Source organism: Uloborus diversus, chromosome 1, assembly GCF_026930045.1.
Source record: "Uloborus diversus isolate 005 chromosome 1, Udiv.v.3.1, whole genome shotgun sequence".
Classification (NCBI taxonomy): domain Eukaryota; kingdom Metazoa; phylum Arthropoda; class Arachnida; order Araneae; family Uloboridae; genus Uloborus; species Uloborus diversus.
This window is the reverse complement of record NC_072731.1, coordinates 153,126,863-153,195,435: the sequence shown is the minus strand read 5'-3', so window position 1 is coordinate 153,195,435 and position 68,573 is coordinate 153,126,863. Positions and strand designations below refer to the sequence as shown.

The 68,573-nt window shown below is 34.0% G+C and overlaps 1 protein-coding gene across 1 annotated transcript; it reads left to right on the top strand.

The window, feature by feature from the left end:
• Positions 1–12,950: 12,950 nt before the first annotated feature.
• Positions 12,951–55,733, top strand: LOC129222190 (uncharacterized). The gene is given in 5 exon segments (XM_054856660.1): positions 12,951–13,085; positions 27,622–27,743; positions 43,957–44,892; positions 44,895–45,143; positions 55,528–55,733. Coding segments are annotated over 4 exon segments (1,479 nt in total). The 5' UTR covers positions 12,951–13,085; position 27,622; the 3' UTR covers positions 55,701–55,733.
• The last annotated feature ends 12,840 nt before the right edge of the window (positions 55,734–68,573 follow it).

The window sequence follows — 68,573 nt, the reverse complement described above, 5'->3', positions numbered from 1 at the left end:
TCTCGGGCTTCGATTTTTGATATTTTAATTAGAAAAAAAGTTATTTAATGTTTTATGTGATTTTTAGCACTTTTTAGTACTTTTAACCTCACAGACCCTGAACCAATCGCGCCAGACAAATATTTTTTGTACTATAGTGTCGGAAATTTAATTTCAAATATGATGAACAAAAAAATTTTGAAGATAGAGCAATTTTTGTATTTTTTATGAATTTTTGAAAAAAACCTTTAATTTGCATGTTTTTCTGGGTTTTATTTTTTTCTAAAATCATCCTGCGAGAAGTATCAAAGCCTCATTTCTGAAATTTAAGTTGGTAATAGTAAAAACATTTCGCCCTCTTCAGAAGAAAAAAGTTCTTAAAAATACGCAATAGGTTTTTTTTTACATTTTTTTTAATGCTGAACACATCATGTCCTTTCACGCATCAGTCGAAAAAAGCGTTCTTCAATCTTTTATGCCTGTGACGTCACTACTTGGGTTTCGATTCGATATTTACGATGGAATCTTAATCGCAAGCTTATTGTAGTAACTCAACCTGTAAATAGTTTCTTATAATGAATATACAACCCCTTTACATTCGAATGAAGTATATGGCCCCTCAATTTCTGCATGCTAAGATTTGTGAATGAAATAAAAAGAAAATACGAAAAACATTTCGAATTTTGTCGAAACTTCTCTAGGATTTATAAATAGCCTCCGCGCGTGAAAAAAAGTCAGACTGGTTTGAGCCGTGGCGCTGAGAGCATGTGTTTGGCTGTGTGTGTACCTGCCTTTCGCTGTGTTTCTCGGGCTTCGATTTTTGATATTTTAATTAGAAAAAAAGTTATTTAATGTTTTATGTGATTTTTAGCACTTTTTAGTACTTTTAACCTCACAGACCCTGAACCAATCGCGCCAGACAAATATTTTTTGTACGATAGTGTCGGAAATTTAATTTTAAATATGATGAACAAAAAAATTTTGAAGATAGAGCAATTTTTGTATTTTTTATGAATTTTTGAAAAAACCTTTATTTTGCATTTTTTTCTGGGTTTAATTTTTTCTAAACGCATCCCGTGAAAAATATAATAACCTCTTTTCTGTAATTTTACTATGTAGTAGCCAGAACATTTCGTCCTCTACAGAAAAAAAGTTTTCAAAAATATTCAAAAGCTTTTTTTTTACAATTTTTTAAAGGAAGAACGAAGATATGAGCTATCGCTTCACCGAAGATCTGCTTTCCGCTGACCGCATAACTTGCTTTTTTCTTTTCTTTCCTTTCGAAGGATTCATTCGCTTTTTTTTTCTTTCCGGGTATTTCATTCATTTGTCTCTCCCCCCCCCTCCCCCCGGGTGTTTTGCTAAACATTCGATTTCGGTAAATCAAACGGACCACATCGGATCGTTTTGGTCCCAGTCACTTTTTTTTTTTTTTTTTGAATTTCAATAAAAACAATGATTTTTATACTTTGGCAAACTAAATAAATAAATAAAGCCCCCGATTTTTTGCATGATCTGCGTTTCTGTTACGGATTGGCGGTTAGGTTAGGTAGATACTGAGATAGATAGAGATTGAGTGGACAAAAAATGTTTATTTTTCTAACTAATACTAAAAAAGATAAAAAAAAAAGATTGTTAATTACTGTAACAGGTAGATATGCATAGATCGTATAGATAGATAGATAGATAGACAAATATAGGGGTCGATATAGTAGATGGACTGCAAGAAAGAGATATGCCCGTCATTTAAGGAACTTCAACGGGGTGTCAATGCCCCCCCCCCCCACACACACCATGACTTTGAAAAAACAATGCTTTCACATAAAAGTGGGAGTGCTTTTTGTTATTTTTCGACAAAATTTGCATGAAAAGTACGCCGTATGTGCCCCCCTCCTTTAAAAGCATTCCAAACGACGGATCTGGAGATAGGTTTAGAAAATATTTTATTCAAACTACTAATGATATAGATAGATATAGATTGATTGATACCGCCACGAAAATTTTTTAAGCAGCCGCCGAAAGCGTCAACATCGGTGAAAAAAGGCGAATGATAATATTGATATATAAAGAAAAACATTGATTAATACCGTCACTAAATTGTCTAAGCAGCCGCCGAAGGCGGCAACCCTGGCACAAAAAGGCGAATGGCGTAAAAAGGCGGACCAGCTGGTCGCCGCAGGCGGCTAGTACATATAATAAAATAAGATGTTTGTGTGTGTGTTTGTTTGTGGCGCGCATCCCAGGAAAACGGTAAGGCCTAGAAAGATGGAATTTGGTATACTGGTGCAGTTTTTGCTGAAAAAGTGCACCTCGGGCTTCGATTTTTGATATTTTTATTAGAAAAAAAGTTATTTAATGTTTTATGCGTTTTTTTTGCACTTTTTAGTACTTTTTACCTCACAGACCCCAAACCAATCGCACCACACAAATATTTTTTGTACTATAATGTAGGAAATTTAGTTTTAAATATGATGATTGAAAAATTTTTGAAGATATTTCAATTTTTGTATTTTTTATAAATTTTTTAAAAAACCTTTATTTTGCATTTTTTTCTGGGTTTAGTTTTTTTCGAAACCCATCCTGCAAAAAGTATTGAGCTCTCGATTCCAAAATTTTAGTTGGTAATAGTAAAAACATTCCGCCCCCTTCAAAAGAAAAAAGTTTTTAAAAATACGCAAAAGTTTTTTTTTTTTAACAATTTTTTAAATGCAGAACGTGACGCGACCTGTAAGCATTGCCGGCTGAGTTCCGCACTTCCTCATCACGTGACCTAACTGAAATCGTTTGCTTCTCTTCACTTTTTTTTCCTTTAACTTTCAGAGATTTCATACCTTATTTTTCCAACTTTTTTTTCTTTACGTTTTGCTATATTTATTTTTGGTCAAATATTTGTGCGCATTTTAATTCAATAAAAGCGGTGTTTTTTTTTTTTTTTTTTTTTTTTTAAATCTTTTGCAAGCGCTGCTTTTTGCACACTACGGAGAACACATGGCCTTTTTTTGCGTGCAGTTTTAAGCAAATAATTAAAGCCCGCGGTTTTTTGCATGATTTTTGTAGGGATTGGTGGTTAGGTTTGGTAGATAGAGAGATGATATTAAGTGGGCAAAAAATGTTTTTTTTTTACAAAGAAAAGGATTGTTAATTACTATCAGAGATAGATATGCATGGATCGTATAGATAGATAGATAGAAAGGTGGACAAATATAGAGGTGGATACAGTAGATGGACAGTAAAGAAATAGAGGAACTTAACTTTCAACGGGGAATCAATTGGCCTCCCCCCCACCCCACACCCATCCCCACACAAACACACACCATGACTTTGAAAAACAATGCTTTCACATAAAAGTGGAAATGCTCTTTGTTATTTTCCGACAAAATTTCCATGAAGGGTATGGCCCTTTGTGCCTCCCCTAGCCCCCCCCCCCCCTTTAAAAATATTCTAAAGGACATAACGAGAGATAGATCTAGAAAATACTTTATTCAACACAAAATTTATTTAAGCAGCCGCCGATGGCTGCAACCTTGGCGTAAACAGGCGAATGATAATATTGATGTATAGAGAAAAAGATTGATTAATACCATCGACAATTTTTTTAAGCAGCCGCCGAAGAAGTCAACATTGGCGTAAAAAGGCGAATGATAATATTGATATATAGAGAAAAACATTGATTAATACCGGCGCTAAATTGTGTAAGCAGCCGCCGAAGGCGGCAACCCTGGCACAAAAGGCGTATTGCGTAAAAAGGCGGACCAGCTGGTCGCCAAAGGCGGCTAGTGACTAAATAAAATTTTGTTTTTGTTTTGAGATAAAAATTTCCCCTTTTGATTATTATTTGGCGATTTGTCTTTTTTCTTTTTTTCTTTTTTTTTTTTTTTGCACTGCCAGCAGAAGATAATCAGGAAGATTGCGTTTTTTATTCGGGAATTTTTAATTTTCCGTTTTCTTTTCTTAAGGATGATTATTTTAACGGAAAACTTTACAGTACTCTTTTTTTCTCTAATTAATGCCCGATTGTTGAACATGCATCACTTGACACAACTTTTATTTTCGAGGTAGGCCGTGCAAAGCCGGGGAACGTAGCTATTTAAACATAAAGCAAGCTATAAGGGACACACATCAGCAAGGGCGTATACAGACCACCATTTTAGGGAGTGGAATCATGTTCCCGAAGGTCCCTGCGAGTCGGGAGTCGAACGAGGTACCGATCGATTCGAATTTTTTCACAGAAAACAATAAGAACAATCTCGTTATTTGAACGACTTTAATTACCGGAGATTTTAATATAATTTTATAATAATTTTTATTCCTTTCCTGTTGCCTTTAGCATGCGGGTTATCTATCTTCTTCTGTACATAAATAAAATAAAATGTTTGTGTGTGTGTGTGTGTGTGTGTGTTTGTGGCGCGCATACCGGGGAAACGGTAAGGCCTAGAAAGATGAAATTTGGTACACAGGTGTAGTTTTTGCTGAAGTTGTGCACCTCGGGCTTCGATATTTGATATTTTAATTAGAAAAAAAGTTATTTAATGTTTTATGTGTTTTTTTGCACTTTTTAGTACTTTTAACCTCACAGACCCCGAACCAATCGTGCCAGACAAATATTTTTTGCACTATAGTGTCCGAAATTTAATTTTAAATATGATGAACAAAAAATTTTGAAGATAGAGCAATTTTTGTATTTTTTTTATGAATTTTTGAAAAAACCTTTATTTTGCATTTTTTTCTGGGTTTAATTTTTTTCTAAACGCATCCCGTGAAAAATATAATAACCGCTTTTGTACAATTTTACTATGTAGTAGCCAGAACATTTCGCCCTCTACGGAAAAAAAAAGTTTTCAAAAATATTCAAAAGTTTTATTTTTTACAATTTTTTAAAGGCAGAACGAAGATATGAGCTATCGCTTTACCGAAGATCTGTTGTCCGCTGACCGCTGCGAATATGACGTAACGCAACCACGTGATCTAACTGAAGTGCGTAACTTGCTTTTTTTCTTTTCTTCCTTACGAAGGATCATTCGCTTTTTTTTTCTTTCTAGGTATTTCATTTGTCCCCCCCCCCCCCCTCCGCCCCGGATGTTTTGCTAAACATTCGATTTTGGTTAATCAAACGGACCACATCGGATCGTTTTGGTCCTAGTCACTTTTTTTTTTTTGAATTTCAATAAAAACAATGATTTTTATACTTTGGCAAACTCTGGGTACCACAAAGACATCAATTTTTTGTGCTATTTTAATAAATAAGTAAGCGCGCTTTTTTTTCATGATTTTCTTTTTGTTAGGGAATAAGATTGGAGGTTAGATCAAAATAAATAGAGATAGATGAGAAAATTTAAAGATGGATCGAACTGGTAGATAAATATATATTGGTACAAAAAATGTTTTTTTTTTTTTTTTTTTTTCGAATTAATACTTTTTTCTTTAAATTTGCATGGATCTAGAGAAAGATAAATCTACAGGTCGATGTACAGTAAGAGATGACAGACCCGTTATTTAAAGAACAACAACGGGGCTTGGGGAGGTGGCGCCGCTACGATTTAAAAACATTGTTAATTACTGTCAGAGGTAGATACGCATAGATCGTATAGATAGATAGATAGATAGATAAATAGATAGATAGACAAATGCAGAGGTCGATATAGTAAATGGACAGCAAGAAAGAGACATGCCCGTTATTTAAGGAACTTCAACGGGGTGTCAATGCCCTCCCCCCCCACACACACACACCATGACTTTGAAAAAACAATGCTTTCAAGTAAAAGTAGATGTGTTTTTTGTTATTTTTCGACAAAATTTGCATGAAGAGCAAGCAGTTTGTGTCTCCCCTCCCCTACTTTAAAAATATTCCAAACGACGGAACTGGAGATAGATCTAGAAAATATTTTATTTAAATTAATAATGATATAGATATAGATTGATTGATACCGCCACGAAACTTATTTAAGCAGCCGCCGAAGGCGGCAACGTTGGCGTAAAAAGGCAGATGATAATATTGATATATAGAGAAAAACATTGATTAATACCGTCGCTAAATTGTCTATGCAGCCGCCGAAGGCGGCAACCCTGGCGTAAAAAGGCGGACCAGCTGGTCGCCGAAGGCGGCTAGTTTCTAATAATTGTTTTAAAAGTGGAATTTTTTGGCTGCTATCCAACTCTTAAAACTACTTTTTCATCTAGAATTTTATTTTAAATTCGCAACTCCAGAGCTCGAATACGCTACCTTGCGGTGATTAACAATACTAAAGAAAACGGTAAAACATTCCATTCCACATGTTTTCCTTGGGGTAAATTACAGGTTTCAGACAGTTTATGATGTAATGTAATTTCAGAAGAATGGAAAAGAAAACTTCCCACAAACACGATGAAAAATTACTGTCATTCACTAAGCGTCAAAACAAGTTATAAGTTACCGGCATTTGTTTGTTTTACCTTTTCAATCCGCCATTAGACAGTGACTGCAGCGCCCCCTATAGTTCATTGGAGTTGCGAATTAGCATCATTTCTCTTTTATTATGATAATATAAATCATAGAAATACTTTTTAAAGTCGAATTTTTCGTTTAGAATTCCAGTTTAAAAATTAGCTTCGTTTCGCTTTTATTCTAAGTAATAATTTTTAATTCTTTGTGTTACCATTTTCCATAATTATGTGTTAACAAAAAACATTTTAATAATTCGCAACTCCAGAGCTTAAATGCGCTACCTTGCGGTGATAAACAATACTAAAGAAAAAAGGTAAAACATTCCATTCCACGTGTGTTCTTTGGGGTAAAGTACGGGCTTCATACAGTTTGTGGTGTAATGTAATTTCAGAAGAATAAAAAAAAAAAGACAAACACGATGAAAAATTACTGCCATTCACTAAGCGTCAAAGCAAGTTATAAGTAACGGCAATTGTTTGTTCACCTTTTTCATCCGCCATTAGACAGGCAGTGGTTGCAGCGCCACCTATAGTTTATTGGAGTTGCGAATAGTTTCAGTAGGACTGTCGTCATCAAAACAACGAATCAGGTTAACCCATAGACATGGAAACCGGTTCGCTCGCGCTCTCTTAACTAGATGGATCATCCTGTGGTAGAAAAGTGATTCCTTTTCAACCAACCATCGTCCGCCATTAGAAGGGCAAGCACTTTACACCGCGCATCACATAAGCTTACTATCGGTTTGTTTTCCGCAATTTTATGGGATTTTTCTGTTTTAAAATAGTACTTTCAGTGAAAGATTTTTTTTTGAATTTTAAAAAAAAATCCTCAAAATCATTTTTCTGTTCGAAATTAACTACTGAAGGTAATTTCAAAACAGAAAATAGATTTCGCATCTTCTTAATTTGTAACTCATTCGTCATTCGGAATTATGCGAAACATTAAAGTATACTTTTGTCTTCAACGAAAAATTAATTTTTGGGTAACGGATAAGTCAGTTTTAATCACTAGGAGGATTTTTTAGGCTGCATCTCGTATCTTGTGTGAATTCTCGCACATTTTCAAATAAAGGGATTTTAAATTAACTCGGATATATCTGTGAAGTTTACTGCTTAAAATTTGCAATTCATGGGTAAATTTATGTGTACTTTTGGTTAGTAATAAATTATAAATTTAAGAAATCAAAATTGATATTGAATGGCTTTTAAAGACATGATAACATGTTTAATTACTCGTAATCAGAATATGTACTTTAAATTGCAAGAAGTAAAATTTACAAAATATTTTTATTGAACAAAAATGGCATAAGGTACATAGATTTGTAAATCTCACATCCACTTTCGGATCGGAATCAATAACAAATATTATGAAATAAAATAATATGTAAATCTTGCAACTAAATTGTTGATAAAACACGAAAATTTGCTATTAATTCTCTATCATGTGCAGTTTTTAATGGTGACAACTTTTCAACGCTAATTTTTGATTGATCTAAAAGTTTTATGTCCTTAAAAATACAAAAGACTTTAGTTTTCGAGCAGTATCTGCCTGCATGCGTGTGAAAAATGTTATCCATTTCTCACTGAAACTTGCTAAATTTAAACTTTTCTTAAAATTACGAGAGACCTTCATATTTCGGTTACGGAGACACGAAGGCAAAAAATTTACGAATCTAGACACGTGCTGTACTTAGCTCTTTCCATTGCTACTAAATCATCAATATTTTTTCGTTATTACACTATCGTATGGTTTCCTAGTATTTTTGAAACTTAAAGTTGAAGCATTAGTTATCGTTATATTGTTCTAAAAGCTAGTAAATTGCATAAAACTATAAGTAATCAGCTTATATGTTAACTTGTTAATTGTTCATGTTTTTCTTAAAGCAAAATTAAAATAAAATGCTGTTTGGTATAAATTTATTTATGCTATTATATACTTAATGGATAATTTAATCGTTATTAAAGAGTATGGTTTTTGTTAATTTTTGTCTGATTCAACTACGCTTACAATTGAGATTCTTAGAAATATGGTGACATCTAGTTTTAACATATTGGTTTGCAAGTAATTTTATTAGTTGAAGTGTATGCTCCCTATCTTTATCATCATTGCCATGATTGATCTCTTTAAATAATGAAATGCAAGTAAAATTGACTAGCACTAAATTGACAATTTTGGTTCTTATTTTGACCATTTTTGGTAAACCTTTGTTAATATACTTACGGATACACTTTTCTGTTTCTGAGCAAATTTTAACACTATCCTTAGTCGGTTTCGTCAACCCTCCTTTATTTTTCCTATCAAATAGAGCAGTATGCGTTACAGTATTTTTACTCCTGTTGATTATTTAACATTAGTAACTCAAACTAAATTCTACGCTTCTAAATACAAACTCACTCTTACCTGTAGAAAGATACATTGCTTCCTTTCTTTGTTCTATTCGTACACTTAAGAGCCACTGTCTGTAAGAATCAGGCAGTTTACGGCATTTGTGATTGTTGACATTTTTAATTTTTCTTATTTTCACATATGTTGTTCCTTATCATGAATGTAATGTTTGTGCAAAATATGAGCTTTGTCTGCCTTACCGTTTTTGAGAAATTAAATTTTTAAATTTAGGGGCGTGGCACATTTTTGCGTGTTTTTCAAATTTGCAGATTTTAAAGTTTTTGTTACTTTAAGTACTCGAATGGCTTTTTGTACGGTTTGTTTTAAACTGTAATATAAAATTACAGTAGTGACACCTAAAGTAATATGGTTCTAATGCTTTTTATAAAAAAAAGTTTTATAAAAAGCATTAGAAACACAGTAAATCGATATAGGTACAGATGGACGTATTGTGTAATGTGCATTATAGGCTAAAATAGTCGTACTAATATTCATATTTTTTCAACCATACTAATTTTTTTATCTGTTATTTGTATTAAAAATGCAACTATTTATAACATAATGTTTTAAATAGTGATGAACATAATGTATTATATAGCGAGCATTCAGAATCTGAAACATGATTTCAGGATGACGTAGACTAAAACAAAGAAAACATAAAAAATCAAATCACTCAGTTTCAGAAAGACGGTCATTTCTTATTGATATCTGGTAATTTTGTAGCACTAAAGCTTGGGAAAACATGGTATCCCGGAGAAATAGTAGAGGTTGACCATTTGCAAGTAAAGGTCAAATGCATGGCAAGAAGGATTGGAATAAATAAATTTATTTGACGGGAAAAAAGGCGAGTATTGGTATGATAATCTAAACATATTATGCACAATAGATCCACCTGTACCTATATTAAAACGAGCATTTTCTATTCAAGATAAAGACGCTCTTAGTGCCCAAAGCAGTTTATGTTAAACGTTGCTTCTTTGTAATAAATTAAAAATAAATATGGTCAAAACACTATCTGGGTGTGATGAGATTAAATTAACAAAATACATAAATAAACAAATAAAAAAAATTTAAAAAAAATAATAATAAATGAAAAAAAAATGCATCACAACATACTAACTTCGAATGATTATATTTCTAAAAGTAGTAGGAGTGACACTAATTTTATTAGTTTAAATGTTAGACAAACGTGTTGGTTATCAAACTTAATTAGTTTCAGATCTCTGCTATGAGGGGGCCAGTTGTATTCAGATTAGCAAATGGTCAACTTCTACTATTTCTCCGGGATACCATGTTTTCCCAAGCTTTAATGCTACAAAATTACCAGATATCAATAAGAGATGACCGTCTTTCTGAAACTGGGTGATTTGATTTTTATGTTTTCTTTGTTTTAGTCTACGTCATCCTGAAATTATGTTTCAGATTCTGAGTGCTCTGAGTGCTCGCTATATAATACATTGTGTTAATCACTATTTAAGAAATTATGTTATAAATAGTTGCATTTTTAATATAAATAACAGATAAAAAATTAGTATGGTTGAAAAAATATGAATATTAGTACGACTATTTTAGCCTATAATGCACATTACACAATACGTCCATTTGTACCTATATCGATTTACTGTGTTTCTGATGCTTTTTATAAAGCTTTTTTTTTAATAAAAAGTATTAGAAACATATTATTTTAGGTGTCACTACTGTAATTTTATATTAAAGTTTAAAACAAACCGTGCAAAAAGTTATTCGAATTAAAAAAGTCTTTTTTTTAAATAACTCCATAACATACTATTTATGAACGATTATATTTCCGAAAGTAATAGGGTTGACACCGATTTTTTTAGTTCATATGTTAGACAAACATGTTGGTTATCAAACTTAATTAGTTTCAGATCTCTGCTATGAGGGCGAGAGTAGTAGTTAGATTTCAAACATTTGCATTTTTGTAAAATTTAACACATATAAGTTCCAATATCTTCTGGCGCCCTTATAGTGACACCAATTTTATTACATATTTTTGATGTATGCAAGTGTAGCTAGAAATTTATGCAAAAACGTTGGTGTCATCATGAAGGCGCTTTGAGAAAATTGGCATTGAATATAGTAAAAAAAATAATTAAAAATTTAATTTCCCAAAAACGGTAAGACAGACAAAGCACATATTTTGCACAAATATTACATTCATGATAAGGAACAACATTTGGAAAAATAAAGAAAATTAAAAATGTCAACAATCACAACCTGCCTGATCCTTACAGACAATGGCTCTTAAATGCTGAACACGAAGTCGGCATGATTGAGTTTCATCCACCTGAAAAACGCTGAGAAACGAAGCAAATGCTGTTCAATCACCAATATATTTGCCCTCACAATGGCAGCCGAGTCTACTCCTAGGGAGAATCATTTTCCCCTCCGAACTTCGGTTGGCTGATCCATCTAGTTAAGTGAGCGAGAGTGAACTGGTTCCAATGTCTATGGGTTAACCGGTTGCATTATTCAAGCGTACCCTTGCTTATTTATCGTCTGCCTTTTTTTTTTTTTTTTTATTCGGAACTCCAGCGCTCGAATACGCTACCTTGCGGTGATTTATAAAACTGCGAATGCAACTAAAACATTGCCACGTTGCGCTCCACGTGTATCTGTTGACGTAAACGCGGTCAGTTTGTTCTGAGTAACGCATTCAACATGTCTAAGAACGCCTTCAACAACAGAAATTAATTCGTCCCTTAGTAGTATTCTCGAGCATCTCAAAATAATGTTAGTTTTCCTTATTTCTTTCAAAAAAGTATTAAATGGTGGAAGCGTAAACAAGAAAACTGTGGATTAACAAAATTGGATAACGTTATACCAGGTAAAATTTTTTTATTGTTTTGTATTAATTTGTAAGAATATGAGTTTTTTTTTAATCTTAAATTAATTTAACTAATCATATTTTACAGCAGCATTTAGTTGGAATGGACAGTATGCAAAATATTTTCTTGAATTTATTATCGTAGAACAAAATGAAAAATGTTTAACCGAGAAAGAATTTACTTTATTCCTTTTATTCTCAGCTGAAAGATTTCGCCAAATTTGTTTAGGGTTATAGTTTTGGAATTGTGCGAGCAAAGTAGCCTTGGCGAGATTTCGCGTTTTTAGTTAAACCATTTTTAATTTTTATCATGAGTGGAATAAAATGATAGTAAGATTACAGAATTCGATAAGTAAAAAGAAATAATGGTCAATCAACTGAAAAGAAAACTACCACCATATATAAACTGTGAGTACACATTTTATTTATTTTGTTCTGAGTGAATTTGAATAAATATCAGTTTTTCAATTCGATGAAAAAAAAAACGAACTTAACAACATTGACTGGACACTTTTCCTTAACCTAATTCCACATAAATGATTTAAATAACCTTTGTTACTACAGTATCCTACTGAAATAGACAGTATGCAAATAAATTTTCTTGAAAATATTTATCGCAGAACAGATTGAAAAATCCAGAAAGAACGTTAAGAATTTGAACAATAAAAAATAAAAGTTCGCCAAAAATCTGTTTATAGGCATGGTTTTAAAATTGTGTGAAAGAATAATGTATCTTGACAAGATTTCGCATATCAGGTAAATCATTTCCATGACGAATGAATTAAATGCATGATTTCTTTAGATATCCAATCATATAGTCATAGAAATAAATTATCTAGTGTTAAACGTTACTCTTGACAGTCTGCCACGTATGTGCACTATGTGACAAAAATGTCAACAAATGCCGGAAATGTCACGAAACTGAACTTAATATGTACTAATGTATAGAAAAAACGGTACAAAATGAAAATGCCGTTCGAAGCGAACCAAAAATTTATGAATTCCGAATTCAACATCGTGAAAATGGCTGCTTCAGAACAACTTACTGTGTGTTCTGCATTAATTGTTTACTTTCGTAATACTTTTTGGTTTCTAATCTCTTTCTGTGTGGGTCAGAATAACCAAAAGACTTTGAAAAATCTTTTCAAATGAATAAAGCGAAAAAATCATACATAACAACAAAAATCATAACAACAAAATCACAATCATTAGCATTTTCTTCGTTACCACATGCGTTTGTTTTAGTTTTTAATTCCGCCATTAGACAGTGACTGCAGTGCCCCCTATAGTTCGTTGGAGTTGCGAATAGCCAACGTTCTTAATTCTTTTCAGCTATAAAAGTTCTTTAGTTATGTTAATTTATTGTAGTTTACCATGACCAACCTCATGTTGATAAATTTAGAATGTGCGACTAATTATATTTATTTTGTTATACTTTTCCCCTTTACACAGGTGAGTTTTTGATTTATAATAACTCCTTTTTTCCCTCCTGTTTTTACTTATGAAATACATTTTGTATAGTTAAAAGAACAGGTTAAATTAAGACTTTTTAGATTTCTTAAAATGAAGCAGAAGTTCCAGAACAAAAAAAGCTTGCTTTTAGAGTTTTTAACTAAAGCTTAGTTGGAAGCTGCTGAGTTGGTTTTATAAGGGAATGTAATTATTGTTACTTAATAAGTCCTGATGCTTTAATGTCATGTAATAAACCAAGCAGTATGTGTCATTTTTTGTAAAAAGCTGATTGTTATCGTACAGAAATACTCGTATTTTATATGATTGACAATCATTATTAACGTTAATAAGATTTTTGCCGAAAATATGTTTTATTGGTGTTTTGGAAACCCTGTATCACACCATTTAATCCTTAACGCGTTAGAAACTCATGTCAGAATCAGAGTATTACAAAAACATCAAGGGGGAGGTGGGGTACGTTGGACCGCGGGGCAGATTGGACTGGTCTCAATTATTTTAATACTATTGATTTTTTTTTAATGACTAACAAATAGCACCTATGGTCCTGAAAATCCTATGAAATCACATGGTACAGTTATATTGAACACTTTTTATTCCAGAAAGTGTTATTTCAGTAGTCCTGAGTAATTTTCAGAAAACTTTAACTTTATTTTTTTAATGGTTTTCATCAAGATTGCGGGAAAAAAATTTAACTCCTTTCTTAAAGTAAGTTCTTTTAGTTCATAATAATTGGTAATGTTTTCATTTTTTGTCAAAAAGAAAAAAAATATGACAGCACTTTTTCAGACCAATAAGGTGGGGTAGGTTGGTAATTTTAAAACTTTTTTCTCTCCTAAATCTCCATAATTATAACAATATTCTCACTATTTGTATGTTATACATTCATTTCATTTCATGTTACACATGTTTCGAAATAATAATAACAAAATCTTAGGGCAAAAGAAGCAAAGATATATTTTATAATTATTTACCAAAAATATTTATTTCGTATCTGCACTTTTATACCATTCATGTTTTCGAATATACTTCTTTATCGTTATTAATAATAAATCTGGAAGTCTCTCTGTCTGGATCTCTCTCTGTCCGGATCTCAGTCTGTCAGAATCTCTCTGACGTGCATAGACCGTTCGGCCGATTTTCATGAAATTCGGCACAGAATTAGTTTGTAGCATGGGGTGTGCACCTCGAAGCGATTTTTCGAAAATTTAATTTTGTTCTTTTTCTGTTCTAATTTTAAGAACATTTTCCCGAGCAAAATTATCATAAGATGGACGAGTAAATTACCAAGTTATCATAATGTGGAACTGTAACATGGGCAAGCCAATTGGCAAGAAATTCATCATACATTATTTGTAAATAAAAAGACGAAACAAAAGACCTTTTAATTTTCTATTACGCGCAAATCCGTGCGGGTGCCACTAGTTTATAATAAAGTTCCTGTATTAAACATTTTTTTTTTCTTTGCTAAAAGAGCATTCTACATAGAAACAAAATAAAACAAATAACTGATTAAAGGAATACAAAAATATAGTTTCACTTAAGATTACCTAATTTTGATTTTAGAACACAAAGATATGCTAACTTAAAACTGTTCATTTTATTGTACTTTTACTTTGAAATGTATGGTATTAGTATAAGAGGATTCTTTTCTTTTTGGAATTGTTTCATGCAATGCAATGAAGAAAAAAAGAGCTTTCCCTCCTAGCAAATATTGACGTTCCTTTGCACAAGTATCATATGACTTATCCTTACAAAACCCAGTCCAATAAAAGTGTTACTTCCAAAACTCAAGAAGTAGCACTTTTATATTCCTAGATATCATTTAACGAATCTTTAGTTAACTTTAACCTGCATTAATTGTCTCATGAATATTCAATAATTGATTTTTCTTTTGATTTTGAAAAAATAATTGCGTATTAATGGTGAATGCTTATTACTGTTGTCAATTAAAGATGATTTGTAGATTAAAATCAATTTAATATGTTTATATTTTTCACTCTACACACAAAAGAGAATAAGGTAGTTACAATGTTTGATAGTATTTATCACTAAAATTATAACATGTTGTTTGAGTTATGCGGTCCAACGTGCCCCTCCAGGCGGACCAACGTGCCCCACCCGTGGGGCGCGTTGGTCCACTTTACGAGGTTCCATTAAAAAATTAATGTAAAAGAAGTTTATCAATTCAACACTTCCAAAAACATCTGTGGTGTTGAGAAGTGTTTAGTGAAATTATTGTGGAAAATCAAACTGCTCATTAAATTTTTTTGATGAGATAAAAAATGATAAGTAAAAAAGCGGACCAACGTGCCCCACTTCCCTTTACTTGACATCTCTTTCCCTTTTGAGGTAGCCAGTGCAACGCCGGGTGACGCAGCTAGTTTATTTCATTGGCAATGAAAAGAAGTAGCACTTTAAGTACTTACTTTTAAAAATAGTTAATGAGTTAAAAAGATTACTGAAATCGTTTACATTGTAATCATAAAGTGTTTGAACACAATGTGGACAAATAATATTGACGACGGTTAGGGGGAAGGAGGTTCATGAGTCCCATGACCCTCCTTGTTTTCCCTTGCACAGCAGTCACAAATAGAAAAAAATGTTGAAGAAAACCTCTGAAGGGTCGCCATTCGGAAAATCCCAGACTGTCCCATGGATATAATTGTGTCGACTTTTCGTTTGTCGATTAAACATGACTGTCTTTACGCCCATCTGTACAGAATTTGGAGGATAGCCCCACCTGCCCCCTCTTCCGCAGTGGTGCATTGATGGGTGTAGAACACATCCCTGTTTGTCTAACCCTTACGAAGCCATGTATCTTTTCTCAATACTGTAGGAAAGAGATTTTTTGACCGATTTGTTTACTTGACTCATTCTTTGCTTTTTGTTTTGTTCTGTGCTTTTTGTAAAATATCTTTTTTGCGTATTTAGTTGTATTTTATTTCTTACACGATCTCTGTGTGACGTTAGGACAATATCCAAAACGCTGGCTGCATTGGAAATAAAACAAGTATTTTTATATGCTGTTGAATATGCAATGAAATTATCCTGAGCATTAAAAAAATATATGACCAATAGAAAAATACTGAAATAAAAGAAAAAAAAAGGTTCCATTGATTACAACTGTTCTCTACACGCAGTGTTTCTCAACCAGTGTGCCTCGGCACACAGGTGTGCCGCGATAAGGTCCTTAGTGTGCCACGGTATTTTAGGAGTTGTAGAAAAAGGGAGAACACCCGCAATATAGAGCTCAGTCCGGTCATCAGTATGGAGTAGTGAATAACCTTGGTTATTCACTACTCCAGACTTATAAGTTCTAATTAGAACTTAACTGCAGCCGTTTTGTCTGGTACATTGAGTGTAATTTTGCCTGAGCCTTAGGTTATAGGCGGTAACTTACTGCAAAAGAACACCTGTTTTACTTACGCAAGAAATCACATTAAACGTTCCTAGTTTCCTTAATTATTGCTAAATTTATTAAATTAATACCAGTGATGAATTTATTTTACTAACATGTAAAAAAATAAATACGGGGAATGACAGGTTCCGATGCAACAAATGAAGTAGTCAAAGTGCCAATTCCAGACGATGCTATTAGGCGACAAATTAATGACATGTCAGGTGATATTAAAAACAACGGTTGGTAAATGGAAGTAGCCGTTCTTTTTTTTTTTTCAAGTTGATGAATGAACAAATATAAAAAGTGCACTTCTCTTGCTGATCAAGACGGCATTCAAAATCAGTATACACTAATGTTTGTGAGAATTGCAACACCGAGAAGGAATTATGCAAAAGAACTGAAATTCACAGGAAATGTATAGCAGGATAAGATATGCAAATGATTAGAATTACAGAGACGTCGCGCATGTGTGGACCGAGTTTTCTGATGTTACATGACGAAACGAATCATACCAGTTTATTACAAGACAAATATTTTCCGCAAAAACAAGCGTACGTGGGTAAGAATGCATGGACGCGATGGGATTGTGCTAATATGTTTGGACAAGCTAAACGGATTCAAACCAAAAATTAGCTTTGGAGAGAGAAATTTAATCGTCACCCACTGGACATGTTTAAACGGACAAACTATAGTTATGGCAAACTAGCCTAGCAGCGTTATAAAGGCTACGCAGATTCTAATTACAACATTGCATGCTTCCCAGTTAGGTTTGACCGAACTATATATACAGTCTGAAAGAAAAGTTTGATGCAGAACATTTGGCCCATTCAGAACAAAGTTTTAGCACTACTTCAAGTTGACTGGCATAGAAAATATTAATGGGTTCGTAATCCGTTGACGCATCAGCGAGGAGTTTTATTTAAAAGCATAAGAAAAATTCATTGACTTCAGGAGCGACCGCTCCTTAAAACTGTTGTTCCCCGAAGTGCATTTGGGCATATATAGGCTGTTAGTTAAAAGAATTTACCTAAAAACTTCTGATCACTTTATTAATGAACTGCTACTATTACCATTATTATTAGCATTGATACTTTTTAAGAACAACAAAATATCATGGCTAGATCCTCGATTCCTGCAGCTCTTCCCAACATAGAGCTGAATAAAAAGCGTCACTTTCCCTAAAGACAGGTATACGTGTCTCAATAGTGATAAGCGAAAGCTTGGGACTTGCTGATGGTAATAATCACTAAAACTCATCATGAATTTTAATTCAATTTCTAAAGAAACTGAAACATTAAAAAAATAAAGGTTATACCCAAATGAAAACGTTGTTTTTTTTTTCTCTTCCTTGTTTCGATTAGTGAATGATGAAAACAATATCCATATTGACATATGAAATTTGGTTCAGTGTGCCGCAAGAATCGAGCCAACTATCAATTGTTAAAAAAAGTTGAGAAACACTGCTCTACCGATCGAGTTTCTCTCTGACGAGTTGATTTCGATGGAGTAAGGATTAAACGGCTCTATTTAAATACTGAGATGACAAAAGACGGCTTAACGCATGGCCCATAACGTACTGAAACAGTTATTGATCTTGTGCCAATATAAGAATTCCCCCTCTTTGTCCCCTAGAAAAAAGACTTCATCCAAGGTCAGAAGTCCTGTTATTAGAAATTTAACTTCACAAGTGATATTTCCCGATTTTTATCAGTCGGAAAAAATATCAACAAACTGACGATGATAAAAGAAATCCTGTTCAAGAAAAATGGCGTAGAATTAGTTATCATTACAGTAATAAACGAATCTGATATGTAAAATGATTGAGAGTGACCCGAAGTTTTTCTTGCTCAAAAACTTCAAACAAAAATGTTGTGAAAAACTGTTTAAGGTAGAATTTTATGTTTGATCGTCTATGAGGCTAGTCCTATATGACCTTCTTTTCCTTGAAAATTAAAATAGAATTTGAAATGTTTTCAGTGATCAGCAATTACCACTGGATTGGGGCCTTTCTTCGATCACTTCTGGGGTAATTAATGATCACCTAGGGTTTTTTTTTTTTTTTTTTTTTTTTTTTTTTTGAGATGATGCATTTTTAAAATGGTTATAAAACAGTAATTTGTAAATTACATTAGAAGAAAAAAAATCCACAAAACTTAGTTAGCTGGTAGACAAGATGATTTTTTCAAAGAAAGAAAAATCTTTACACTTTAAAATATTTTTGAAACCTTATTCATTACCATTTTATTTTTATTTATTTATTTATTTATTTATTTCATACTTCTTATAGCATTCTTCATTTTTTAGCGTTTGCTGTTAATAAATATTAACAGTCATCTAAAATAACTAAATTTTGTATTTATTATCTTTTTTATCATGTTTACTAAAGGAACTGAAGATGATCAATAATAACTGCTCCATTTATAAGAGAAACGTTTGACACACCTGGTTTTTTTTTCTTTTTATTTACAATGCATGTGAAAACATTAATCAAAAGATGATACATCTTTTATAGATAAATAAAAACAAAGTGATACAAATAATGAATTTTTGAGAGAAGGAGGAGGATCTTTATAAATATATCGCATTTCGAAACCCGTCTTTGAAATAACAAGTTTAGTAAGCAGTTTAAAAACATGCTTAATTTTATAGATTCAATTGCACAATACAACTGAGTAAATTTAATCGTACTGAAGTTATGTGCTGTAGTATTCTAGTCATTTTTTTTTTTTTACGTTTTATTAAAATTTATTTTCTGAAACAAAAATTAGATGATCAATTTTAATCCCATGAATTTAATGATCAAGAATCATTCCAGTTCATTCTAAGTTAAAATGACTTTCCTAAAGATTAAAATTGATCATCATCCCTAACAGTTTTTACAACTAAAACTGCTAAAATATTCTTAAGAAATGTGCAAAAACATTAGCGTTTCTGAAATTGTGTTATGCGGAGCCTCAGGGCTTCATAAAAATCTTTCAGGGATTTCACGAATCTTGCATTCTTTGTTCTCATTCAAATTAAACACTTAAAAATGTGATAAAATAGCAGAGAAAGTATCAAAACATAAAATAAAAACCGCAACAGACTAACTACACTGAATATGGGAATTCAACGTTTATCATTAAGCCCAATACATTAAGCTTATCTGCGGATAAACAGATAAGTGGCACCAACTTCACTTTAGTTCAAACTTTTGAATGTTGCTAGAAACGAGTTAAAAATTGTTTGCAGTAATTTTCCCAAACTTTTTAAGTTACTTTTTGAAGATTAAATATGTGTCATAGTTATGGATATTTATAAAAAGTAAACTATTTTGCATTTAAACTACACTTGAACAAAAAATCTGGGGTTCCATTAAAAAGAAAAGTTGCATAAAAAGGGTTACACTTATCATAGATTTTAAGAAATGCGGTTTTAGATAAACTCAGTTAGTTGAGGCTTCAAACAATTATTCACGACCTATTGAGTCAACGAAAGACCATATTTTTTTCTCACGAGCGATAACAAGACAACTCACAATTTATGGTAGTGATAAGTTAAGTACAGTAAGGGCGATAATGATTAATTTTCTTTTGAGGCTAATTTTTACTTCCGTTACGAAAGTGTTAATTCTTTTGCAATTCTCTGTGCTATGCCGTTTTTGATTACCTTCACTGCTGTTTTATTTTTTCGAATGGATATCTAAAACTACCAGCCTTAACTTTTTGTAAGTATGAAATTTGATCGTAAATTTTCACGTGACATTTTGACGTTTTCACATGAGACAGAAAAGTTTAATATTTCATTTAAATAACGTTAAAATAAATCATCTTTAAAATACTTGGATTCGACAAATTTGATATTTAAGGGTTTGGCTTTTGGAAAGGTTTTTCTTAACGAGCAATTTTTACTCTCTCGCATTTTTATGCAAGCATACTTGGAAAACTGTTTTATCTATAGTTCAAATAATGTTTAAAACAAGAATGATATAGCACGTTTATTAATAAAACAACAAGCAAATTTTTTAGAGTGCCCCTTCCTCTCCCTGTTTTTTTTTTTTTTTTTTTTTTTTTTTTTTTTTTTTTTTTTTTTTTTTTTTTTGGTTAATAAAAATTATAAACATAACCAAACTAAAAGTTGAAAAAGAAAAAAAAAATCATTTCGCTTAAAAGTAAAACTCATTTGCGATTTTAATTGATCTTTTTTTCCTTATTACATTTTTCTAATGAAAAGCGAAAAGTGTTTCGATTTAATTTCAACTTAAAGGCCGGAATACTTGAATGATTTTCATACTATTAACGCAATTACAAGGGCATCTTATGATAAAGCATTAATACATAAGTAAATGAAGAAAATAACTCAGTAAATATATTGAGAAGCTTTCACAACGAAAATGGCTATACACAATTTAATGAGCAATTTTTTTTTCTAAATATCGTTTTTTACTTCTTTATTCGACATGACTTTGTTTGCCCTGCTGCCACTTTTTTTTTTCCTTTCTTTAATAAGAAAGGAAAAACCTTTTTAACTCAGAGTGCAAAGTGATATATATTTTCAATTTAGCAATTTTAAATTCGCTAATTAATGCAAGTAATTTGTGTAAAATAAATTAATTTATAAAAGTTAAAACTTGATTTGGGGGGGGGGGGAGAATGTTACCAGTTGCTAGTGCATGCTTTTGTATACGCAGACTTTTTTTAATTTTCAAAGTGACGATCGGGTGTGATTTTCATGACATCATGACATCTTATATATATATATATATATATATATATATATATATATATATATATATATATATATATATATATATATATATATATATATATATATATATATATATATATATTGTTACAAATTCTGTAAATAGTAATTATTGTAGGAACGTAACCTGTAAATAGTTTCCCGTAATGAATATACAACCCCTTTTTCATATGGCTAAAATATACGACCCCTATTTTATTTTTCTTTTCATTGATAACGGTCTACGCATTTCGGGAAGCCGAAGGAAACGTGTAGAATGTTGTGGAAAATTCTTTTCGGTGTATTTAAGCCGTTAGCGATGGATAAACAGTTAGTTTCGATTGAGGATTTCGAACTGAGCGAGAGCATTTTGCTCTGTTTATAGCGAGGCATTTCGCTGTGTTGTTTTCGTATTTGGAAGTAAATACGTGTGTAAACGTTGAGTTTACGGTGTTGTGTGATAATTGCTTAATTGCTGATGAATAACTTAGCAGTTGTTGAAGATCTTTCCTGTACATAGTGTAAATAAATTTCCTGTGTTTTTATCAAGAACTGTGTCTTCATTTCAAGAAAGTGGAAGTCGCACCGAATCCGTTACAATTTGGCGCCCAACGTGGGGCTTCTTCTGGACTTTCTTGGAGTAAGTGACTTTGGACATTTTTTTCATAAAGACTTTTTTTGAATTAGGACTTTATTTTTATGGTGATTACTCGCGCAATGGATGAACAATTAAAACAACTTCTTGACGCAATCACCTCTGTGAAGAGTGATATGGCGGCTAATCAAGAACAATTAAAAAATGATATGGCGGCTAATCAAGAACAATTAAAAAATGATATGGCGGCTAATCAAGAACAATTAAAAAATGATATGGCGGCTAATCAAGAACAATTAAAAAATGATCTGACTACAAGTATGTTGGCAAATCAAGACCAGTTAAAAAGCGATTTAACGGTGCTGAAAAAGGACTTAACGTCTAACCAAGAAGAAATTAAAAACGACCTTATTTCGGTAAAGACTGTGATGGAAAATAAATTTAATGACATAGAGCATCGAGTTGATGCTATTGAAGAAAAATTTAATACCGTTGAAAGCCGATTCAATGCTGTAGAAAATAAATTTGAAGATGAAGATAGAAGATTTCATCTACTAAAAGAGGAGATCTTTAAGGACGTGGAAAGGAGATTGGCGACCGCGGAAAGCAGCTCTGTACAGTTTGGCGCTCCCACATCGGTTGCTCGACCGTCCATTAAACTTGCCACCTTTGATGGGAAAACTTCGTGGCAGGTTTACAAAACTCAGTTCATGATAGTGGCGGAAGCGAACGGATGGGACTCTGCTGCCAAGGCCTGCCATCTTGCAGCATCCCTGAGAGGTGACGCAGCGGACATTCTTCAGACCCTTCCGGACGGCCAGCGCCTGGATTTCGCCGCCCTCACATCTGCGTTGGAGCTTCGCTTCGGTGAGAAGTGCCAGAAAGATTTCAGCCGACTCCAGTTGAAGTCCCGTTTCCAGAAAACCGGGGAAACCCTGCAAGAGCTTGCGGCGGACATCGAGAGACTGTCTCATCTTGCTTTTTACGACTGCCCTGCGGATGTTCGAGACAACCTGGCACTCAACTACTACATCGACGGGGTTCGAGATCCGGAAATCCAGAAAGCTCTACGGATGGCGGATGTCAAAGACCTGAATTCTGCCGTTGTGTATGCGATGAGATACGAGGCCGCCCAAGAAGCAACCCGTGTGGATCGCCTTCGAATCCGGACTCAGGAAGCTGATGAATCTGATTCCAGGTCGTCCCACCTCGCTGAACTTGAGAGACAACTCGGTGACTTGACAAGACATTTGAGCAGCATAACAGCCCAAAAGAAACAAGAGCAGAAGTGCTGGAAATGCGGTAGTGAAGGACACCTGCGAAGGAGTTGTCCGGCTCGCCAAGCTACGCGAGGGAAGGAAATCACCACCACTAAAGCTCTGCAGATTTCCTCTTCTAGTAGTGGCAGTGATGGACTTTTCATTTACGCACATGTAAATGGGAACCCCTGCAGACTGATTGTTGACACTGGAGCCAATGTGACAATCATTAGGACAGATGTGGCTCGTGAATTTGGATTGAAACTGCTGTGGACCTCGCCACGCGTAAGTCTCCAGACTGTGACAGGTGACAAAATTGAGATTGACGGTAAAGTGGACTTGGAAATAGTGTTTGGGAATGCCACCTACCATCATACGGCATTCGTTGCTAATATCACGGACCCCTTCATTCTCGGATTGGACTTTTTGAAGAAATATGACTTCACTCTCGACTTCAAGACTAATGAGCTGCACTCGATGAGAGAAGACATAGCCGTTTTCCCCGCAGAAAGTGATGTAAAATCAGCTCATCAAATAATAGCCCGAACAGATTTATCGATTCCCTCAAGGTCAGAATCATTAATACCCGGCTCCATTGAAGAAACCAATAGTTTTCGATTTGGACTCATTGAATACCCTAACCTAAGCAATAGCCTAAAAGGAGTGCTGGTAGCATCTACGCTTGTGGACCTTTCTAAGGATGTAATTCCCGTGAGAGTCGCCAACGTGAGTGAAAGGCCAAGGAATATCCGGAAAGGTGAAGTGTTAGCAACTTGTACTCCAGTAAACTGCATCATTAGAAGAATCAATTCCCCCGAGACTGTGTCTTCTGAGTCCTTGACGTCGAAGTTAATTGGGAGTGCGCCATTATCGAAAGATCAAAGAACTGCTGCGGAACAATTGGTGGACGACTTCAAGCATCTGTTTTCATCTACATCGGAGGATGTTGGCCGTACGAATTTAACGCAGCATAGGATTTACACTGGAGAACACCTCCCTATTAAACAGCATCCAAGACGACTACCGTTCGCCAAGAAGGAAGAGGTTGAGACCCTCCTGAAAGAGATGAAGGAGAATGATGTAATCGAACCGTCATCCAGTCCTTGGGCCTCTCCCATCGTCTTGGTCCGAAAGAAAGATGGCTCCACCAGATTTTGTGTTGATTACCGACGACTGAATGAAATCACCAAGAAAGACAGTTACCCTCTTCCACGGATAGACGACACCTTGGACACTCTTTCCGGACACAAGTGGTTTTCGACCCTGGACTTGAAGAGCGGCTACTGGCAGGTTGAGATACACCCTGATGACCGAGAGAAGACAGCGTTTACAACTGGACAAGGCTTATGGCAGTTCAAAGTGATGCCCTTCGGCCTCTGCAATGCACCAGCTACGTTCGAGCGTCTTATGGAGACAGTGTTAAGAGGACTCTCTTACGAATCCTGTCTGGTCTACTTAGACGATATCATCATCGTGGGACGCAGCTTCGAAGAACATCTGGCAAATCTTAGGAAGGTGCTGCAAAAGCTTAAGGAAGCCAATCTGAAGTTAAGCCCGTCCAAATGTAATTTGTTCCGCCGGGAAGTGAACTACCTTGGTCACATCATCTCTTCTGAGGGTGTGCAAACCGATCCAGAGAAGGTATCTGCGGTCAGGAGTTGGAGTCGTCCCGAAAACATCCATCAGTTGCGAAGTTTCCTGGGGCTCTGCACGTACTACAGGAAGTTTGTGAAGGGTTTTTCCAACATTGCACGACCTTTGCATAAGCTGACGGAGAGCAAGCAAAAGTTTGAATGGTCCAAAGAATGCGAAGATGCATTTCTACGACTGAAGGAGGCTTTAACATCAACGCCTATCCTCGCCTATCCTCAGCCTGAAAAATCCTTCATCCTGGACACTGATGCGAGCAACGAGGGAATTGGAGCTGTTTTATCCCAAGAAATTGACGGAAATGAACATGTCATCGCTTACTGGAGCAAATGCTTATCAAAGTCGGAGCGAAATTACTGCGTCACCAGAAAGGAGTTACTGGCCATAGTGAAAGCTGTAGAACACTTCCATCATTACCTCTACGGCCGAAAATTTCTGCTTCGGACAGATCATGCCTCGTTAACTTGGCTTTTGAACTTCAAGAATCCAGAAGGCCAGATAGCCAGATGGATACAGCGGCTCCAGGAATATGACATGGAGATCAAGCATCGAAAAGGGTTATCTCACGGTAATGCTGACGCTTTATCAAGGAGACCCTGTCCTGAGAACTGCCACTATTGTTCCCGAATCGAGAAACAGTATGGAACGACTAGCCCTACCGCCTATCAGGTGACAGTGACTCCTGTGTTTTTATCATCAGAACCTGATCCATGGAGTGACGACCAAGTTCGAAATGATCAGCTTGAAGACCCCGACATAAAACCAATTTTGGAGTTCATGGAAAGTGACAGTCGACGCCCTAGCTGGCAGGACGTTTCCATCTTCAGTCCTGCAACAAAAAGATACTGGGCTTTATGGAACTCACTCCATTTACGGAACGGCGTGCTACACCGGAAATGGGAATCTGACGACGGCAAGACATCTAGGTGGCAGTTACTACTTCCTCGATCCAGGATTTCAGATGTTCTGAAAGAAATACATAGTAGTGCGACTGGAGGACATTTTGGTGTCTTGAAAACTCTCAATAAAGTTCGGGAGCGCTTCTTCTGGAGCAAGGCGAAGGATGACGTGGAGAAGTGGTGCCATTCTTGTGACGCCTGTGCTGCTCGTAAAGGACCGAAGAAGAGAAGCAGAGGGAAGCTACATCTGTACAACGTTGGAGCTCCTTTCGAACGAATTGGGATCGACATCCTGGGTCCTCTACCAAGAACTGCTGATGGGAACAAATACATTCTTGTTTCCATCGACTACTTCACCAAATGGCCGGAAGCATATCCCATTCCAGATCAAGAGGCTACTACCGTAGCAGAGACTCTAGTCCAACATTGGATCTCGAGATACGGAACACCTTTGCAGATTCATTCCGATCAAGGGAGGAATTTCATCTCTGCTGTGTTTAAGGGCCTATGTCAAATTTTCGGAATTGAGAAAACTAGGACAACACCACTACACCCACAATCGGACGGCATGGTGGAGAGATTTAACCGCACAATCCTAAATAATCTCTCGCTTATGGTATCCAGAAATCAACAGGATTGGGACAAGAAGCTACCTTTGTTCCTGCTGGCCTACCGCAGTGCTGTCCACGAGACTACCGGATTTGCCCCATCTCAGATGCTCTTCGGACGAGAGCTTCGGCTACCTTGTGATCTCGTCTTCGGTCGTCCTCCGGATGCGCCTTCATCGCCTGAGGAGTACATCCAGGATCTCCAGGCCCGGTTGGAAGACGTTCATAACTTCGCACGAGAGCGAATCAACATCGCGGCGGAGAAGATGAAGACCCGATACGACACAAGGTCTACTGGACATGAATTCAACGAAGGCGACAAGGTTTGGTTATGGAATCCCATCCGACGGAAAGGTCTTTCACCCAAATTGCAGTCGCATTGGGATGGACCCTACAAAGTCCTTAACCGACTAAATGACGTCGTAGTGAGGATCCAAAAATCACCTAATGCAAAACCTAGGGTTGTACATTATGATCGGTTAGCCCCATACTATGGCCATAGTTCATGAGTATTACGTAAACAACCATGGTTGATAACATAAAAGTTGTAGATAATTTTTGATTTTAATGTTTAGTAATATTTCTTGTTATTATTGTGTTTTCTGTATCTGCTAGTTATAATTTAATGTGTGTAATTGTGAACTTGTGATAGAAGTTTGGCACCCTTTCTGGGGATTGTACTGCCCGGGACGTGCAGTCCTTAGGAAGGGGGCAATGTTACAAATTCTGTAAATAGTAATTATTGTAGGAACGTAACCTGTAAATAGTTTCCCGTAATGAATATACAACCCCTTTTTCATATGGCTAAAATATACGACCCCTATTTTATTTTTCTTTTCATTGATAACGGTCTACGCATTTCGGGAAGCCGAAGGAAACGTGTAGAATGTTGTGGAAAATTCTTTTCGGTGTATTTAAGCCGTTAGCGATGGATAAACAGTTAGTTTCGATTGAGGATTTCGAACTGAGCGAGAGCATTTTGCTCTGTTTATAGCGAGGCATTTCGCTGTGTTGTTTTCGTATTTGGAAGTAAATACGTGTGTAAACGTTGAGTTTACGGTGTTGTGTGATAATTGCTTAATTGCTGATGAATAACTTAGCAGTTGTTGAAGATCTTTCCTGTACATAGTGTAAATAAATTTCCTGTGTTTTTATCAAGAACTGTGTCTTCATTTCAAGAAAGTGGAAGTCGCACCGAATCCGTTACAATATATATATATATATATATATATAATCGCTATTTTTTCTTATATAGTCACCCTTCGGCCGCGCCGGCTACCGCTAATTTTTCCTTTTATTTGTGCTGCCGTTGCCGCCAAAGTTACTTAGAAAAGAATCATCAAATGTTTATTTTGCAAACATTATTTTTTCTTGTGCTTTAGGATGGACGTAGAAAGAAAAACAAAGAAGAGTGAGGCATTTAAAAATGAAAATACGACCTCATTTTGGATTATTGACAGACAAATGCTACCATTCAAGATTCATTACATATTGTTCTTTGGTGGTAAGTATGCATTGTTTTAGGGTCATTCTTCAAAAAGTGTAACTTTTCTGTCACACGCTTTTTGCAGTAAAAACTTTAAGGAACAATTCATTTAACAATGCTTTTCGATTTCTTTAAAAAATATATTAATTTAAACCTGCCAACATTTTTTTAATAATAATTTTTATATTAGTATATTTTTGGTTCACAACATGTGAATTCTCACCTCCGTGGCATGTCACACAAATTGTGTGAATGTTTATGTTTCTTAATAACTTGTTTAATTAAAAGTATATACTTATTTATTTTTCCTTTCACAAGTGACTCAAATACTAATTGTTTAAGTATATTTAATTTTTTAATTTTGTGTTTTAGTTCGTTTTAGTCGGATAAGGACCCATGTCACACAGTAAATTCTCACCTCCGTTACCTAACACAAAATGCCACTCCTCATTAACACATGGCAGTAATGACATCAAATTTTATTTACCATGATACAAGGCTTTACGGCTGAAAATATACCCTTGTTTATTTTCAGCTGTAAAGAAGTTGTAAGTTAGGTATTGTTTTAAAAATTAAGTGTGGCTATTGTGACTTCTCACATCCGTGAAATTGAATTTCAGGGATGCAAATTAATGCAAAAAAAAAGTGAACATCTTTTTATATGTTTAACATGTGCAGATTTTAGCAACAAAGAAAAAAAATATTTCCCTGAAAAATGTATCCATTGTGTCTATATTAACGGCGAACTCCTCACCTCCATGATAGACCTTTTCAATATCCTTATTTCTGGGTGAAAATAAATGATATACATCAATCTTAGGCATTCTACCAAAATTATAAATTGCCAGGATATTCTCAAATTTACTAATTACTATTTTTATCACACATTTGAACTATAAGGATAACTACTAATTAAGCCGTACTTTAATTAAGAGCTTAATTTTGGATTTCCACTAATCATTAAAATAGCTCATTGTTTGCACAATCAACAAAATTACTAATTTGATATTAAATTGGTCTCAATTTTTAAACACTAAGAGTTTTTTTCTTTTTTTTTATTTATGTGAACAAGACATTTTTTTATTTTATTTTTTATTTATGAGTAAAAAATTGGCACTTAGCTGGGCCATTGTTTATGGTTACTTCTAGTAGGTAACACTTTCATGCAAGAATATTAAAAAAAAGAAAACAAAAGGCTTCGAAATTGAAAAATATTTGCGTTCAAAAAATACATTTTCTGGAAAATGACCCTAAAGCGTATATTTACGTTCAAAAGTAGTTTTCTGCTTATACGTGAAAGAAGTGTTATTTATAGTTCACAGAAAATTCAGGGGAAAATATTTAGAACCCATTTCCTCAAAGCTCCAATATTTTGGTGAACTAACAACTATGCATTCCAATAGCTCTACTTGAGGACCAGTTCTAAATTCATTCTAACTGTCTGAAACACTAATTTAACTATACGTGAAATTAGTCTTTAAAACTAAACCTACTCAGTTACGTTAGGTAATAGTTTATAGGAGGCCCCGACTTCAAAAGGCTATTAAAAATCAAGAGATCGTATATAATTAGTTAGGTATTTAGAATAATTCATCGTATAGGGTCATTCCATAGTGACTAACGTAACATTCGCAGCTGATTTTCAAACTCTTTTTATTTACACCGGGAGTAAAAATACATGTGTTTTGGTTTAATATGCAGATCTAAAATTTACAAGGTGACTATTTTTTATTTCTACCAAGAATTTGAAGCAAAATAAACGCTAGCAGGTGTTTTTTCACCAAAAAAGGCATCGTGACTAACGTAACATTTTTGCAACCCTGAGAAACAATGCTTATATTACGAGCTAATTTTTTTCTGAAACTTACGCAGACATTTAAAGTTGGCCGATATATTTGAAAGAAGTAAACAATCTATTTTTAAAATCGTACTACAGATTTGTCACAGACGAATCTTTTTTGGCAATAAATGGTACTTTTCCGAAAAACTGTGTGTGACTAACGTAACGTGACTAGCGTAACCATCGAATAACAAGCAATGAATGCATGTAAAAAACTTTTTATAATTAATTTCTTGCTCATATTACTTTTACACTTTTTAGGAACCTTCTTTGTGTTGTATTATGGTTTTTTCTTTACTTTTTTTCTATATTAGTGTAAGAAATTGAATGGAAGGATTCAGTTCAATTAACTCAATTTGAATGTGCGAAAAAAAAATTAAAAAAACTGCTTTTACAAATTGAATAACATCATTCTTGGTCTAATTAAATCCTAAATATCTCTCTTTTAAAAAATTAACTTTTTGCAAGTTGGTAGTTTCACTGAATTCTAGTATTCTGCTGATATACTAGTTATCGTTATAAGAAACTCCGTAGTACTTTTCAATGGCATATTATTTTTTAAGGTTTACTGATTCATCGAACGAATAGTGTTGTGCATCCTTTTGAATTAAAATGTTATATTGAAAAAAAATATTCGAACGTTTTATCAGAATGCATTTCCAGATATCACCGCAAGTGTTTGAATTTCTAAATGATCATTCTTGCATTTTCTGAAATATATGACAGCAGCGCTTATTGTCACTGTATCATGTAACATCTTCAAATGTTTTCCAACGAGCAGCCGTTACTTCATTTTAATAATAGGTGGAGATGTATTTTCTAAAAAATAGAGACGTTCTTCTTTGTTAAGACTGTATTTCTATTATCTTAATTCTTAAGCTTTTATTCTTGTGTTGAATGCACATTCAGCAGAGTACTCATTTTGCTTTACTCACTTTTTTCATTTTTAATAATTCTTTAAATTGGAAGTAACTTCATAAAGACCCTTAAAAAAGTATTTTACAAAGTAAACAGAAGGTGTACAATGTAATATTACTGGTATTTTTCACCCTTTATTTTTTAATCCATATAGAATGCCTACATATTCAAAATTGTTCGTGAAAATTTACATTAAATTAAATAAATTTTAAATATTAGCAGTCATTTTTAAAATGTAACGTTAGTCACATGCAAACCGTTACGTTAGTCACAGCTCAAATGTTACGTTAGTCACACTAGATATTTTACATCTACTGATACTAAAATGAATATTTTGCACTTTTTAAGTAGATATGACACACATGTAAGAAAATAAAAAGTGCTGTTTGGTTCAATCATCTAGTTTAGTTTTTAAGCAGAAAATAGTACATTTTCGTGATTAACGTAACGTAAATATTTTCAGTGAAATAACCAAACTTATTAAAAGACTTATCTTATAATGCATGCAAAAAGAACAGTCAATTTTATTGGGTCAACATCTATTCATTTAGAATAAACATAGTTCTTTTAAAAAATTTGCAAAAATTTTTACATTACACAAGAAAACGTAGACGCATGTTTTTTGCACATGCTAAGCCTTTTCTACAACCTCGCACGTTTTGAACCAGAAGAAAAACACCGAATGAAATTTTTGCAAACTGTTATTGGATTTATGTACTAGAAAGTATGCTGAATGAAATGATAGGTCACAATCAAGGCTTTGTGGAAAAAAAATTCTGAGGTTGAGGTTGACATTTCTATGGAATGACCCTATAGTAATTTAAATCAGTGTTTATTTTATAATTCGGTGTTTAGTTTTAGTTGATTTTTGTACTGGAATTGTAAAATAAATTTCATTTCTATGTTTGGGTAGGAAATAGAATGTAAGTGTAATCAGTTACTTTTTGCTTTTTAGTTCCTGGGTATTGTTTGAAGGCGTTTTTTTTATTTATTTAAAAGTAATATATCCAAGAATAATAAGCACAAAGTCACTGTTTTTCAAATTCTTGATTTTACATCTATCCATTGGAGGTAAAAGAAATTAACTGGTCGTGCATAATTTTTAGCCTTTTTTTAGTGGTAAGGATGCACAACTTTTTCGCATCCGGCTGTTCCTATCGTTCTGGATGATAGACATACCGATCACCACATCTTCCCGTCTGAAAAAGCTACTTATGTAGAACATTAGTCTAAAAAGAAACATTTCCAGATGTTGTGATGAGTTTTTTTTGACTTGATTTTTTTTACGGAAACGTTATGTGTAGTAAATGTGAAAGGTCATACAGTTGAGAAGTTTTTTGCTTTTTAGTGGTGTAAATAACACGGCGAGCATCTCGGAGACTTCCGACGATTGTGAAGAAAGTCTTTTTCAAATTCGTAATTATGTGCCAAAAAAATTATCTTCATCATTAGTTCAACTTTATCAAAGTTTGCTTTTCGAAAGCAAATGCACGAGTCACTAAAAAAAATCCAAAATCGATTTAAGTTTAAATTTTTTAAATTGTAAATTTTAGAATTATAAATTTTAATTTATGATTCGCAATACGTGTCATGTAACTCGTGATAAAAGTCGCATTTTCTTCACATGGTCCCACTATAGATGAAGATTAAAAATTCCACTAGAATGAATTTTATGTTTGCTTCAGAGAATCCTTAATTCAAAATTTTAATTATCATTACTCTTAATAATATATTTTTTAAGTACTTTCTTTAACTATAGGTAAAGAAAGTATATATGAGGCGTGTTTTTAAAGTAAGTTCCGTTTTTATATAAAAAAGGAACGAGTACAGATAGAGCTAAGTAATTTAGTGCACAAAAATCTACCACCCTTACGCTATTTTTCGACATTGTTCCCGTGATTTTCCAAGCATTTGTCATAGCGTGGTACAGGTTTTTGTATACCTATTCGTACAAAGTTACCGCCCGTTTAGTCAACCATGAGGATTCTTACAGGGCTTTGGCTGGGGCGTTTTTGAACATCCTCTGGTCTGCCCTCACCTCGCTCGCAGCATCTTTCATTTGTTTCGGCATCTAAAGTCTTTCCAAGGTGGTCTGTGGCACAACAGCAATAATGAGCTCAGAGAACATGTTATCCCTCGGCTGACTACACAGGCGGCAATTTTCCATGAATAGGTATACAAAAACCTGTACCACGCTATGACAAATGTTTGGAAAATCACGGGAGCAATGTCAAAAAATCGCGTAAGGATGGTAGATTTTTGTGCAATAAATTTCTTTGCTCTATCTGTACTCGTTCTTTTTTTATATCAAAATGGAACTTACTTTAAAAATACGCCTCGTACCTTTGTTTTATGGCCTTTGTTTATCAATGCGTTTTATATTTAATCGTTTGTGAGGGAAATTGCATGAAATTTATTGTTTTACCCTTAAATTTTCCCTAAAGAACAAATAGGGTAAATCAAAGATTTGGAACCTAAGTTAGACCACCCCAAAACAACCACTAAACAAAAAAAGCATAAAAACCGTATTACTAAGTGAGACGATATACAAACTTAATAAAGTACAAATCGATTTAAATGTGAGTATGATATTTGAAGGGTTCCCTCAATTTCATCAAACCTGAACTTGATTACCATTAGACCGCGAAGGAAGTATAGCGTTTCAAACAAAAAAAGAATTTTCCTTATCGGTACAGGCAGGGGCGAGCACAGAAATTTTGGAGCCCATCACAGGTGACTTTTCTGGGTCCCTCTCCATATTGTTTACCCCCATATTTCACCCTTAGCTATAAAAATATTGGGTCCCCTTCAGGCTTGGGCCCGGGCCAACAGGTGTCTCTCCCCCTCCCTGTGCACGCCCCTGGTTACAGGTGTCTTCGAGTAATAATGGAACATTGTACAAAGGAAAAACAAATACGACGAATTCAGAACCTCCTCCTTTTTTTGAAGTCTGCTAATTAATATTACACTAATTTCAAATTTAACTGGCGGCATCGTGAAATAGTAAATCTAGAATATTGGTCAAATTTCAGAAATCACTCACAGTTATAATGAATATTATAAAAGAATATAAATTAAAACGTGGGGGAGGGGTGTTCTGTATTCAATTCCTCCTCAAATTAACACTAAATATATTTTTTAACTGGAATATTGAATAGGGTCTGGTGGGGTAAAGTGGTCATAAAATCGAAGGTTTTCAACTTAGGTGAATAATAAATACAATAAATTCTTTAAACACTTAAACTTTTTTTGTTTTTATTTTACATTGCATTATTAAAGAACACAGTACATTGAGTTTTAGGAAAATAAATATTGATTTAAGTAGTGTTATAACACTTTCTTTTCCCTTTGTATTTATGACCACTTTACCCCATGGGGTGGGGGAAAGTGGTCATAGCATGGGGTAAAGTGGTCATAGTTAAAATTGATGCAAAACCATTATAAACAACCCTAATATTTGTATATTTCGTTTATTTTTATAGTTAGAAGTATATGCACAAGCATATATGTGTGTATACACGAGTATATACGTATCGTGTAAACATTACTAAACACGTTCATATAAGAGTAGATACATGTATGCATCAGATACATGCATGCACGTGCCTATTCGTATATACGTGTAATACCCTTAGTATATACGTGTATACACGAGTATAAAAGCATGTATACGTGATTACCTACAGGAGTGTATACGTGTCTACACGAGTATATACGTGTCACGTGTATGTACGGGTATATACGCGTGTAAACGAACATCATATGAGTGTATGCACTTGTATCACGAGTACATACGTGCATACATGAGTATATACTTGTACATTAGACGTATTCACGCATATATATGTGTACTTACATACACACATATACGGGTATACACGAGTTAACTCGTGGATACATCCAGTGCGTGTTTGTACGTGTCTACTAACATTGTGAAGCACGAGTATACGCATGCATACGTGCACACTCGATTATATACCTGTGTAGACGTATATACGTACATTTACGTGTATACACCAGTTCATGTATGGATAGACAAGTATATGAGCTTATATACATGTGTGCCTACAGGGTGAATCCAAGCACTTGGGAAAAAATCTAAAGGGTGTGAGAGGGGAGGATAAGAAGCAAAGAATTATAAGGAACTTACGTTCGCTGACGCTCTACATGAACACAAAGCCAAAAACTGATGGATGCAAAGCAAATCACAAACTTGTTACACAAAGATGATTTTACCCAATATTTTAGTTTTTAAGAAGTATTTAGAGCAGTTGTTAAAAGTTACCGCCTGTAGTAGCTCAATACACGCATTGCAACAAAGGCGCAGTGCCTGATGAAAGTTTTGTAAAAGTCTTGTTATTGCAACAGAGAGTGATTTGTGATTGCAACGCGTGTGTTACAGCTGCAGGCCGCAAATTTCATCAATCGCTTTAAAATTTTCTTGAGACCTAAAATGTTGTGTACAATTGTTTTTGTATAATAAATTTGTGACCTGTTTTGCATCCATCAGTTTCTGGCTTTGCGTGCATGTAGCGCATCAGTATTGTATTTGTGACCATATGTCCCTTATGATTCTTACTTCTTATCCTTCCCTCTAACACCTTTCAATAATTTACCCAAAAGTTTAAACTCACCCTGTATAATTGCATACCATATGCTTGTATGTAAGTGTCTACTCGAGTACGTACGCGTATATACGTGTCTACCTGAGTATATAGGTGTTTATATATACATACGAGCATAAGCAAGTATATACGTGTATAGTCGAATGTATATCTGTATAGATTAAAAATACTTGCAGGTACCCATATACGTATTTATTGGTGCATTTATGTGAATATGTCTATATACGTGCCTACACGAGTATGTGCGTATGCATACGCACATACTCGTATATTTAACCCCATTTACTGTAAAAACAACATATATTAAGTGAAATCAATATTTAATTTATATCTGCCTTATACTTAACGATTGAGTGACATTTGAAGAACAATTCTTGTTAAGCCTAATACTATGACCACTTTACCCCATCTTACTTAAATTGTTCTAAAAAACTATCTAAAAAAGATTCAGCTAACTGCTAATGAGTAAGAGTTCTTGAGACATGTAGGAAGCTTCCTATGCAGTCAATTTGTTCATAATTCTAACAAACAAAATGTCCCAAGGAAGTTAAAAGAGGTGTTTAGATTTAAAAACATTTCATATTCACACAAAATATTTTTTTTTTACCAAACAAAATTTTGCCAGTTGTAAAATTTTGAACTCAAAATGGTGTTTCTAACTGCCCTACTCTATAATAAAAATTTCACATTCATTCGAACATTTATTTCCAAGCTATAGCCATTTATTTGTCGAATGACCACTTTACCCCATTGACCACTTTCCCCCACCAGACCCTAAAGAATTTATATTTTAGCACTAGAAAGACGGAGGGGCCTGTGTGGCCCCTCGCATAGTTTGTTGTTTAATAACTCGGATAATGTCTAACGGAACGTAATGTAACTTCCTGACTTTTCATTATATGACACTATTTGAATGCTTGTTTTATCATTTTATCATACGCCTCATAGTACTGTAAATATTGATCCTTATACCTAGAAAGACGGGAGGGGCCACAGTGGCCCCTAAGCTTTTTTACAATTAAAAAAATTTTTTTCCTTTCTTCTAATTGTTCTAGCATAAAAAAAGACCATTCTCTCTAGTTTAACCTGTAACTTCCACTTTATACATCCAGTTGGATATCCAAATGCTATAAACAGTACTGATTGCTTACCAGCCTAATGGTAGCCATTGTTCTTGAAAAGAAAAACTGATCCAACCTTTTAGCCAGTATCGAGAGCAACACTACAAATAATTGCATACTAAGTTTTTATTTAGTCATGAAAGAAGGTGTATTGGGCATGTGGACACACTCAGGAAGAATTTTTAAAATAATTCACCCCAAAAATGGGTAGGGGCCACACTGGCCCCTTCAGTCTTTCTAGGTATACAGAAAATGGCAGTCGTTCAAATGTTAGAGCCTAAATAAAGTTATTTTTTAGTAAATAAAATATTAAGGTAATTCGTTCAACTATTAAAGTTGCAAAATATATTTAATTTATTGCTTTGCTACGCAGTAATAAATACATTAGTAACACCAAAAATATTAACAGGCGGCGCAGCGTTGCGAAAATTAAACCATCCATTTGCTGCGAGAATTAAATATCGTTCAAGAGAAAGCCAAAACCTTAGGTGTAAAAATACACCGATCACAGCAAAACCACGTGACCGTGACGTATGAAATTTAAAGTTTCTTGGATTTCTCCGGGACCCCTTATCAGATCCAGATCAAATTACAATGGGACCATCTAAGAAGTAGACCCTTCCAAACAAAAAAAAAAAATCAAATCGGTCCAGTAGTGCTGGAATAATTCGAAAACATACATAAAAAGCCGCAATGCGAAATCATAACCTCCTTTTTTGAAGTCGGTTAAAAACACAATTCAATGAACAAAAATAGCTGGAGGCTAAAAGGTTGTGGAATTCTATCACTTTTAGAAAAGTGTATATTATTTGACTGACCAGGGTATATAAATTCTGCCTCCGAGAATCTACTGAAAGATGTAACATTTTTGAGAAAAGTACATTCTTGTTTACTATTCTCATTTCCTATTGCAAGATAGCCTAGATGTCGTTTTAAAGTAGAATCTCAAAAATCCGAACTAATGTGACTGATAGCGGAATTAGCATGGTTGGGGTGAGCTCATACGATATATTGCTGCAAAAAACAAAGGCACACTTTACTCTCCAAGACTTGGTATTTGTACTTATTTTGGAAAGCAATAGATCGTACTCAATGTCGTATTTTTAATGTCGTCACATCCAGAAACACTAGTATGTGCCAATCGTAACAGTGCGAGGGACTACTTGCCACATTAAACATTCGATGTCATTGCCAAACGATACGTATTTCGTCATTTACTTGTAACCACATTGTTGTCCTGAAGCATCATTTCGTGTTCCTCTTACTGTTCCAAGGGATTAATGTTCCTATACAAATGCTTTTCGCTTCTTTTTTGCTGCATTTCATCTTGCTACACGTGTATACTCCATCTTATGCCCTTGCAAGGCTAAATTATAACTGTTTCGTCACTTTTTGCTTTTCCCCTTAATTGTTTTAAGCAGCGTATTATAGAAGTTGCGGGATCACACATTATTATGCTCATAATAACTATGAAATATACCGCCAACTCAGTCAATTCCAGCCGAGGACTGCAGTTTCGTGCTTATTAGCACTCATGTTTTATATCATGTTATATATTTCGTGCTTATTAGCACTCAAGTATTAGCACCAAACTATGTTTGGTGCTTTATTTTTTTCCCCGGCTTTTTCGATCTTGTCAGGATGAAATAATAGTTTCCCAAAATTGGACGATTTTGCCAAAATGTCAAGGGTCAAAATACTCCCCACCATTTGCAGCTTACTTTAACTTCAATGATTTTGTTGAATAAATGTAAACTCGGGTATTATTTTAATCTATTACAAACTACAGCATTTGATCAATTTCAGCCTTTGCCTAACACTTTTAACGTATTATATAAAGTTTAGCAATATAGTGGTTTCAAATTCTAGTACCTGACTTCTGGCATTCTGTGCAGAAATACTGTTCACCGTGACTATTTACCTAACAGACCAATCTTCCCGTATTTATTATGGTAAGGTTGTAAAGAGTACCTCCTTTTTTAAATAAATACTAGCTGCGTGCCCGGCGTTGCACGGGCTACCTAAAAAATAAAGAGATGTCCAGTTGATTTTTTTGTATTACTCTGACATCAGTTTCCAAAGCGTTAAGGAATAAATAAATCCGCGTAATGCAAGATTTGCAAAACACCAGTAGAGCATATTTTTGGCAAAAATCTCATTAACGTTAATCATAGTTATCAATGATACAAGTTATGAGTATTTTCAATTTGCACAAACGATGAAAATATATGCATTATGCAACTATAATCAACTATAATCAATGCAACTATAATCTGTGCTAAACTGAATTACACCTGATAGACTATATCTGAAATATTTATGTACAGTTACAATCAGCTTTTTACATAGAATGATACATACTGTTTCGTTGAATACGTGAAACTAAAGCACCAAGACTTAATAAATACCAATAAGCATTAATTTAATACCAAAAAAGTCATCAGATTCCAATAAAGCTTTAGTTAAAATCCTTAAAAACAACTTTTTTTGTTCAACTCTGTTTCACTTAAAAAATCCAAACAATCTTGATTTAACGTGTTCTTTTAACGGTACAAAGTATATTTCAAAAGTAAAAACAGGAAGGAAAAAGAGAGTTATTACAATTCGAAAACTCACCCATGTGACGGAAAAAAGTCCAGCAAAATAAACATAATTAGTCGCACATCCTAAATTTACCAAAATATGAGGCCGGTCAATGATAAACTTACACTACAATAAATAAACATAATTAAAGAAACAACTTTCATATGCTGAAAAGAGTTAAGAACGTTGGCTGTAAAAAATAGAAGGACAGACGATAAAATAAAGGCTACGTCCGAATAGGAGCAACCAATTTTAAACTAATTTAAAATAAAATTCTAAATGGAGACGTTGTTTTAAGATTTGGACAGCAGCCAAAAAAATCTCTTTTAAAACAATTATTAGAATTTTATTTGCTCACCCAGATTCAAAATGGCAACAGGAAAGAAATAAATATTCCTGAATAACGTAATGTTAATTAACGTTTTAATTAATATCTCCGCTAATTAAAGTCGTACAATTACGAGATTGGTCCTATTGTTTTCTTTGGAAAATTTTGAATTGATCGGTATCTCGTTCGACTCTCGAATCGCAGCGGTTTTCGAGAAGATAGATCTTCAGACAGACAGACAGACAGACGCGAACAGATTTTAATATTATAGTGGATGGATTTTGCACGCTTATATTTTTAAGCTTTTACTTTTTTCACGGCTACAAAGTCAGGGTCGGAGTCGTAGCACTGGAGTCGGGCTGCTTATCAGAATTAAACTTATCTCACGTTTTACAAAGTCACCTTATTTCTGTGTTTTACTTTCTTTCTTCTTAAGTTAAAACTGGAGATTAAATTTTCAATTAATGAAATAATTGAAAAAAAAAGTCTAATTTTACATGCAGAACATGACTTGCTAAAAAAACCTCCTAAGTAAGAGCACATGGTTTGAATATAAAAACATTTAATTTTGACATTTGATTTCTGAGGCTGTATCCATCTTACTCTTTGAAGTGTGGCGTAAAACTTCCATTAAAGGAATTCAATTTTCAATATCTACTAATTTTGTTTTTTCGGGGGAGGGGGAAGGGGAGAATAATAAATTGGCAAAAATAGAATCCTGAAAAAAAAAAAAAAAAAAAAAAAAAACAATTAAAAAAAAAAAAACACTTTATCAATCAAGCCAACTAGATTTTGAAATACTTTTGTCGAAGTAAAACACTGTTACTTAGTACCTTAGTTACTCCAAAAAAGAGAAAGACGAATTGAAAAGGGTTGAAATAGTAGATAAAAGGGCAGTTCTCAAAAGGTGGGAACAAAAAAGATAACTTTGAGCAATTTCAAAAATTTTCGAATTTGACATCAATTTTGATTTTATTCTATAGTATGCATACCTAGAACACAATATATGAACATGAAAAGACAGCAGGTATTTGTAAAAATCGTTAATTAGCAAATTAAATCAGCAATCTGTAGGTAACAGATTTTGGACATTATTTTCCTGTAGGTAACGGATTTTGGACATCATCATAACGTAAGTTTCACCATTTTTGACAATTGTTAATCTGATTTTTAAGTTTTCCAATGAAAATTTTATTTACTACTTTTTAAATTTTGCAATTTAATAATAAAGAGGATATTAATGAAATACTTGAATGGCTATACATGCTGCTCCTTACATATAATAAAGTTTTGGAATGATTTTGAAGAAATTGATGCAAGGTTAAAAAAAAGCTTCAAATTAAAAATAATACAATTGTAAAAAGTGACATCAGTTTTAATAATGAATATTTTTTCTAATGTCATAAGAATTAAAATGATGTCTAAAAAAATTATTGAAGAAAGAAATTCGTATTTCTATTTGGAGATCGTTAAATTATGTTTCCAAAAGAAAGAAGAGAAAAAGAATTCTAAATAATAAAAGCGGGGAAAAAAAAAAATTGCTAGCGCAGGTGATAAAGTCGCCAAAACTGGTACAGCTGACGATAAACTGCATTTGTCAAATTGGAATTCCCCTCTGGTAACCTTTAGCTTATCGTATACTGTGTTGTCGCTAACGGAGGTTTGCTTGGCGATTTTAGCGCAAAATGGCTTTCGGTTCGATCATAAGCAGCCATGTTTCTACTGTAATTTATGTATTGTTCAATGTGTAACATATTAATTATGCAGAATACCGATGGATTAAAGAAGATAACATTATAATAACGTTTTTTACTGAGGTTAGAAGACAGTAGATCATCAAAAATTATGAATAAATGGACAGAATTATCGGCGTCAAGATCGTAACGCCATTTGGACATCTCACATGTACGTTTAAAAAAATTATTTTTCTTCTAAGATACTGCATAAAAGCTTATGAAAACACTTTTAAACAATTAAAAATTGATTCCGAGGCTCGATAAACACCTTTAAAATGAAAACATCATATACTTAGTTCTCAAAAAATAGCATTGTAAAGATCGTAAATTTTGGACATGCATCAAATTTCAAACTTACTATTTTCTAAAATCGTTTACAAAGTGAATAATCTGTCTTTACTTTTGTTATTTGTGTAAAATATTAACAAAAAATTATTCAGTGTAAGATTCATACCTTTAAATTTTTTTTCAAACGTATGGAAATAATTTTAAAAATTTTTTCTTTAATGGTACATTTGCTCAGTTAACGTTTTGGTATGTCCAAAATTGCGCCTTTTAGCAAAGAAAATATTTTTTTAAAGGCATTTAAAGAGCATTTTTTCCATAATTTATGTCAATTCTTGTCTCTATACAGTATTATAATTTAACTCAAAAATTTTTGAGTTAATTAAAATGAAAGTTATTTGGTGTTGAAGCTTCAAAGTTGAGGTCTGTGTTTGCTCCCACCTTTTGAGAACTGCCCAAAACTACTTTTTCAAAAGTCTTGGAATTTTTCATGAGTCTATTTCAGGCAGTGAAAAGCAAAGGGATGTAAGTGGACTATTTAAAGTTTCGAGTAAATCGCATTTAAATTACAGATCTTAGGTAGGCTTTCATTAAAACAAGATTCTATATCATACTGTACAGCAGCACTTACTAGGGCTACTAGTACTATTTTTTTTGCAGCCAAATCAGAGGAGCGATTTCTCCTCTCATTTGTACAGGTTATCTCCAAATTTTTAACTTTGTCATTTACATCACTTTGCTTCTCACTGCATCATTTGATGTAAATGCAATTGAACCCCCCCCCCCCAAAAAAAAATAATCATGTGTTTTGGTCAGGTTACTGTTCAGAGATGCCGGCCTGATTTAAAATGAAATGGCGCTCTTCATGTCTGTAATGAATTCAGAATCGGAGGCATTCAACTCCACGAGTCGAAGTCGGTCATTTGCCCCGTCTACTTCGCACCAATGGTTTTTATGAGTCTCTTTCTTAAAACGGGCCTGTACAGATAAGGCCATTTAATCTAAGGAGAAAAAGCTCTAGTTAGACAAATTTACAGATAAATCGATTATTTAAGAGACAAAAATAATTAGTGAAGTCCGTATTCATAAATTCATTATCTTAAGAAAATACATCGTGTATTTTCCTCTTTCTCTCGTCTTGTTTTAGTGAAATAATAAAGTCTGATGTTAAAAAAAAAAAAAACTAAAACTGAGACATTCAAATACATCGTCCATGGAAATCTTTTTTCCTATCCTTCTCTTGTATGGTTTTGTGTACCAAGTTCGATGTACATATTAGTATGACTATGCTCAAAGTTGCACTGAATAATCATCTTGACATTTGTTATTACTTCCAACAATATGAAAATGCTCCCTTTATACTCGATATTGGCAAAGATAGTTCAGCCGATAGGCGTTACTTTGTCATATTCTATTGAAAACCGTCTATAAAATAGCTAGCCTGAAACCATTCCTCTGATGTTCTATCGAATATTTAAACATCATAAATGTTAGTAATTGAAAACATTTGCGCCCACTAGAATATTTTTCCAAAATCTCGATTTAGGTGATAAGTCCTCCTAAAAAATGAAGGACACCTGTTTTAGAAGTTACAGATTTAATTGTTTTCAACTGATGTGACGGTGAATCTTGATTTAATTTCAGAATTTCACTTATAAGAGATTGGATTTTATACAGTAATAATCTCATATTTATTTTACATTCGTTTTACTGTCCAAAACCCGGGTCGCAAAGGACAAACAAACGTCCTGTCAGGAAAGTCATCAGCAATCTTGTTAAATTTCTCCAGTGTTATTTCTAGAAAAAGTCTCCTGCAGTGTTGTTTTTATTTTGACCAGCGTATATCTCACTAAAGCATACAGCTTTTTCGCAGTTCCTTGAGTGATGTTAATAAAACATCTGAGAAATTAGCCAATTTTATTCCGATTCTGTGAATTCGAATCGCCCCTAACCCCCCGAACTGACAAACTTACCATTATCGAAATTATGCTAGATCAAAGGAGTTTTTTGTTTTTACTTCATTACGCCAAAAACTCTAGTTCTTCTATGATCTTGCCATTGCGTCTTACTATTCCTTCATTCGCGTTTAGTGCAGAAAGGGCACAAGTCCGGAACGTATGCCCTTTCCGCACTACACGAAAAATGTAACCCCTAAATAAAGTGCTTTGTTGTACAAGGATTGACTTCCCTGCTACACTAGTAGATGTATCTACATACAAATATGGGAAAACTGCAGCTAAACTGAATTTTGAAAATGATGTGACTCGTGCCCTTTCTGCAATAATCGATTCAAATATGAACGGATGTTTGAAACAGATAATAACAGTAATATTACACTGAAAAATTACTTTATTGCTATTCAATGACTACAGTTGTGAAGAAAAGCTCTAAATCTTTAAAGAACACAGAAGTTCCTAAAAAAAGGCAGATAATTCGGTTTTTGTCAAAAACTTTGTCATTCTGACTTTACCGGAGTAAAATTTTTGTAAGCGAAATTTATCAGAACATTTTTTGTGCTCTGGAACAGCAGCGGAAATTGTAATGATTTTAATATCCAAGAACAATAATTTTTGAAACTGGTGAAAAAAAAAATCACTTTGCATCCTAACTTTGTAATACGTGTGCTACTGACAAAATAAATTATTAAAGAATACAAACATGGAAGTTGTAAATGTCAAAAGATTGCACTCGAAATCAGAGAATTCATGTAAATTACCCATTTAATAAAATATGCTCATATTTTTTAATATCAATTATTTTATGAACATTTATCAATTCCTCTTCATCATTTTCAGGAACAGGGGCAATTTCACCGTACATTACTGTAATCGCAAAAAACAGATTGGGGCTAACTGCAACAGCACTGGGAGCAGTTTTCACAAGTCATCAGCTGCTTCTGATTTTTAGCAAGCCAATTATTGGATTTATAACAGATTACTTCAATAAGCTGAAATGGATTATAATCATCTTGACCTTAACTCAAGGAGTTTTTTATTTTCTTCTACTTCTTATTCCAAGGATTACGTCGTCAGATACCGAACCGATTTGCAACATATCTGAAATTGCAAATAGATGTATAATTAGGACTGATAACAGTACTACTTCTCCCGTTCAAAACGGAAAAAATTTCTCCCACAGCTACGATTCTGGAATAAATTCTTTCGACGACTTTTGCAGCAAGCATTCTCAGCATAGGAATAAAAGTGAAAGTTATTCGTCTACTGAAAATGAAAATGTGTTTCAAACCTATCAGTTCTGGCTATTCACACTCTTTTTGATAATATCCCAAACGTGTACTGATGCACTTTTTACTTTATCTGATACTGCATGCTATGAAACACTTCAAAATACCAAATCCGATTTTGGACGGCAACGGCTTTGGGGTGCCATGAGCTGGGGCATAATGGCTCCAATTGCAGGTTTCCTAAACGACTTTACGAATAGCTACTATCCATCTTGGAGCGTTATGGCAATACTCACAGCTTTGCAATTGTGGAATTTAGCACGAGTTGACTTAGTGAAACCACAACTATCTCAAAATATAGTGAAAGACATTAGAAATGTTTTTAGCTCACTTGAATTCATAGCTTTCCTAGCTGGAGTGTTGATGACTGGCATGGCAACAAGCCTTATTTGGTTTCACTTATCTTGGTTTTTTGTTAGTTTGGGTGGCAACCGTCTCTTAGTGGGCTTATCGCAAACAGTTCAGTGTTTTGTTGAAATTCCATTCATGTTTTCTCGAATAATGTTATTGAAAGATTAAAGCACTTTAATGTGGTTACTCTGGCTTTGTTTTGTCACGGAATTAGATTCTTTTGGTACAGCTACTTCCAGAATCCTTGGTTCATGTTGCCCATCGAAAGTTTACATGGATTAACCTATGGTGTGTATTATCCCGCGATGACTGCGTATGGAAAATTGAATTCCAAACCAGGGATGGAAGCTACTACACAGTCCGTTCTTGCTGCATCCTATGAAGGAGGTATGTACAATGATTTTTTATTATTTTTTCCTGTTTGATATACAGATTTAAGTATGAATCGCTAATTTACGAAAAGTTTATAACAAACAAAAATTTAAAAATACATACATATTTTGCCTGGGATAAATGCTCCAAGTCTCGATGTATATTTTTTATGAGTTGTTGTCTACATTTTTTAAATGATGACTTCATATACTTTTTCGTACGTTGATATTTTCGTGTTAACTATTTATTTCACATCTGCCGCCATTTCGACTCTGCTTCACCGAAAATTTAAGAGTTATTCTTATTTTCTTTTCATATCACCAAACTTTTGATGGTTAGTTCAAGTGAACTAAAGGGTCGATTTATGTAATTTCCAATACAGCTTGTGTAAATTTATAACGATGGTTTCAAACATAAAAATTTTTACGAGCCTGTTAAATGTTTTTGCATAGTTCCTGCTGTAGCACATAAAGGTTTTATTTTTTATTTTTTCTAAAATTTCGCAAGTACAACGTAACATTACATCTTAAACATAATACAGCAAAGTTACACGAATCGACAACCGCGGGATGAATGTAAACACAGTACACAGCAAGAGATTTCGAAAGCCAAAAAAATTACTGTGGTGAGTACGGTTGCTATTACCGAGAAAGATATTGCTGGACAGAAGTTGGGGAAATGTGCTGCTGATTGTAAAAGGGCTCCATGAGACTTGTGTAGAAAATGTCCATCAAACCCAGATTACATGCAGAAAATGTTCATTGCAAAAAAACTAGAATTGTACTACTATCGTTTCCGTGTGCTTAGTGCGTGAAACTAATGCTTATTCCAACGTATTGTTTCTTTAATCACTGCTTTAAATTCTTCCTGTTATTACCGTAGATAAATGGCGAGATCTCCCGCAGTTAAGAGAGAAGTGGTCATTTGGTTTATGTGTTTTTGATTGTATTTCTATGATTTTAGATGTTATTAGGCAAAATCTAGTTTTCAGTCTGATGCCAGAATCAATGAAGAAATATTTAAAAGAAAAACAAGTTATTAAATCCACAAATAATTACTAGTTATTTATTATTGTGTCAGAGTGTCCCCAAATTACTATACAGTGTGGATCCAAAAAGTGTTCGTATGTGTATACACATACGACTTTCCACGAAATAGAACCCTATCCATTGGTTAGAATTAATATTTCGGAATAGGTATTTAATTATAAGATATATGATCGATTTTCAACAAAACTACATGAAAGTTTTTTTAAAAATATTAAAACATTTTTTTTTAAATCAAAAACTAAAAGCTCCCGGAAATTTTAGGTCACAAAAGTCTTCGTACACTTTAAAAAATGTATATATATTATTGAATAATCTAACTTTTTTTTAACTTATTATTTAGTAGAATATAATGCGGTTTCAACAACACCTTTTTAAACGTCTGGGTATAAATTTCATTCATTTTTCTTTCTCTTTTTGCTTAATTTTTGAGGTAAGTGCTCAACCACACTTCGAGTCTTACTGTTTCTAGCTCTGTTTTCGTCTCAAAGCAATATTTTCGTAATCTAGCCTCTAGATATCTCTAAATATGTTACATAAAGTTCAAATCTGGAGATTGAGGGGGTATTTTCTAAACTGTAGGGCAATTTTAGAGGCACTAAGCGCAAATGTTGAAAACCGTGTGCCTCTTATCATTATCGTGATAAAATACAAAGTTTTTTCTGATAACCAAATTTTTGGCTAAGTTTTTAAAATTGGGTTTTTAAAATATTTAAGGTGAACAGCATGACTCATTATTTCATCAAAAAATTCTAAACTACGAAGCTCTGATGCTGATATGCACCCTCACACAAGAACTCGTTCACCGTCCTGATTAACTGGTTCAACTAAGTTCTAAAGATTAAGTTAATAATTTTTCTTCTATTGACAATTATACAACATTCAAACAAAATGTTGAATTCATTTTTTTTTCTGTAAGTAAGACGTAATTCCAAAACATTTTTGAGCTTATTTATCATTGATTTTGCGACGAAAAGTGTAAGCTTTCTGTTTTTCGCACAGCCAAAAAAATTTCTGCAAGAAGATGTCCCATTTAATACAGCTAATTAGAGAACTCAGCGAACAATTTTTGGTGAAAATTAAATGTAAACATTTTCATTTAACTCTGCAGAAACTTTTACAGCACTCAAATGTGTATTTTTCATATTTCTTTTTTTCTGTAAATCTCCGATCACGTTTTGTCAAATTTGCCGGTTGACCTTTTTTTACCTTGTTTTTGGTCCAATGCTTTTCTTTAAAGCATTTTATCAAGCACTTTACCATAGAATGGATTAAATTAACTAATTTAGAGAAATTACAAACCAATTTACCGCTACTGTGAGAAAAAAATTCAAATTTCGAATGGTGTTTATTGTTTTTTACGAATACCAGCAATTTTAAAGTAATAAGCACAATATTAATGAATAAATAAACAAAAAATTAAAGCTAAATGACTTTTAAGGGTCAACACAATGCAAAAATAATAAAAAAACGACATACGATAATTTTAATCATGATTTTTTTTGAAAATATTTGAGCGTACGATGACTTTTGTCGCGCATTATTTCTTTGTCTCTTCGTTTTTTGACCCATTTCAAAAAGAAGATCCGTCAATATTTTGAAAAAAACTACAGGGTTTGATTTAGAATGACACAGGAATCATGTGAAAAAATATTGGACTTCATATTTAAATTCAGTTTCGCGTTATTTTGGTTTTACTAAAAAATTTCAAAGTGTACGAACACTCTTGGGAGCCGCTGTATATATATATATATATATATATATATATATATATATATATATATATATATATATATATATATATATATATATATATATATATATATATATATATATATATATATATATATATATATATATATATATATATATGACAAGCAGGGTTACAAGTTCCGTTTTTCAATCAGAATCAAAATTCGTTATAAAAACTTAGTATTCCGAATTAGTATTCCGAGCTAAAAATCGAGTAATATATGTCCCTTTATAAAACGATTGTGTTTTGAGTTGTATTTCGTAAGATTTTTTTATAATTAATTTTATACTACATAAAGCCGAAAAGGAACAACTTACCCTGACTTGAGGAAAATTGTTCCGAGATTGACAAGACGGCGACTAAAGGTGACGATTTCGAGAATAACAATGTTTCCAGACAAGCAAATTGTTAAAGAAATAGTTTGGGGAAATAAAAAGTATTGATATAAGCAAGTATTGGTTTAAGGATTAATCAAAAATATCAATCAAATAATCAGTTATTTTTCTTAAACATTTACTTCAAACTAAACTTTTTAGCATTATTAATTTGTATTTAAAGGTTCAAACATTAAATTTCAGTACAAACTTTTAGTATAAATCCATACAGCAAGTAACATTTAAAAAATGTAGTAAACTTATAATTTTTAATTTTGTCAACGATGATGAGTGGCAATGTATAATTTCGTAGTTATTAGGTATTTTTGAAGAAAATGAAGGGGATGAATCTTTGTCTGCAACAGAATAGTATCACAACTATGATGCTAATAAGAAACTTCGTACTTTTAACAAAAAAATCCAGTTTTAGGCTGAATCTGTTGCGAAGAGGTAAGTGAAGTGTTTTCTTGTTTTGACTGTTTTTAGCCTACTTTCCCAGTAAAAGTCAGAAAAAGAAGAAGAAAGCATGAAAGAAGGCTTAATGCATCTTAAAAATATCGCGAAAAACAAAAGAAAAAGTCAAAAATAAATAAAATAATTAAACAAATATCGAAAAATTAAAAATTGGAAAGTAGGGTATTGAGATGGGGAAAAATGTCTGTATGTCTGTCTGCCCCCCCCCCCCCTAATAACTTTTGAATGAATAGTCCAATTCGAAAAAACTTTTTTTTTGGTTCGAAAGATCTCGGCGAAGACACCTCATTCCCATATTTCACTTTTTGATTTTAACTATTTTTTGTTCAATTTTGAACAGTTCAAAAACGCCTACGGGGAAATTCAAGGTAATTCCGAACTGTGAGGCGAAATTGCTTCATACAAACTTTGGATGAAAAAGATTTTAAAGAAAAACTTGTATATAAAATATTTTTTTGTTTTGAACAATTTTCCGTTCAATTTTGAACAGTTCAAATCCCTTAACAATAGCGCCTACGGGGAAACTGAAGATCAATGTAGATTCCTTTTACTTGAAGGCGGATTTACTTCAAACAAATTTTGTTGGAAATAACTATTGACGCCAAACTCCAGACTTCGACTCCGAGAATTTAGGGGCTTTTGACTCCGACTCCGAATCCTGTGCCCGACAATTAATCGGACTCCGACTCCCCGACTTTGATTCTGACTTCGTAGTTTTGGCAAAAATTTATGCACGGAGGGCAAATGACTAACTCCGATTCTTAAATATTTGACTCCGACTCCTTTATCCCAAAATGAGATTGACTCCGACTCCGCAGCTATGGTTTTAACTGTGAAATAATTATTTTTGATATGACTTGTTTTTATTTTACGCTAAAGTTTCAATTTAGGTACTCAATTTTTTGCGAATAAACTCGAAGTCATTTATGTTTCTACATAAAGATATGCGCAAACAATTTTTTTTTTTGACAAAGAAAATTATTTCTTTAAGTTGACATTTTATTGTTTTATTTTTTTTTTAGTAAGTGCATTAATTCATTTTAAAAAATGTTTTTGGCAACAGGTGAAAAAGAAACTATTTTTTTTTTTTTTTTTTTGATATGATGTATATGAGCTTATTAATTTCAATTATTATTTTTTAGTTTTGAAAGCTGTTAAAGATTTATTTAATGGAAAAAAGTCTATTAGCTGTTTTGTTCAAAAGTTGCTGCTATTTTATTTGTTCGGGTTTTTTTTTTTTAATCAGCTTAAAATATTTAAAAAATACGTTTGAAACAATTTACGATTTTAGCTATTTTTAAGAATATTGATCAGGTACTAAAAAGTAGTATGGATATACGGGAAAGTAGGCTCGTTTAGTTCTAGACGGAACTTCCTGTTGCTATTAGAAATGCAATGCACTTCCAATGTCCTTGCTGTTCTCAAGAAATATGATAATTTAAAGAGTAGAATGAGGCTTACGAGGACAAAAAAAAAGGGATTTTTTTTCTTATTTTGAGGAGGGGGCGGCGTCTCCTGTTTTCGCCGAGGGTGGCAAAACTGTTAGATAGCTAGACCTTTGGTGATAACGATCTATTAGTTGGTCTATATATCGCGATTCTATTCTCAGCTCTGTCAAAAGGAGATGTTTGGACGCTTTTCCCAACAAGTTTTGCCACGGTTTTATCAACAATGATTTTTGAAACTGGAGAAATGATAATAATAAAAGGTAATTGATGTTTTCAAAAGCGATTTTTTTGAGCAATCACGATTGCTTATTGTTCTCACTTGACGGTTTTTGGCGTCCGTGCCTTTTTCAGCTTGGACCAGGCCTGCAGCACCACCGTCCACCGGCGGCGGCGCGGCTGGTCCTGAGCACTGTCCCCCGAAATCCACTTTTGCTGGGCGGTGGCGTCCATGTCCCACACACACGAACGCCTACACACACACACACACACACGAACGCCTACACACACACACACACGAACGCCTACACACACACACGAACGCCTACACACACACACACACGAACGCCTACAAACACACACACACACACGAACGCTTACACACACACACACACGAACGCCTACACACACACACACACACGATCGCCCACACACACACACGAACGCCTACACACACACGAACACCTACACGCACGCGCACGTACACAACACTCACTCACACACATGCATACATACACTTACGCACCCACACACATGCGCCTACACAAACACACACGCTCGTGATTGCGAAAAACATAATTTGAATTCAAGATGCCAAAAATGCAAATTAATTTTAATTTTTTTTGAGCAATCACGATTGCTTATTGCTTTCATTTGACAGTTTTTGACGTTCCTTTGATTTTTCCCACCGCCACCTTCCGCAGCATCACCGTCGACCGGGTCCTCACGATGCTGCACCTCTAGCGAAAACCGTCTACACTTACACGTATACATAAACGCACCTACACACATATACATATATACACCTACACACACACACACACCTACACACATACACACGACTACCCACACACTCATGCCTGCACACAGACACAAAAACATATGCCTACACACACACGCATACCCTCCACACACACCTACACACATACATACACAACTACCCACACACTCATGCCTGCACACAGACACAAACACACATGCCTACACACACACATACCCCCCACACACAAACACACACGCTTACATATACACACACACTTTTGATTGCGAAAAACATAATTTGAATTCAAGATGCCAAAATTCAAATTTTTTTTTTTTTTTTTGAGCAATCACGATTGCTTATTGCTTTCATTTGACTGTTTTTGGCGTCCTATCATTTTATTTTCCCACCGCCACCCTCCGCGCCATCACCGTCGACCGGCTCCTCACGATGCTGCTCCTATAGCGAAAGCCGTCTCCAGGTAGCATCCATGTCCTACACACACGCGAATACATACACAACTACACACACACACAAACACATACACACACATACACACACGCATACATACAGACGCCTACACATACACACACACACACACAACATACACACACATACACACAACTACCCACACATTCATGCCTGCACACAGACACAAATACATATGCCTACACACACATTCATACACACAACTACCCACACACTTATGCCAGCACACAGACACAAACACACATGCCTACATACACATACCCCTACACACAAACACACATGCGCCCCGCACACAAACACACACGCCTACATACACACACTCGTGATTGTGAAAAACATAATTTGAATTCAAGATATCAAAATTCAAATTAATTTTTATTTATTTATTTATTTATTTTTGCTTTTTTCAAAATCAAGACTACATTCAATTAAGTGCATGTATTGCACCGCAATGAAACGTACATAACTCAAAATAAATTCCACTTACGTTTCATTTCTTTTCGCCAACAAAACTCATACTGATAAAGCTGCAATGATGGCAACCCCTACGAAATTAAGATCATTCTAGACTGGGGGGGGGGGAGGAAATCTCATGCTTAGAAACAACCTTTCTCTTATGCCAACCCTTTTTAGGGTTGTTTTGGTGCGTAGGGGAAAAAGAGCCGGATTAGTTGAGTGAGGAATATTTTATTCCTAGAAATCAGTTTAAAGTATTTTTAAAATATGTTTGAAAAAATTTGCGATTTTAGCTATTTTTAGCCTACTTTCCCAGTAAAAGTCAGAAAAAGAAGAAAAAAGCATGAAAAAAGGCTTAATGCATCTTAAAAATATCGCGAAAAACAAAAAAAAAAAAAGTCAAAAATAAATAAAATAATTAAATAAATATCGAAAAATTAAAAATTGGAAAGTAGGGTATTGAGATGGGGAAAAATGTCTGTCTGTCTGTCTGTCTCACCCCCCCCCCCCCAATAACTTTTGAATGAATAGTCCGATTCGAACAAACATTTTTTTGTTCGAAAGATCTCGACGAGGACACCTCATTCCCATATTTCACTTTTTGATTTGAACTATTTTTTGTTCAATTTTGAACAGTTAAAGAAAACTTAACATTAGCGCCTACGGGGAAATTGAAGGCAATTCTGAACTATGAGGCGAATATGCTTCAAACAAACTTTGTAGGAAAAAACTTTTGATAAAAAACTTATATATAAAATATTTTTTGATTTGAGCAATTTTCCGTTCAATTTTGAACAGTTCAAATCCCTCAACATTAGTGCCTACGGGGAAACTGAAAGTCAATGTAGATTCCGTACTTGAAGGCGGATTTACTTCAATTAAATTTTGTTGGAAATAGCTCTTGACGCCAAACTCCAGACTCCGACTCCGAGAATTTAGGGGCACCTGACTCCGACTCCTACTCCTGTGCCCGACAATTAATCGGACTCCGACTCCCCGACTTCGACCCTGACTTCGTAGCTTTGGCAAAAATTTATACACGGAGGACAAATGACTCCGACTCCTTTATCCCAAAATGAGATTGACTCCGACTCCGCAGCTATAGTTTGAACTGCGAAATAATTATTGTTGATATGACTTTTTACTTTCTTCTATATCTAATACATAGAAGAAAGTATTGGATTCGTGCAAATTTTCGAATTTCAAATTTTGACGGATTCGAACGTTTTGAGGTGTGCTGAGTCCATTTCGACTATTTTTGGAAAATGTCTGTCTGTCTGTGTGTGTGTGTGTCACGTCTGTGTGTGACCAGTTTTATGTGGCCGCTCTACAGCAAAAACTACCGCATGAAATCGAACGAAATTTGGTACACATATGTGCCCCTATGTGAACTTGTGCCCATTGGTTTTTGGCGCGAATTCCTCCAAGGGGGTTGAGCTATAGAACGTTTTTTGTCGTCAATTGTGACTGCTGTATCTCAAGAAATAATGAACAGAATGAAAGAAAAATTTATCGGCAAGTAGTCCTTAGTGGGTATAAGAGCTGATTTTATTTTGGTGTCAACAGCAAAAAGGGGGGTAGCGCAATCGCCCGTTCTTTTTTTCCATTGTGAGTGCCCTATCTCAAGAAGTAATGCTACGTTCTGGTTGAAATTTGGAATATATGTGAATCCATATGTAAACAGGCTTTGGTTCAATTTTGACGCCAATCGCTCCAAGAGGTGTTGATTTTTTTTTTTTTTTTGAATAAAAATAGCTTTATTAATGCAACAATAAGAAAGATAAATCGTAATAGATTGTCGTCTGCGTATTTCTCGTGATTTTAATTGAATGGAAATGCCACGGAAATATAAGTTCGTTGCTTGAGGCACCTGGGGCCCTGCCCCTTATCCTCTGGTGTGGTATGTTGATAGTTCCCCGGTTGGGGCCATGGCTTTATTTTGGCGCAGAAGATGGTTGCGTGGATGTACGAGAGATGTGGCTTCCTCTAACGGGAGTAAGAATGGAAATGATCGGAAATATTATCTCAATGATTTAAAATTTTTAACTGTTGCCATCTTATGTTTGTTAACAAATAAAATATTTGTAATTAATTCAAGCAAGGCTTTTAAAATAACTTTCAATTTTCGCTCTTTGCTTTGCTTTTGCAATAATTCAGACATTGGGATGGTAGTCAAGTTTTTGCATGTGTAATTTTGTTTTTGTTGGGAATATTGCTTCCTCGTCAAGCATGGGGAGGGATCAGAAAAAAAAAAGAAAAATATAGAAGAAAGTTTCGTGATGGCCACAACATACTAGTTTTTATTTTCACGCTAAAGTTTTAATTCAGGTATTTAGTTTTCGGGGAATAAACTCGAAGTCATTTATGTTTCTACAAAAAGATATGCGCAGACAATTATTATTATTATTATTTTTAGACAATGAAAAGTATTTCTTTAAGTTGACATTTTATTGTTTTTATTTATTTTGGTAAGTGCATTAATTCATTTAAAAAATTATTTTTGGCAACAGGGGAAAAATAAACGATTTTTTTTTTTTTTTGATATGATGTATTTATTTTAATGAGCTTATTAATTTTAATTATTATTTTTCGTTTTGAAAGCTGTTAAAGATTTTTTTTTATGGAAAAAAGTGTATTAGCTGCTTTGTTTAAAAGGTACTGCTATTTTATTTGTTCGTTTTTTTTTTATTTTTAATTTAATTTAATTTTTTATTTTATTTTTTACGCATTTATTTTTTTAGGTGAGTGAGGAATATTTTATTCCTAGAAATTAGCTTAAAATATTAAAAAAACATGTTTGAAACAATTTGCGACTTTAGTTATTTTTGAGAATATTGATCATGTACTAGAAAGTAGTATTGGTGTACGTGAAAGTAGACTCGTCTAGTTCTAGACAGAACTTCTTGTTTCAAAGGAAAATAATGCCTTTGTGAGATCATGCATGGGTGGATGAATCGTTTTTTGCTACAAAGTTAGTTGTAATGTCAAAAACCAACATTTGACAGAAATAACTTCTATCTGTAAGATAAAATCTTCCTTCCGGCATAATGATCTCTCGCCCCCCCCCCCCCCTTCATCCCCCGATTGCTTGTAGAAACAAGAAATACCAACCGTTCATTATAAAAATTTTCCTCTTTTTTTTTTTTTTTGAAGGTACAAGTTTATTGCCAAAAAATGCAAAACAATGTTTTAATGAAAGTTTTATTTCAAAATACATTGTTCTTTCTTTTTGTACTGTAATTTTTAAAACAAAATTCCAATTTCTTCATTTTGGAAAAGTTAAGTTTCTGAGCAATTACACTTTGCTCTACATTTTCTACAATTCATAAATAAAAAAGTGAATATTTTTCAATTCTAATTTTCTCTTTATTACTTCCACTTAGGAGCTGGACTTGGGTGCGTTCTGGCTGGAATTGCATTTGATCGCTTTGGAGGTCAGACAACGTTCTTTTATGCAGGGATCTTCTGTTCACTTGCGTCTTTAATCAACATCGCATCTACTATTGTGATAAACAGGAGAAACGTTTCCTTAGAAATTACTAGTTCGACTGCTTAGAGTATTGAAACAATTTTTTAACACAACAATAAAATGTTCTACACAACAAGAAACAATGTGGCCAATTTTTATGTTTAAAAAAAAACATATCTTTTGTTGCAAACTTAATTTTTACCGCCAAAATCGACATAAGAATTGCATTATTTTTCTATTGCGAAATTCTTTGTTACTTTATAGTGTTCAAAGCTGTTCAGTGGTAATAACACCACTTTGCGTTTCTGTTTTAATGGTGGACGGTAGATGTTTTGTCCAATAAATACCGCAGAACTATTTTTTTCCTGAGCAATCACGAATTGTTTATTATTTCTTCTTAACCGTTGACTGATGTCCGCTTCCTTTATTTTTGTTTATTCATGATTATAATGCAGGTGCTCATGTGAATCGGAATCGAATAATTTATAAACGACCTCCTCTCGACTTGACACTATCCTTTTTACTCGAAAACAGTATCCAGCATCCACTCATAACATCCAGCATCCAACCACAGGAATTCATTTGCATTTGTACGCCTTGAATACAAAGTATGGTTACAATAAAAGCCGTTAGTAGAAACAACAAACCTAACGAGCAGGGTCCTATCGCAATTCATGATTGCGAGAAACATAATTTGAATTCAATATCTCAAAATTAAAATTAATTTTTCTAAGAATCGTTCATTTTTCAAAGATATGGAAAAGGGAAAAAAATTAAAAGTACTGATGAAAAACTTTTCACAGCAATATTATTTCTTTTTTTTTTTTGAAAAAGATATAGGTTTACTACATAATGATTTCAGCCATAAACGAGATCAAATCCAATTCGAATATTGATCGCTGATTTTGAGACAGCTTTGCAAAGACAATAATTAAAATTTTCTTTGACTACTTTTGCGCACAAAAAGTAGGTGGTGGTCAACGGGTACATCCTTGACTGGTTCCGAAGCATGATATCGCAGTATCATGCATTTTTTATAAAGGAAAAAATGAGACTAATTGGTATTAACAATTAAAAACACTAAAGAATGCTGTCTCTTACTAGTTAGATATTTTAAAGTGATTTAAAGATGCCAATTAGCAGCCTCAAAAAACTTGAACTGATCTGGGAAAAGTGATTTTCTAAATGAAGGTTTATGATTGGATGGAGGAAACCTTTCACTGCACCAGTGTTGGACATTAATCCATTATTTTTTCAATTGCCTTGTTAATTGGTTAAAAAAGTAATTGCAATTAAATTAATTACAATTAAACTATTAATTGCCCTTTGCAATTAATTTAATTGGATTAATGTACATTAATCGTTTTTCACAATTAAAGTAATTGCAATTAATTTTTTAAATTGTTTTATGAAACAATTAAAACTAACAATTAACTTAATGTATCAATAGGTACAGCGCAGGTACAGAGTCCAAAGTATTATTCAATTTTGTTTTCTCGTTCAGTTCTGATTGCTTGCTCGCCGCGTGAAGTAGTCTCGTCAAGGCAAGCTCTTTCCACGCGTAAATGTTTGTGTTTCAATTAAGTATTTTAAGTTTGTGTAAATCATTGTTTTAGTTTATCTTATAACAGGAAAGGTGAGAAAGAAGGACATAACAGGGAACGTGAGGTCTCAGAGACCGCTCTGTTTTAATATATTTTTTAAATCATATACTAATTAAGATACATTTCCGAAATTTCTCTCATAGGTTATTTTTATCAGTGAAAAAAATAGGGGAAAAAAAGGTTTTTGAATTTTTAATTGAAATATACCTTTTCTGGTTAAATTTCGCTGGAGCCATAATATTTTTTGAGAAAAGTCATATGCTGCAGTAAATAATTTATTGGTCGTAATAAAGTTACTGTTGAGCATTGATCTTTTATTAGTTGCTAACATGTATATTGAAATATATAATAATACTAGGGGCCTATCGCCCCCTGCACGCTGACGCTCGCCAACCCCCGGAACAGTTCCTTCGGATCGCTTCGCGATCCGAGTTCGCTACGCTCACTCACCGGTCACCAAATATTAGTCTAGCTTTATCTGCATTTAAAAAAGGGTATTGTTTTCTTTTTTTATATATGAATCTCATAACACTTATGATTTTCATACATTTAAAGGGGACAATTACTTTGACATGCAACTCGTGCATTGGATTATTCTCAAGCAAAAGTTTGCAATTCCATTGTCTTTTGAGAGAAGTATGCAAAGAAATATTTTTGTACTAAAATTACAAACATAATATAATCGTTGTTTCCTACATTTACTGAATGCAAAAGAAATTGCAGTGAAAAAACCCTACAATGTTAACACACTTAAAAACATTTCATGGTCATCAACTATACTATGTTCAGTGTCAAAATATGTGTGTGTATATGTTTTAAAATGTTTAACAGTTGCAAAGAGCAAGCAACTTCTGACATTCTCTGAAAGCAGTGATTTAAAAAAAAAAACAAATGTTAGAATGAGTGTTTTAAGAGTCAAGAAACCAAATCCAGTGGCACGACAGCTTATGAGGGCCAAGGCTTACTGTACCCATCTCACTCCTTCTGACCAAGGACTCTGGGGTGCTAGGCAGATGTTCCGGTTAAGAGGTCAGCCTAACGTGGAACCCCCAGGGTTTAGTTCCCAAGCATACTTGGTACTCATTTTATCGACCCACTGAAGGAATGAACGGCTGAATCAGTCATGACCGGCCCGGAGATCAAACCCGGACCTGCAGCGTGGAAGTGCTACCACTGAGCCTCTGGGCTTCAGAGCACTTGAATATAATTTACGAAGAAGAGAGCAGTGAGCTATGGAGTCTTTAGATGAAATATCTGAACGCTGATTGGTTAGAGATGCTGCCGACAGGCTAAGGTGCACAAATGCACACCGTTTTCAAATCGAGAGAATTCCGCTAGTGTTTCTGAACACATTTACGGATTAATCATGCACTTTACTGGAGAAAAAGGGTAGACCTAAGACTGATAATTATAAAACTGGAGAAGAATATTATTGCAGCAAAAAAATTTTGATTATTATATAACACTAATATTTGTCATACCTCGGATACCATTTATTTCATTCCATAGCAATGTGCCTTTTAAATTCAAACGTAAACAATATCCCGTAGGATTAGCCTTCCTAATGACTATAAATAAAGCAGAGGGTCAAAATGATTTTGTGAAAACATATTAGCAGTAAAATTAGGCTTCACGATTCAATTTGCTGCTTTACTTTGTCACTGTGGTTCAGTTCTTAACATGAATGCCATTGCAAAACTAAGTGACTTGTTTTGCAATGAGAATTGTCCAATAAATTCATTTAGTCTATGTGGAATTACATAGTACAGTAAAGCACGGTTTATACGTTTCTCTTCGATACGTTTTTATCAATTGTACCTGTTTTAAAATTGGTCCCTGGAGGGTTTAATATACATTATTCTTTACCAATTATACATTTTTTTTCATTTGTAAGTATTTTTCATAGTCCTTTCAAAAACGTTTAAGGGTTGCTTCGCTGTATATACAAAAATGTGGTTGGCAAAAAAACTTCAGAATTTACAGGTCGCAGTTAGTAAAGCTTGACCACAAAAAGAAGGCGGATGACCTTGAAGGAAAACATGATTTACATCATTTGCAACAGGTAGAATCTTCCAGAAAGCACCAAATAGTAAGAGGAGTGGTCTCGCTAATCCTATCGATTCCAAAATAATAACAAACAACCTATTACAAATGATACAAACGATGTTTTTGCATTAAGGTCATACGCCTTCTTTTTGTGGTAAGCTATAGCAGGGCTGTAGAGTCGGACACTCGGACTGGTTTTATGGTAAAGGAGTCTGAGTCAAAGGTTTAAAATTTCAAGAGACGGAGTCGGTAATTTTCTCTCAAAATTCGCAGCTCTGCCAATATTTGCGGAGTCACAGCCGGAATCAGACTAATTTTTGGTAAAGGAGTTGGGGTCTCTAAAAATCCTATAGTTGGATTAAGACTTTTTTTCCTTCGACTCTGCAGCCCTGGTAAGTAGGGAACTTTATTTTTTGTAAGCACTATGGTTAAGGGAAAAACCTTTTGACATCAACATTAACTTTGCAAAGGATTTTAAAAGAAAAAGAAAATCATAATACTTCTCTGCATACACGAGCATATTGACCGTTCCCAAGCGGTAATTCTGTAATCCACGCTATGGCTTGATTTCATCCATGCTCAATAGATGGCGCCACTACTTTTTCATGATTTTTTTTGCTTTATTTTCAAAAATGTCTTGTGTCTTTTGAAGTTTTAACCATGGATAGCTTATCATCCGGCTTTACTTATTCAAATATTAATATTACAAACGATCAAAACGAAAATTTAACTTACAGAGTAAAAGAAATCACTGATGAAAATGCTGCAAATGTAAGTTTTAAAATTTTTTTTCTTAATTTAATTGCGGATATTCCCGAAAAAAAAAAGATATTCTTAAAGGGACAGAACAGCCGATTTAAATTATTGGAATTAAAAAAAAAAATGTGAAAATTCATGTGCCTAAAGGTTTAACGTTGTAATTAATAATTTAATCAACGGTCTAATTGATACAACTATATCAATTAGATAACATTATATGCAGTATTCGGGGGGAGGGGAGTACATGTATATAGTGTGAAATGTAAGTCAGAACAGCTCTTTTACAAAAGTACTCCAATAGGCTTTCTAGTTTTTTATTTATTATTATTATTTTTTTTTGAAAAACACAAAGACACACACATATATATATATATATGCCAATGATTTTTTTTGTTGGTGGGGGGGTGTGATCGCTTCCTTTTGGGGGGGGGACACATTCGCCCTTAGTTTTATTTACCCATGTTTTGTAGCATTTTTTAAAATTAATTTTCTATTTAGTTTGTTCTTTAAGTTTTGTTGTTTTTTCCACCAGTACTTACATGTTCTTAACTTAATTGCTATGTTGGGCCTTTTTTGGTTAAAGATTTTTTAGATTGTAATTGTGTTTTAATAAAAATTGAATTAACTTCTCTTTTGATTGGCTTATACAGATTTAACTTAAATATGCTTGTTAATTTTATACACGGAACTGGTTACAGCAACACAGTGAAGATACAAAAAGTACTTGGCGTGTTGCAACAACATATCCGAAATCAGGGAGATTTAATAAATACAAAATCAGCTATCGCTGTGTGCATGACAGACAGAATAGTTTCTGGGGATGGTCCTTCAAAGCATACAGGATGCACTGCTAAATTGACAATCACAATACAAAGGCAAGTTACTTTCAATTAAATGTATATATAACAGGGTTTGAAATAAGGTTCAATTTCTAGAAGGGGAATGTCCCCCGTTACTTCAGATTCCAGGGGGGATTTTTTGAATTTCGGGGAGAATTTTTATAAGTTCTGAAAATTTGTTTACAATTTTTTTTTATAATTCATTTTTATTTCATTTTTCTATTTATTCATTTTTAAATTATAATTTTTCTGGTGTAATATGAGTCCCATTTTCAAATAATTATTCCTTAATTTTGCAATTTTACATTATTATTTCATTTTCAATAAAATATTTTACAACTAAGTAACATCACATACACTCAACTATTTTTTTCAATAGAACATTTTCTGGTTCTAATTATCCGAATGGGGTTCAGTCCCGATTGTTTAAAAAAATATTTCTACTGAACAAAGACTTTTTTTCTGGCGATCAAAAAGTTCAAGTAAAAAATTGCCTATAATTTTCCAAAACGGACTGTCGCACAGTGGGGCCGAATGGCCAAAAAGTGGAAAAAATTCAATATCTCAAGAACGGGTTAACATAGAAAGCTGGGGCCGGTCTCATTCAAAGAAGAACAAAAAAATACATAAAGTTCAACTGTTTTTATTGACATTTTGAAGTTAATTAAATAACTAATTAGGAAATGAAAGACTATTGGAAATATAATTTTTTTTTTAAATTTCCGAAACAGGTTGTACTTATAAAAGCAAGTTGCAACAAGTATTTTGAGCATATATTTAAATTAAATATTGCTTAAAATGATTCCTTCAAGGAAGCTTAAAGACCCGGAGAGTTTTAAAAATAATAAAAGTTTGAGATTCTTAATCAATAGTTGTTTAAATTGAAAGAATACATACCGATTCAAATTCAAGGAAATTAGATCAACAGTTCCTTAGCTGCTTCACTGATTTCCAGATGCTTTTTCTTTGGTTCGGGTCTCATGTTCGTAATAAAAGGATCTGAAGTCTCCAGTAGCTTGTGGAACACGTCTTCGTTGGTGGATATACGAGACATTTTCCGCGAGTTGGTGATCCTGAATGCCTTGTAATCTTTATTCCTACTTTCTTGTGCCTCTTCTGACAATATTCCGACTGGGAGAATTGACTTCAGCACTATTTCAGCACCGTGTAACAAAATCTTATGTACTGTGGATAGCATGTAGTACCATGAATACTTCTCAATGGCCAGCTCTGCTGTTTCTTTTGAGAATAGTCCTAATTTCTCTGGGTCAATCATTGCATTGCTGTTTATGACTTCCAGAATGGTAGCGAATCATTGAAAAAACTTCTGGCTGTGTTGCCATTATTTGAAGATCCGCAATCCTGCTTAACAAAGTCCACTTTGATGCCGACTTTCTCAAGAAACTCCTGTTGAATACGTGTTTCTTTTCGTTTTCGTGCATGTCTCTTTTGTCTTTTGTAGTCCTCCATTTTTCTAATTTTTTGTTGTATGCAATGTGAAGGATGTATTTCATACACTTGTTTCTGGCATGTAATGGAGAGATACCAAATTCGAGAGCATTCACATTAAGAGGTTTCTGTTGGATTTTTGCTAAGTCGTTCATTTCCGAAGGTAAAGCATTGCATATGTAGTAGGCACTTGCAGACTTTGTATTTGTGATGGCTTGAGCTACCTTGCCGTCCAACATTGTCATCACCAACATGTGTCGAATACGGATGACATTAATGCCGATCACAACTTGGGTAATTTCTAACTTCTCTATTTCTTCTTCAACCTTTTTTTACTTCCTTTTACAAAAAAGGAAGTATTGTATTCGCGAAAAAATTTTCACTCAAAAATCGCCCTTAATTTCCATTTTGCTCACCCCCAAATGAATGTTGAGTTTTTTTTTTCGATTCGACCACATGCGGAAAAGTGCCTAAGAATGTATAGACACGCGAAATATCCATTTTGACCATCACCGAGGTAATTACAACGACTTTTCTCGTGACGTCTGTATGTATGTGCGTATGTGTGTATGTGCGTATGTGCGTATGTGCGTATGTATCTCGCATAACTCAAAAATGGTATGTCCTAGAAAGTTGAAATTTGGTACATAGACTCGTAGTGGGGTCTAGTTGTGCACCTCCTATTTTGGTTGCATTCGGGTGTTTCTAAAGGGGTCTTTTGCACCTTTTTGGGGGGAAATCATTGTTAATTTCGATGCAAACTCAAGTGGTGTTATAATTTGGCGGTCACTTGGCGATATATCGCCAGTCTTTTGGTTGCCAAGTTTTGTCGCCAACTTGGCGAAAAATTTGGCGATTTTTTTTTTTTTTTAAATCTGCTTTCAATGTGGCCATTGCTAGTGATATTTAAAGAGTTAGAGAGAGAATCCCATTAAAATTGCAATAATAGGGAAATAGCATTAAATTGGTGTAAAAGGAAGTCATGTGATGCACACATCAGCTCGTTTTTTTTTTTTCAACTCGTGCCAAACGAGACCCACGTGATAACAGGCAGACAACTCCCCTCCCCCCCGCTTCGTTACGCCACCAGTAGTCGATCTTTGAACTTGGCGCGAAACTTTGAAAGCAGTGCAGTCTACCAGTTAAACAATAGTGCTTCTTGGTCTGGTTGAAATAGATGAAATAGGAAATATTAACTTCGGCTGCACATTTTTGAATACAATACTGTTGGATTTATCTCATCCTTTCCACGTACCGGAATGTAGAGGCAATTAAAAAATATATATATAATATAAGTGTCTGCTGAGTGAATTTGAGTCAGCGATTTCCGCTTCCGAACAACCTGCATGTGAAGAAAAAAGCTGGGCGTCTCATGGAATAAATTTTAAAGTTCGGAGGTAAGTACTTTTCTCAGATAAACAAATTTACATTTTATGCAGTTAAGATTACTTAAGTTTTCCTCCATTACACGAACAATTGTCAGTTTCCTTTCTGATATCTTTGTCTGTAATTTGTAATTTTAGTATACTGCTTTAATATTTGAAATGGTTAACTTGCAACTTTTTATTTCTTTATTTTTTCAACTTTGTACACGCATTTATTCGAAATGGATTTTCCAAGCTGACAATATACATATGTCAAAATTTTCTGCAAATATACTTGTTGCTATCAGAAGCAACGTAACTTGGTGTTGATATTCAGTTAATTAGTCCAGTCAATAGGTAGAAAAAAACGGGCTTGCCTTACAAAAAATGGGGTCAAAGATTTTATTTTTTAAATTTGTGTATACTAGTGCCAATAAGAAAAAACCAAGTTATCCAACACGAAAGACCTCGGGAAAAGTTTTGGGGGCCGAAAACCCCCCAAAAATTGTGACTTTTTGTAATATTTTCAAAATATCTCAAAAATGGTTAAAATTACAAAAAAACTTCCAATGCAAATGTTAAAGTGGATTAAATTTCCTTCAACTTTTGTCATTACAACATTTTTGTAGCATGAAAAGCAAGCGAGTTACAGCTTCTTGAAAGTCACACTTTTTCTGAACCCCCTCAGCGAAGTGCGTGAAAGCGCATCGGATAACGGAGGAAAAAAGGAGAAACGCCGGCAGTCTGACCTTGGAAATCATTTATCTTTCACAACTGAGGGTAAATGCCTCCGTTCCCTTTAACTTAAACAAAACACCCCCATTCCATCCCCCCTTTTTTTTCTCCAAATGAGATGAAGCGACTCATAGCTACTTATGTTGGTCACTTCAGCGTTTGAGCCAGATATGTTTTATCAATTTGTGTGTTCTGTATTACAATTTTTTTTCCTAGAACTGAATACGCCTGACCAAGGTGTTTTATTATTATTATTATTATTATTATTATTATTATTTGCAAAATCAGTTTGCGTGAATGCGAAATAAAGATTGTGAAGGAAAAGGGAATATGAAATCTTCAAAGATGCAGCGCAAAACGGCAAAATGAAGAACATCAGCGTTTTTTTGAAGTTCTTAAAAGAAGTGACAATTCACACTGCCTGTCAAAAATGCTATATCAATGAGCAATCAATCTCTTCCCTTGAAGTAATGGTTGAACCTAACATGTCAACTAAATTCCTCAAGAAAGATTTCTGACAAATTATAACAACAAGAATCGTCTTATTCAACTTCTTGAGACATATTTCGAAGAGTGTGAGATTGAAGTCAGGCAGACTCAAGATGATGCCGACTTACTTACTGCTCTTTCAAAGGCAAAATAAATTGAAAAGTTTGTTATAGTGGGCTAGAGGATATAGATCTGTTGGTGCTGATGACAGCTTTAGGACAGCCTTTCAGCAACTTGTTCCTTTTAAAACCTGGAAGAGGGAGTACTTGTGATTTGTTTTTTTCCCCACTAAATCTTTTAAGTTTGACCCCAGCAATATTCTTTTCATCCATGCGTTTAGTGGGTATGATACGACTTCGGCAATCTTTGGCCAAGGCAAAATTAAGTTGTACAAAATAGTCAAAAAAGAAAAAAAACTCCTGAAATTAAGGAAGCTATTGAAGAATTTAGGGACCCAATCTGTCATCGTGATGCCTTAGCTGCAGCCGGAGAAAACATTTTGCAAATATTATACACAGGTGACGTAAAGTGTTTGAACCTATCTTTGGATACTTTGCAATTTAATCTTTTTATAAAACTAGCACAGGGCTAAGATAAATCTTGAAGGGCTACCTCCAACGTGCGGAGAGGGGGGGGGGGGTGGGGACGTTATCACTCATATCGGTTCTACCACCAAAGTCAAAGTTAGTTGAGCAACATAATTGATAAAGAGAAGTGGGGTTGGTAACGCAGAACGCAAGATTTAATGCATGTTGACACGAAAAGAGATTCAGTTACTCAGAATCTTTTGAAAATTGTACCTTGTACCTGCAAGAAAAATTGCACTAGAGCCTGTTCTTGTCATAAGGCAGGTTTAAAATGCTCCAGCACGTGCAAACACTGCAGTGGCACAAATTGTAAAAATGTTGCAGAAATTTCATCTTTGGATGAGACTGCTGAAGAAGATGATTTGTTCCAGGAGCTTTTAGAATTACCGCAACAAGGAGATGAATAATTAAAGGACCACAGCTTCTTTCTACCCCCTACAGATTCTGAACCGGGAGAACCTGGACCTTCAAAACGGCTTCGAAGAAGATAAACAGCGTATTTTGTTGTCCTTTCTCTATTTGCTTTAAGGTCGAATGAATCTCTCTGTAATTTAGATCTGTATTATTCTGTCTGTAATTAATCTGTATTAAGCTTCTACAGTTGGATTTTCATTTTGAATGGTAATTCTTTTGAGTTTTTCAGGCCTCAAAAAGTCAGTTTCTGCAGAATTTTTTCAAAGTGTTCATTACGTATTGCTATTGTACCTTTATTTATGCATTATTATATCTATTGTTTGCTTATTATCACTCTAATATTTATTCATTCACATTTATATTTTCGAATATTGCATTTTCACTTGTAATAGAATAGATGGTACGAATTATGTGCTTTAAATGAATGAGAAGATTATGTAATTCAATTACAAACTGCAATATAAATCATATGTTATTGGAGTCTGACTGAAGACTACCTCTGTCAGACTAGAAATATTACTTCGTGAGCGGTGGGGGAGGGTTTATTATTATTATTGTATCAGAGCATAGGATGCATGACTGTGTTGATTGTTTGTTTATTAGCTGCCTAATATTCTTTCCTTCACATTAATACTTAAAAATCGCATCTTTATTTGCAATAATTAGACTAGTATGTACGAATTACATCCCTCAAATGAATGTATATATTGTGTAATCCAGTTATAAATAGCAATTTATCATCTATTATTGGAGTCTGATGAAGACTACCTCTGTCAGATCAGAAAAGTTAGTTCGTGAGCAGTGGGGAAGGTTTTTTTTTTTAAATTATTGCATTGTCGTATGTGCTTTAAATGAATGTGTATATATGTATTTCAGTTTCATAATACATCGTTTGTTTTTGGAGTCTAGTGGGAACTAATCTGTCAGTCAGAAATGCTACTCTGTGTCTAGCGGTGGGGGGGGGGGGGGAGCAAGAAACTCAAACTACTCTAACTGTCGATAAACTCTCTGAAACTAAAGTTTCTATTCAAGTTCTAATAATTATGATGCCTTGCTTTCGGTGTGAAAGCTTTTTTTTTTTTTCGGAGTGGAGGAAAACTGCCTATTTTCAAAGAGCTATAGCAAGTTTGTTATTTGTGCTACAAAAAAGTTGTAAATACAAAAGTTGTAGGAAATTTTATGTTCTTTAAACCTTACATTTAAAACTTTTTTCTAAGTTGAACCATTTCGGAGATATTTTGGAAAAAACAAAAAAAGTCATAAATTTTTGTGGTTTTTCGGCATCCAAAAGTTCTCCCGGGGTCTTTCGTGTTGGATAACTTGGTTTTTCCATGTCGGCACCAATATATACAAATTAAAAAAATAAAATCTTTGACCCCATTTTTTGCAAGGTAAAATGTATCTATTGACTGGACTATAATATGTAAACAAGTTTATTGAAACAGGCTTTTAACTGAACTAATCTTATATTTTCCGTTCGATTAAATTGTTTCATACGCTAGCATGTGTTATTTTGATCAAAAAACATTCCTTGATGGGCTTCCGTAGTTCTGAGATAGATTAGATTTGAACGCCGGAGGTCGTGGGTCCGATACTCAAACATTTCCCCCCAACTACGCCCCTGCAATGTTATTCAAACAAGCTGGTTCTGTGCGTAAATTAAAAAAATATATACGGTTTTTTTTTCACTGTTGTCTTTAAGTTTTATGATATTTATGCACATATTGTGGTTAAGTTAACGGTATTCATAATTTCTGGGCTTGCGAAAGATTAGTTTTGAGCAGTGGATACACAACGTGTTTTTGCCAAATGCTCTGTGCTTGTTTGTTTATGCTTAAAAAGGGCAAAATATCTTGAACTACATATTTTTTGAACTCCTTGGGTTTTCTGTTAATAAGCTTTCAGGAACTCTGAAACTGTAACATAAATTGAATTAAGGGGCTGTCTATAAAGTATTATGCAAACTTTTGAACAAATTCCCCCCCCCTCCTTGTTACATGTAACGCTGTTCAACATGAGCATATTGTTATAAACAACGCTTGATGTCGCACTTCTTGTTATCCCCTCCCTTCCCCCTGTCACAAAACTGTCACATTGATTTCCTAAAAGAGCATACTCAGCAAAATGTTGATCTAAATTTAACATATATGAGGTTTTAAGAATTAAAGAAAGTTGCTAAAATGGTCATTCTATGAAAAGTTTTTTGAAAAAGGTTACTTTGTCATCAATTAATGCTTTTTAAAATAATTTTTCAAAAGCCTAAAATGATGAACTATTAAAGCCCCCCACCCCCCACACACAAGAATCATTAGCAGCAGAAAAAGCTGAAAATGGAAAAGTAGCCGAATTCCAAAAAAAAAAAGGCTGTTTAGATATTGAGTACATTTTTTGGATGTACAACATACAGTATTCATGATGTTGTATTATACATTCTTTAATTAACGTTTTTCAAGTTGAATTCCTGTGTAATTTTTCGAGAGTGCCCACTGAGGGGGGGGGGTCGGAATCATAGTCTCATAGTAATGATAGCTTTTCAACGGCTATAGTTATAAATAACTGTGCCCTTGAAATTTTAAGGGAGATGGAGATGTTTTGGGTTTTTTTTTTTTTTTTTGAAGTTTTCATAATAGAAGGGGGTAGGGCACCGTCTACTTTGGGGGATGGCACCCAAGCA